Genomic DNA, 61,025 nt, shown 5'->3' on the forward strand with positions numbered 1-61,025 from the left:
ATTTTATAACACTACCTTGAGCAAACTCTAAGAGAAAGCTCCATGACGGTTTACGAGAAAGGCCTATTACTGTTGCCCATGAAAAAGGTCCCCGAGCAAGAGAATGGCCCATGACTATTGTCACATGACCAAAGCCAATGGGTCAGAACCACGAGAAAGGCATCTGTACAACAAGGCATATAAAACAGGCCCATGAGCAACATCCATAAGAAAGACCCATGACTATTGCCCATGAAAAATCCCCATTGAGCAATGTCCAAGAGAAAAGCCCATTGAATGTACCCCAACACTCTCATACAGTTCATATATAATAGGATGTTAACAGTAGCCTTTTACTACCAAAAACCGTTACATTTTCCCAATGGGGGATGTCAGCAATTCCACTAATTAAGAATGCATACAGTCATGGTTGACTGGGGCTGCTAATTCTTGAAGAGGGACCCTCACCCTAGCCCACCCCTTCTCTTTTTGAGTGTGAGGACAAAGGTTCCAGTGTAGGCAAACATTTGAATGAATGAAACCCCAAACTGACCATTTTTTTACTAGAGCAAGAAAAAAAAAAAGATGCACCTGTGGCTTTTCTGTCAACACGCGACGAGCTACACGAAGACCCCCAAGCTACACCCCCACCCTACCCAAACAGGTGCTTATTGAGACAACAAATCTCTTGGTCAAGCGATTGGAAAACCAGAAAACACAAATGAAGATCTCTTCCAGACCACTGACTGACACCCTGTTTTTGTTAGGGTTAGTTGTTGTGCAAAATGTTTACACGGGCAATTGTTCACTTCTGTTTGAGATCAAAACAACAACAACAAATAAACACTCAGCTGGCTTTGTTGACATTAAAAGAATCAATTGTCACTTTTCCGAACACTATCATTTCAAGGTGTTTGACAAGGTTGTTAAAAATGCATGTGGGCTAACACCAATATCCACTCTCATTAACATGTAGCACCTGTGTGGAAATGGGTGTAATCTGCATTGTGAGGTTTATTTTGGGGGTATTTTGTGAGTTTTTACATTTGGGGGTCACTCATAGAGAGAATTGATCGAGTTTAGGCGAACTGCTAATTTTATTGCTAAGATACCAATGTGGTCGAAAATGGTATAATTTGTTTATATTTGGACTATTTTTATACTGAAAATCTTGCTGAACAATTTCAATGTTTTGAGAAAAAAAATTGACCATGCAAAAGCTAAGCGAAGCGCTAGCATGTTAGCATGGAGATGAGTCCATCGATCCATTTTCGTACCGCTTATCCTCACTGCACACACTCGCGGGTGTGCTGGAGCCCATCCCAGGTGACTTTGGGCGAGAGGTGGGGTACACCTTGAACTGGTCGCCAGCCAATCGCAGGCCACATATAAACAAACAACCATTCGCACTCGCATTCACAGCTACGGACAATTTAGAGTCTTCACTCAACCTACCATGCATGTTTTTGGGATCTGGGAGGAAACTGGAGAACCCAGAGAAAAACCCACGCAGGCACAAGAAGAACATACAAACTCCACACAGGGGAGGGTCCTATCCAGTGCTATCCAGTCGGCCACCATGCCCTCAGCATATAGTGCGTGTGTGTGTGTGTGTGTGTGTGTGTGCGTGTGTGTCGGACCGTCAGTTTCCTAAAGACTAAGTGCCAGATGTATCCATCTTCCATTATAAATGACTTCATAGGTTTGGACATTTTAGTGGCTCAGTACTCATTCACGAAGCAAACTATACTCATTAATATGTGACTTAAAGAAAGATATAATAACTCAATTGATAGAAAATGATTTGAAATAAGCCGAAAAAGAAAAGTTGCAGCGATGCAGTGTCATACTATGAAGTTTATGACATCCCAACAGTACATAGGGGGTTTGACAATAAAGCTCCAGGATACACCTGATGTTTTACTACAAATATTAACCGGTCCACAGCCCCAATTTCATGCCATTAAAAAATAATTATGATCATGAAATACACACGCAATAAACAGTCCACTTCATTAAAGCCGTACTATAAATGATAACTTTGCAATAAATATGTGTTTCAAGCAGGGCGTGTGTGACATGGACGATTGCAATTATGCCAGTAGTGAGGGTCATTAAAGGAGAGGCAATGTATGAATGTGTGTGATGAGGCTGATTTGAATGCAGATGAGGTGTAGAGCAGGTCCAGGCACGACGCTGGCTGGGATTACAAGATGGGAAAGACAAAAAAGCCTCATTAAGAGTCTGGTCGGATCTATGCTGGCAACATGTTTTGTATTGGCTTTGATGCCGCCTCGGAGACCCAAATGCAAAACCAGCACAACACTTTTTACTCGTACAGTACATATTTATCATTTTGGATTGTAAACAGTTCTCTACCTAGTGTCCTCAACACTTCTGCTGACTGACTCGGCAAGACACGACTTTGACGACCCGGTGTGGAATTTCAAGTTTTAGCGGTCAGGTTGCAGACATGCAGACAACATGACAAATGTTTGAGTGTAGAGGAAAAAAAACAGAAAAAAATACATGACAAGACTTTTGTTTGGTAGTCATTTTTTTGCATTTCCATTAAAAAAAAAAAGATATGCCGTGTAGTGTCCATTTTGGTCGCAGGAGTGATAATTTGTTTGTGTAGGGTGGAGCTAGCTGTCTGTTGATTGGTTGATTAAGAATTGTCACTGAAATGAAATGACAACATAGAATTATCATTGGGAAAAAAATCGAGTGAATTACAATGAAGAAAGGAAAGAATATGGTCAGATTTCAGTTAAAAACAGTCTCATATAAATGTCCCTTAACTCCTGTTTAGAAATGTTTGGGACTTAAGGCTCCAGAATGCTGTTGTTTTGTAAAAAAAAAAAAAAAAACCCGAACATCCAAGTCGACACTGTTTTTCCATTGAAACTGTGACGCTAAAACAGCCAATTTTCAAATGTCTGCAGTTTCAGGCTTGAATACACCATTGTCTTGCGAACTAATGGCAAGAAAGACAATGTCTGTACAAGCAAGCGCTGCATGAGCAAGTATCATTCACGTATTTATACGCTCTGTTATCGTTCTGAACGGTCAACGTGAAGTGTTTATGAAGTTCACTTTAGCGTGACTTGACCTACGTGAGGTCATCAGAGGGCTGAGGAGGTCAAAACAAGTATTGTGGCAGGGGGAGGAGGGGGGGTGAATAGTGTCTGGGAAGCAAGTGTGATTCACACGCTGCTCATCCTCTTATGTTCTATACAGCCTCAGGCAGCACATGTGAGGGGGGTTTGTCTGGCGTCCTATGAGACCCCTCCCTACTTTATAACTCAACAACTTGTCCGCTTATGACTAATTAAGGCCCTATTGTTCATTTTAGCTTCACACGTCGATCACTCGGTTTCATCATCTAAGAGCACACTTGACACAGGTGGGCACATATTACACACACATATTAGCGCTGTTTAACTCGCAACTGTGAGTCGTTATTATCTGCCAAAGAGCCTATTAGAGCCTTTGAACCTCTTGCTATAGTGGAAGCGAAAGCCGAAGAAGGTCACCACACTCATCTCCGCTTCTGCTTTTGAAAGCAGCACACGCGTAACAACGGTTGTTGTTGTAATTTCCAGTTGTTGTTTTTTTTTAAAGTGGCGAGCCAGGATTTTCAATAAACTTTATATAAAATCGGATGGTCGACTAATTATTTTTTTAGAGTTTACATTTGATTATTATATCCTCGTGTAGATTTACAAGTTTTGACTTTTGGTAGAACATTTTTAAAAATTATGAAATAAAATTATTGATTTCAGACTTCAAGTTTATATAGAGATAAATAATATTTTACTTATTATGCACTATAGATCAAAGATGGATCTTATAGTGTTTACAGAGCAAATCATCATTTAAAGCCCCTGTAAAGTGAAAATAAAAACGTCATAAATTTGACACACCACAGAGAAGAAGCCTACCAAATTTGAATAAATTAAAATTCACCAAGTATATTAAATTAGACTTCAAAATGGTGAAAAATCGAGATGTTTTCTCAGCTCTCAGATGCTGTGGGGCTGGCCACTGAACGTTATTCAGCCTGTGGCTCACACTACATGACAAACATTTGAGCACATGCTTTCTGCTATGTATATATCTACAATGCTTTAAGTTCCAACATATTACAGTAGCCTGAATAATATGAAATGCTGTACATAACACTTGAGAATGTAAGTAATGACACCGAGCTATTGTATAAATTGTGGCACCCAGGGAATATGCATTTTTCACGTTGTTAGCGTAGCTCGATAGCTAATTGCATAATGTAATGGTAGAAATGGGCCAAATAATTATAGAAACTTGCAATTGCGCCGGATAGCCACTGATAGAACAAAGGTGCTCAGTTGTTAGATAGTGGGGGATGGGCTATTCATGTTGCAAATAATAAGAAATAAAGAAATCAAAGAAAAAAAGTCCAATATTACAACAATAGCAAACACAAAGAGAATTTTTTTTTAATATACATTTCAAAGTCAAAAGAAAAGAAAAAAATCTAATAAAACAAAGTATACCTAAAATCAGTCAATAAAAAGCTCTGCTAAAAAAAAAAAAACATTCTAAAAAGGCTTATACACACAAATAAAGCATATAGTGTACATACATACAATATATACAAAACTCCTTGTAGTGAATGTCATTGTTTATCATGTCTTTTAGTTCCTTCGTTAATGTGTTACATATAAACTGCACACTCACTTACACACTCCTCCTTGCTATGATAGCTGAGACCTGTTCTGACCCGGACATCTGTAGACTGCTAATGCATCTGGCAGATGGGCCCTAGTGCGTGCGTGCGTGCGTGCGGGCATGTGTGAAGGCTCGTGTTTGTGTTTATGTGTGTCAAGATTTTAGGCAGAGCAGCAAGTGGCTGGTCGGACCAACGGGTCGGCGAGGTGAGCGGGGCCGCCAAAAACATACAGCCAATCACAAAGCGAGCAGCTTTTTGTGGCTTTGCTGTCAACACACGCTTTGTTGATGTTTGCCTGCACTGGAATAACGCAAGTACTTTAAAAGCTTCTAATTAACATTTGGTGTCATCTTGCCCAACTGTACTAATGAGAAACAATACATTTTCCTTTTGCCTTTCACACATAACCCAGCAAAGGTGGAATATTGCTGCAACTGTCTGCACTTTCACACAGCAACAAAGTATACTAAAATCATGCCGACGGCGCAAGCATCAAGTGTGAAGTATAAAATACTTCTCTGACAGCGGCAATTGCTTTTGACACAATTGAGCAGAAGAAGAGATTGTTAAATTTCATACCGCGGTCATGGAATTGCAGAATACCCGTTAAATACCTGGAAAAAGGTAGGAAAATGCCAAATTTTACCCCCAGTGTAAAAGGGGCTTTACACAAAAGCGTCATCCTACCTCTGTTATGGGTCTGATACTACCCCAGAAGGCTGAAAATTGCCAGGTCTACTTGGTGAGACCACTTGGTGTCATTGACGATTATACAGAACAGCCACACAGGACAAAGGACAGTGTGAAAGTGGTGTGTAATATCCTCCCTCTGTCATCCTGGGTCTCATTACACACAGGCACAATCCTGACTCTGTTACAACTCTGATACTACCCTCAGAATTTGGAAAATTGTCATGATGAATCTGTGTCAGTGTCACTTATACATAATAGCCACTTGAAAAAAGGGCAAAAAATACACACGGTCGTCTTCCCACCTTTGTTACGACTCTGATACTACCTCCGAAGGCAAACAATTGCCAGGGTGACTTCATCCCACGATTCCATTTAACTGCTGGTTACACAGATCAGTGACATGGAAAAAGGCAGAATTTTTTCAGGCAGTATAAAAGGGGCTTTACACACAGCCACAGCTCTGTTACGGCTCTGATACTACCTCCAAAGGTAGAAAATTGCTGGGTTTACTTTCCTCCCATTTTTCGTGTCTGCGCCATCTATACAGAACAGCGACACAGGAAAAATTATTATTCAAGATTATACCCCACAGTCATTGGCGTAACGGCCTGTATTCTAGCTGCCCTAATTCTCCTCTTGGATTGGATGTGTCTCCTTACACGGAGAAGTAAATACAGGAGCTGGACCTCCAATGTTGCTGTTTGTTAGTGGTTACTTCCAAAAGATGCATTCAATACGAAGTGTTTTTCTCAGTATCCTGCAGTCGTAAATTTATTGACGCTTGAGCTAAACCGTTACCACTAACAGGATACCCAAGTAGCCAAAACTGTGGATAGAATTTTGATTATTGTGTTAGAAAATCTGAGGCTTAAACAATAGAAGTGTAGCACACGATGTTCAAATGCATTCTTTTGTGCGTCTTTCATAATCTGACCTTGTCTGGGCAGCTACGGGATTGTGAGGACGGAGGCTGAGAGAAATTTCGTCATCTGACACCGAATGGGCGATAAAAAAAATAAATAATTGGGTGGGTTTGTGTGTGTATTGTTTGCGCATGCGAGTTGCTGCCATGGCAACCTGGGAATGACAGGGAGGGATTGTGAAGGTGGGTTTAAGGTGGGTCGAGGCGCTGTCTGGCTTCCCGAGGGCTACGGTTACATGAGGAGGGGGGGGGGGGGGGGGGGGGGGGGGGGTTGGTTTTAGGGGGCAGAGGAGGGTCACTTTCACATGCTTGTAAGAGGCGACCTGCGGAGAAGAAAGTCTCAAGGGAAGCGGGCGGGGTGTGCTCTCTTTGAAGCAGTAAATACTGAAAACATGAGTTTGTTCGTGCTTTCATTTTGAAGCATATACAGTGGTCCCTTCTCAAATTCTCATCTCTTTATTTATTTATTGAGCATAGTTTCCACACTGTAATGTTTAAGATCCTCAAACAAATGTAAATATCAGGCAAAGATAACCCGAGTAAACAGAATGCAGTTTTGAAATGGTAATTTTATTTATTAATGGGGGGAAAAAACGCTATTTGACGCTATCTGGCGCTGTGTGAGAAAGCACCGGTAATGGCCCCTGAAACTAATAACTGATTGGACCACCCTCAGCTACAACAACTTAAATCAAGCGTTTTCTATAACTGGCTATGAGTCCTTCATATCTCTGTGGAGATATTTCGGCCCACTCTTCCTTGCAGAATAGTTTTAACTAAGCAAAAACGGAAGGGTTTTTGAGCATCAACAGCATTTTTAAGGTCATGCCACTCCAAAACCTTCATTTTGTTTTTTTAAGCCATCCAGAGGTTGACATGCTGGTTTGTTTTGGATCGTTATCCTGCTGCAGAACACAAGTGCGCTCCAGCTTGAAGTCGCAAACTGATGGCTAAACATTCTCCTTAGAAGTTTACTGGAACGCTAAACTAAAGTAAAGACGTCTGTCTCCATGCAACGCAAGATCTTTTTTAATAATGTGCGAGGAACTCGTTCACAGGAGTAGGTGAACTTTTGTGCTCAAGGGCCACTCTTGATATTAAAAAAAAAAAACTTCAAAAGAACAGATAGGTCAGGTCATTCAGATGAAGTGGAAAAAAAAAAGGTTTGATTTAAAATGTGTATGTAAAATATTAATTATTTCCGCCTACAGCACCGGAATGGAACGATATCGACCGCTGCGTCTTTCAGTTTATCTGGATTTGAGATTTTGGTATCTGGTGAGTGGAAAAAGTCAGGTTTAATACATGCATCCGCAATTTATTTAAAACAACCATTAACTCGACATATTGCAATTCACATGAACGATCCTTTCAGTGTACGATTTAATCTGCATGTGGCACGTTTACACCGAAACAGGAAATCCTACACTGCCATAATGTAAATGAGAATCAGAGACATTCAAGGTTATAACGGCTCGGACAAAAGGATTACCAGGAACACCGAGACAAATTTTTGCACACTCTCAATTTCCGAGCTAAAAACACACAAACAGTCGAGGTCATACGCTTTGAGGGAGTTAATCTGCCTGTTGCGAGCTATTTATAAAATGAATCACCTTGATTAAGTCGCTCCAATGGGAACTCTCTGGGCTTGTCCTCTGAAGGGGAGCTAGGGCGAGGGTCTACGTGATCTCCATAATGGCTGCCATCATTACAAGTCAATTAGTTGCCGCTTGCATTAAAACCCTCCACTAACGCCTCGCCGGATTGAATTTGAGATGAACGTCTTTTTAATAATTCATTGTGGAAAAGGGGCAAGTGCAGCGAAAACACCTAATAAATTTCTCGTAAAAATCCGCCTTTCCACGCAATACGAAACCATACCGAACTGACTTATTGCTGTATGTTTCTCGTATTGCAATGCGGAGCTGCAGGCCGGGAAAAGGAGATGGGAAAAACCTCCCACATCACGGAGATATTTCATGATCCTGTCTCCCCTCCAGCCGACCATATTCGCTTCATCCAGGTAAGTGTTGTAAAAGATGAGCAGCTACGTGTACATCTGATTTATTGATAGGCTGCTTGCGTTGTGACAGCAGCAAAGACCGTGCACTGTATTTTCAAGTGCAGGTACTGTTGTAGACTATGCAGGGGTCCAACCAGGATCAGGGGATTCAAAAAATAACAGTCCAAGGGAGGTCTAAGGGGGGGGTGGAAAGTGGCTTCAAAAACAAAAACCTTTCCAAAATACCTCCAGCTAACCCCACATCAAAATACTTTTTTTTTTTTTTTCCTTTACTGCTCGTCATGTGTGGTATTATTGATGCATTCATTAAAAAAAACATTCGCATAGTAGCTATTAGGATAACGGTTTTAGCAAGAATACTTGGGGAGCGGAGTTTCATTTTGATCAACATTACAAATCTGGATCAGGATCAAAATGAATGTATTTGTGGGTTAAAATGAAGCTACACACCAGATATGAAAAAAAATCACATATACTTTTATTGAGATCTTGTATGTTGCAATCCGGATCCAGATTTGGATTCAGAATCTGATTTGAGATCATGATCAGAAGTTAATCAAGAAGGCTTTTACACCGAAACAACACATTTGAACCATATTCATGTACACACACCAAATTCAATCCAATTCTGTTCACATCTTTTTTTTCCCATGCTGCAAATATGATCTAGACCATGATGTCAAACTGGTGGCCCGGGAGCCAGATCTGGCCCGCCACGTCATATTATGTGGCCCGCGAGAGTGCGTATCGACTTTGCGTTTCTTGCTAAAATACCAAAATTGCAAATCGGCTTCACTTTTAAAAATGTTGATATTGCAAGCATTTTTTTTTTTTACCAACCCCCCTTTTAAAATAAAATGGATTCATACTGTAGTTGAACAAACAGTTTTTACTGGCTTCTGATTTCAAAAGTAATTAGGCATTAATTTGTGTATATGTAATAATATGAGGCAATCATATTGGTTTGCAGCCAGAACGGCCCTCCGAGTGGAACCATAACTGCGATGCGGCCCGCGACAAAAATGAGTTTGACACCCCTGATGTACACCCAAATTCCAGTTCTCAATCTTGATTGAAACTGGATCCTCATCATTTTTTTTTTAATCCACATCCATTCATTCACCAAACTTCTGTTCAATCTGTATTACCAGAAAGATCTGGATCTAATTTATTTGTGTGGCACTGTCCACATGCCAAATCTAATCCAAATCTTTTTTTTTTTTTCACATTCTGTCTTTTTTGTCCGTGTTACAATCTGGATCCGACGTTGATCTCAATCAATTCCACACCAAATCCGAAGTGAATCGTGCACAGGTTTTTGTGTGCGTTATCAAATAAACCCGGATAAAAAGCTAGCCCGAAAACATAACCTCCTCCTCCTCCTCCTCCTCCTCGGTGGAGGTAATAAAAAGCCACCAGTGGTCAGACAACACGGCTGCTGTGAGCTCCTCCCACCTCCGAGCTGCTGCAGAGGATTCGTCCTGCACCTCTGCACAGCCACGAGCAGCACACACGCACACACACGCACAGACTCACACACGTACAGACTCACACTCACAGTCATTCAAGCGAACGGCAGCAACGAGCACTTCTGGAAGCACGAGAACAAGCAGCCCGACGCCTTGAGAACCTGTCGTCGTCGGGATAAGGCAACAAGACGGAGGACGGATATAGCAGCGCTCCGGGACCCAGGAGGGATTCGAACCCAGCACTTTTATTGGGGCTGTTTTGGCGGGGTTGAGTTCTTGTTGCCAGGCAAAAACAGAAAGTCCGAGCAGGTAAGCTTCCGGTCATTTCGAGCTAATGTAGCTAATAATTCGTCAATTACACTCAATGTACATTTTCTTAAGTGTCTTAATCGATTTAAATAGACGTTTCACCCCCGACGCGTAGGGCGTCATTTATGGATTTTACATTGGTTGTGTATATACACGTTAAATAGTTGTTGTACTCAGGTCGTCAAAACTTCACTTTTTTCTTGTATTTTTTTTATTTTATTTTTTTTACGTTTGTTGATGACGTCACGCTGGTATTTTGCTCACTTTTAGAAAATAATGTAAAGAAAAACTTAGTTCATTCATTTCTGTGAGCGCTCCATTAAACACTCGAATTGCGTTGCCCTTTAAAGCAAGGTGTGCAACCGACGGCCCGTGGGCCATATTCGGCAAATTCTTATAAAATATAGATAATAGTAAACATTTGTTTCATCCCATTCCCCCCCCCCCCGCCCATAAATTTAACATGGACTACAAACTGATTAAATTTAGAACAATAAGTGACTACACTAGTCAAAGTGTAGTTTGAGCAGCTGTTGTGTGTTGATAAGCCCCTCGAGCTCCTTTTACCCATTTATTGCTCCCCCTCGGCTACCATGTTTGTGGTAATTAATTGTGGACTCAGGAGCACAATAAGTCTTGTCTTAAGTGATATATGGCAACTTTTTCCCATCTTAAGACCCCATTTAGAATGTTGGAGAGCCCGGCATCCCCACAAACGCTAATCTTCATCATATTTCTAATTACTGATTTTTACTGGATTAATTGAGGATGTTTGCCTGACAACGAGATTGGGGCGTTTTTATTTTTTTTGTGTTTTTGTTTTTTTTGCATTTTAGAAACATCTCCACACAGATGTCAATATTGTCAAACAATCTCCATTCCGGAAAAACAAATGCTGTAATATGCATGCCAGGCCACTAGTTGGTGACGTCACACGTAAAGAAGATCACTGGACAAAAATGTCTTTTAAATAAGTTTCGTCCAAGTTTAACACAGCTAGGCCTGACACTTTAGCCATTATTAACAAAAAAAAAACGCTACTAGAAGCGCTGAGTTCCAACATTTTAATTTGTTTGTTTTATTGCTTTTAAAAATGTTCACTATGAGACACGTTTAAAATATTTGTCTTTTTATAAGCAGCCACAACAGCACAGATTTGATTTGTTAGCAGTTAAAACAAAAACACCCAGTCTCATGTAAACGGCCACATTAATGTGTCTGAAGCCGAGACTTCACGGTAATGCTATTGAGTGTTTTTCTGTTTCTTCATTTTCATCAGGGTAGTGTGATATTTTTACGATTAAAAATGTCACCGCGTGAAGATGACAATATCATTCACACAGACTTGCAAAAATGACTGAAAACACTGTAATAAACATGCTAGGCCAGTAGTTAGCATGTTTATTATGTTATGTTTATGTCACATTGTCAAGAAAACTGTCTTTTGAATATCCTTTGTTCTTAGTGGTGCACGTTTTCCCCGAGAAGCGCTACTACAGTGCTGTGTTGTGCCATAATTGTTTTGACTGTCACATACTTGCAATAAGACTGTAATGCTATTGTTTTGAAGAACTTCTACTTTGAGAGATTTTTTTGAACATTGAGCATTTTTTTTTCAAAAAATGGAAAAAAAAAAAAAATGCAACTCATTTAAAAAATAAGCTGCATTGGTGTGACTAATGCTATTGTGGGTCTTCCTTGTTATTATCATACATTAGCACAAGTGAGCTATGGTTTTTACATATCAGTTTTGAAATGTGACAAATGATCCACATTAAATGTCCAATCCATTTTCTCCAATATCATCCTCTGTGGGGATTGCTAAGATATGTTGTGATGTATCAGTTGGCATTCTAGTCATACATTTGTTTCTTTATTTGGAAGTTTGGCTTAGCAACATTATCTCTCAGCATTCAAACACAATTTTCTGGTGAGCAAACTTCTATCCTAGTGACGTCTTAACACATTCATGTTTCTGTTATTTTGGATGTTGTCATGTGACTGAACATCTGTTGCTTTTTTCATGAGATGCAGTGAGAAATATTGGACGTTGAGCTTGAGGAGGCGTGGGGAATGTCGACAGTGGGATCTAGCTGTCGTCAAACAAACATCTCTGAACATGTCGGCGGATGTCGGAATGACCCAAATAGAGACATAGCAAGAATTTCTGTTTGGAGGGAAAAGGGCAGACGGAGCACAAAAATGTTCTCTGATGATTCTCCCACATCTTGCCCCCCTCTGTTGTTCGAGTTTGATTGCTTGCTGGGAAAGTGAAATGACAGATCCACTAAATGAACACATAGCGACAGTGCTGCAGAACTCATCTAGAATGTTCTTCAGTTGAGCATAGACCTCCACCAAGGTTGAACAATCCTAATTTGGATCCGCAACATTGTGCACCTTCATGGATGCAATTTTCATTATAGTTATATACTGAAAAATTTTGGAAAATCACAAAAATGTCACATTTGAACAAAAATCCACACTTTTATAAGAATACACATCAAAATGTGTTTCTTTTTCCTCTTTGGCCTACAGTATATCACACACCTCCACATAATTTATTTCAAGTACAATCGTTTTTGCTTAATATTGATAGCTAACAAATAGACTTGACACCGATTTTATCGGGCGGATCGGTATCGGCCGATATTTAGCATTTTATGCCGCTCGGCTGATCGGCGTTAATGTCATAATTCAGCGTATCAATGACGTCGTTGATCGGCTCCGCAAAAGACATTTACTCCGAGTCACCGCGTGCACAGCATATTTTAATCCAAAAGAGAGTTTATTTTTAGCCTTGTCATGTGTCTTTTGACGTAGTATTGGAAATATCCGGCGGCCAATAGTTATTTTATTAAAAAAAAAAAAAAAAAAACATCGGCGTTGTGGGACACACAACACGTCATGCCCAATCAAACTACAAGACAAATTTGCTCTTTCACGATTGCACTGTCAGACTACTGCAATAAAATCTTGTATTCCGATACCACCACATCCCGTTTTTTACGATCATTGGGCTTTATCTTATCTTTAAATGGGCTTTATCAACTCAAATGCAACCGGATACACTCGTTACCGTGGTGACGACAACAAGAGTGGAGCGCGCCGACTGTATTATGAGGACAAAATGGGCAAAAACATGAATTGGTGTTCACCGGTGCTCAGGACAGGAGAGGACGTTCGTTTAAGGCTTGCTTGAGGTACGTTCACTTACTTTTAATACGATACGGCTCGCAAGCAGGCAACAAAAACGTTATGTAGCCTAGCAAGCTAGTGATAGCACGAACGGTTGTACGTAAACATGCTGCCGTTCTGTCGAATCATGCGCGAAAGTTTCGGTGTGGGTGAGGTCATTTAATTAAAAATAAAGTTATTTAATTACAGTAAGTAAGCTCCCATTATTTCTATCATGTTGTAATGTTGCTTTTCCTGACTGATTAGAATACATGACCTGACTAGCGGAGTGATTTCCAACCTTTATGGAGCCAAGGAACATATTTTACAATTGAAAAATCTCACGGCACACCAACAAACAAAAATGTCACAAAAGGTGGATACATTAATTACTGTATTTACTTCCTGCCATCCAATAGAAGACCATGCATTTGTTCTGTCTGTCACTATGCCTTACCGGCATAAATAGAGGAACAAAGATACATTATTTATTGTAAATATATTTTTTTGAGCAATTAAGTACACAAGTATATACGGTAAATGAACAGGTCATTTAAATAGACACATTCCTCCATCTTGTGATCGGCCCCAAAAATCCTGATCGTGTAAAGCCTACTAACAAACAAGTCTATGAGAACATAATAATTAATGCCATCCAACCAAAACATCCATCCATCCAATTTCAACACCGCTTATCCTGGTTAGGGTCGCGGGACGCTGGAGCCTATCCCAGCTGACTTCGGACGAAAGGCAGACTACACCCTGAACTGGTCGCCAGTCAGTCGCAGGGCACATAGAGACACGGACAACCATTCGCACTCACATTCACACCGTCACTGAGTGGGAACTGAACCCACGCTGCCTGCGCCAAAGTCAGGCGAGTGTACCACTACACCATCAGTGACTCCAACCAAAACAATTACTCTAATAGAAAAACTCTAAGTAGATGGGTCATTTTCATAATTTGATCAGTAATGGTAAAGACACTTGTAATGAAGAAAAAAAACACAGAATTTAGCAATTTTTCTATGGGTTTTATATGGGTAAATGTCTCCCATGCTTAAACAGCCACGCCTATTTTCAAAAAGTTAGTGATGAGTTAAAATTTGAGGCAATCATAGTAAAGGCAATCTTATTGACAGATCAAATGATGATTTTTACTAGGCTGTTTATGTCTTTACCATTATAAAGGTTTGATGAGATCCGCTTAAATAGTTTTGCATCACTCCACTAGCTAACAAAGTAACGATCATAATATGTTACTCCAAAAATGGTGGTAATAATTCAATTCATGTCACCCAACCAAGTTGGTCAAACTGAGAGAATGGCTAACTACTCCACTCTCCACAAAGCTTTTTCGACGTCTGAATGTTTTTGCGCAACTCCCGTTAGCTAAAAAAGAAACCAAGATAATGCAAAACTGCTGCATTGGAAGTAGTAATTAAGTTTGATTCTTATACCAAATTTGATCAAACTAATATAATAACTAAGTACCCCACCATCCACAAGGTTTGATGATATCTGCTTAAATATTTTTTCTAACTCCATTCGCTAACAAATAAACACTAATGATATGTAACTTAGCGGCACGGTGGGCGGTTGGTTAGCACATCTGCCTCACAGTTCTGAGGACCCAGGTTGAAATCCAGCCTCCCTGTGTGAAGTTTGCATGTTCTACCCGTGCCTGCGTGGTTTTTCTCCGGGTACTCTGGTTTCCTCCCACAAAAACATGCATGGTAGGTTAATTGAAGACTCTAAATTGCTCATAGGTGTGATTGCAAATCGTTGTTTATGTGTGCTCTGTGATTGGCTGGCAACCAGTTCAGGATGTACCTCGCCACTTGCCCTGGGTCAGCTGCGACCTTAGTGAGGCTAAGCGGTACGGAAAATAAATGAATGAATATGTAACTTCACGTCTTCCAACCAATTGAATACAACTGATAGAATAACTAACAACCCCACCTTCCACAAATTTATAATAACAGTAGATCAAATATGTGTGCATAGATATGCTAGTTAAAGAAGAAACAATGATTGTAGGTAACTCCCAAAATGGTGGTTATAAATATAGATTTATGTCTTCCAGCAAATTAGCTTAAACTAATGGAATAAATAACTACTCCATCATCCCAAAAAAATGTAAGGGGATGTGATCAACATGTTTCCGTAACTAGTAGCTAAAAAATAATTCTAAACGTCCAAATCGGCAGTATTAATTACTAGGCTTTACACGATCAGGATTTTTGGGGCTGATCACCGAACAGCGAGTTTAAAAAAAAAAACGATAACTGATCACTGATCCGATCACAAGCTGGAGCAATGTGTCTATTTAAATGACTTGTTCATTCACTTAATTGCTCAAAACATTATATGTACAATAAATATATCTTTGTTCATCTTTTTATGCCAGTGAGGTATAGTGACAGACAGAACAAATAAATGCTCTTCTATTAGATGGCAGGAAGTACATACAGTAATTAATGGGACTTTTTGTGACATTTTCGTTTGTTGGTGTGCCGTGAGATTTTTCAATTGTAAAATATGTGCCTTAGCTCCATAAAGGTTGGAAATCACTGCTCTATTCAGGTCATGTATTCTTCTCAGTCAGGTCAAACCAACATTACATCATGACAGAAATATTGGGTGCTAACTTACTGTAATTAAATTACTTTATTGTAATTACATTATTCAGACACACACACACAACAAAACCTTAGAGCATGATTCGACAGAACGCCTGCATGTTCGCTTACAACCGTAGTGCTAGCACTAGCTTGCTAGGCTACATAACGTTTTGTTGCCTGCTTGCGATTATCGTATTAAAGGTACGTGAACATACCTCAAGCAATCCTTGAATTAAAGTCCTTGGATCAAACTGATTGAATAAGTAACCACCCCATCTTCTGCAAAGTTTTGATGGCAACCAATGAATGTTTTTTGGCTAACTCTGCTAGCTAAGCTATGCAGCAATGAAACAGCGATAGGATACCTAACTTCTGAACTAATACAGGTATAGCATACTTTGAGTTGATTAGCCATCAAGACGAAATGAATGTTTAATGCTTACCTTTGACGTGTCCTATATATACTGTATGTATGTGAACCCCCTCTAACCCACACAGACCATTTTTACTAACAAAAATGTTTTGGTTTACATGACAACAATGTGGATGTCTAATAACACTTTACCGTCTAACCGCTTTCAACTTAATTTACAGTATAACGGTTATCTTGAAAATTGTACATCTGCTATACTTCTAATGCAACTCGCATTATTTAGTTTTTCTGTGACAATGGGCATTCAAAAGATAATTTTGTGTGTCTTTATCAACAACTACTAGCCTGGCATGTATATTATATCACTTTTAGTCATTTTCGTGACAACCCTGTCGTCTTTATGTGGAAACGTTTCAAAAACATAAAGGAAAAACATTCATTCATTCATTCGACATTGGTGTCATGTAAAACGAACGCTAAATTACGTCAACTTTTGTCACAGAAAGCGAAAGCCGTTGCCACCACTTTAAAACCTCAACCAAAGGAATGCCAAAACCAAATGAGCTCATTCTGATCAGTCACCCTTTGGTTTGGACTGGATAACATGAGGTTGATAGGCGAGGCTCTCGCTGTCGTCTCAAGCACAACTAAACAAACATAAAACAAACTTCAAGTGACTCAGACGGAAAAAAGTCAAATGTAAACATAAATTATTTTGTACTTTTGAAAACAACGATGTCATTTTTCTCTGAAGGCTTTGGGGATACCCCTTGTACATTCTAGAACTTGTTTTGGGGTGTTCTTGAGAGCTGATTTAATGGGCTTGTGTCTGAAGCACCTTGTTGAGAAGTAATTAAAGCAGGGTAAAGGAAAGAGGAATGCCCGGCAACAAATGATCCTTGTGAAGTGGTGTTGATCCTGTCGCTGTCACTCCTGTTCAACAGGAGGAAGGAGGTGGCCTTTGTTTGTGCAAGGACGCACACACATGGTCTGACTGTGTTTAGCAGAGGTTTTTTTTCAGGGTGTGATATTCACCCTGGTGAGACATGCGCCTTTTAGACATTCCTGACATTCCGACCTCTGGGATGCTTGAGGCTCCTCCATCTTCTTGCAGCATGTCGGGGGCTGCCAAGGAACCAGGAGGGCTTTTATGTCACCGAGGTTCACAACAAGCAGCCTCTCTCTCTCTCTCTCTCTCTCTCTCTCTCTCTTGCTTGCTCTGTTTTATTTTTTTCTCCTTTAACAGACAGCGCATGGCCTCTAATTTAGGAGGCCATGGGAGTGCGACATGCCAGCACTTCTTATGTTACATCCGCAGATGGCATTTATATCCTAATGGATGTCTGCGAGCAGGCTCCCTTGTTGCTGTTTTTACATTGGAAGTTAGACCTTACCCAAGGGAAGGCATGAATGATGGATCATTTTAATCTCCAAAAACAGATTCCAGTTACAGTACTCAGCACCAAATTGTGTACCTTCATATACACCCACCTCCTGCATTTGCAGAATTTTCTTCACGAGAATGAATGCATTATCTACTAAGCTGTCCTGGATCCCCACCAAATTTAATGGGGTCTTCCTTCCCATTGTCCCAACTCTCCACAAAGTGGAGTCGTTTTTGCATAATCCTGGTAACCACAACAACAAAACCTGGGGAATAACACATAACTAAATAAATAAAATTAAGTTTTGCTATTCACAACAGGTCTTGGTCCCTAAGCCCCGTAAATAGCGAAGAGTCACACCCTGTTGCTGTTGCCTTAATTTATTATATGTGAACTAACTAGCTATTCAACTAAAAATGAGTTGACCACTCTTGATATTAGGCATAAAGACAAAACTGAATTGAGTCGGCCAAATTGTGCTGAACAGTCAGACCATTGCGCACCTTTAGTTGCTACACTAAGTGGTCACGAGTTCTGTTACTGCTTCCACGGTCGACAACAAATCATTTTCCAAATAAAAAGCAAAAACCCACTCATGCGCACCTTGTGGTCGAGTGATGTGGTAGTGAGGCATGTTGGTAAAGAAGGTCAGTGGCGGCGGCAATGATATATAGCTTTGATTAGACTGCAGTCTAAGCACAGGACTCGTGCAAAAGGCTAGCAAAGCAGCAGTATGCCGTGGCACCTATTACAATTGGGAATCTGTGGCATGTGGCCGATTCGAAACGTACAATCCCCTCCAAAAGTAGTGGAACGGCAAGGTCAATTCCTTTGTTTTTGTTGTATACTGAAGACATTTGGGTTTCAGATCAAAAGAGGAATGTCAGAAAAAAGTTCAGAATTCCAGCTTTCATTTCATGGTATTTACATCTAGACGTGTTAAACAACTCAGGACACAGAGCACCTTTTGTTTGAAGCCACCCACTTTTCAAGTGAACAAATGTATTGGAACAGACATAATTAAACTAACTTAAAGTGAATAACGTTTAATATTTGGTGGCATAACCCTTACTTGCAACAACAGCATCAAGCCTGCGACCTGTTGACTTCACCAGACTGTTGCATTCTTCATTTGAAATGCTTTTCCAGGCCTTTACTGCAGCCTCTTTCAGTTCTTGTTTCTTTCTGGGAGGTTCTCCCTTCAGTCTCCTCTTCAGGAGGTAAAATGCATGCTTAATTGGGTTAAGGTCCGGTGATTGACTTGGCCAGTCTAAGACCTTCCACTTTTTCCCCCTGATGAAGTCCTTTGTTGTGTTGGCCGTGTGTTTTGGGTCAGTCTTCTTGCATTATGAAGCTTTGCCCATTTAGTTTGGATGCATTTTTCTGTAAATAGCTAGACAAAATAGTTTTGTAGACTTCAGAATCCATTCTGCTGCTACCATCATGAGTTACATCCTCAATAAAGACTAGTGACCCCGTTCCAGAAGCAGCCATGCAAGCCCAAGCCTTGATATTACCTCCACCATGCTTTACAGATGAGCTTGTGTGTTTTGGATCACAAGCAGATCCTTTCTTTCTCCATACTTTGGCCTTTCCATCACTTTGGTAGAGGTTAATCTTGGTTTCATCAGTCCATAAAACTTTGTTCCAAAACGTTTGTGGCTCATCTCTGTAGTTTGCAAAATCCAATCTGGCCTTCCGATTCTTTTTGCCGATGAGTAGTTTCCATCTTGTGATATGGCCTTTATATTTCTTCTCTCGAAGTCTTCTTCGAACAGTGGATTGTGATACCTTCACCTCTACCCTGTGGAGGTTGGCAGTGATGTCACTGACTGATGTCTTTGGGTGTTTCGTCAGCTCTCGCAATGATTCTGTCATCAACTGCTGTTGATACCCTTGGCCGACCTGTTCGATGTATATTACTCATTACAACATTAGTAATTTCTTTCTTTTTCAAGACATTCCAAATTGTTGTATTGGCTATGCCCAATGTTTGTGCGACAGCTCTGATCGATTTTCCCTCTTCTCTCAGCTTCAAAATGGTTTGTTTTTCTCCCATAGACCGCTCGCTGGTCTTCATGTTTGCTAACCAGCAAACACACTTTTCACAGGTGAAATCCAAAGCCGAAAACAAGCACTAATGTTTAAGAAATCAATCTAAAAGGCAACACCTGAGCAACTAGAAACACCCATCAGTCACATGTTCCAACACTTTTGCTCACTTGAAAAGTGGGTGGGTTCAAACAAAAGGTGCTCTGTCCTGAGTTGTTAACACATCTGGATGCAAATACCATGAAATGAAAGCTGGAATTCTAAACTTTTGTCTCATATTCGGCTGATCTGAAACCCAAATGTCTTCAGTATACAACAAAAACAAAGTAATTGACCTTGCCGTTCCAATACCTTTGGAGGGGACTGTATGTTTCAAATCTGCCTCATGCCACAGATTCCCAACCGTAATAGGTGCCACGGCATACTGCTGCTTTGCTAGCATTTTGCACAAGTCCTGTGTTTAGACTGCAGTCTCATCAAAGCTTGCCGTTCCAATACATTTGCTGAGGACTGTGTGTGTGTGTGTGTGTTATATATAGATTTATATCCATATATCCATCCATTTTCTGAGCCGCTTCTCCTCACTAGGGTAGCGGGCGTGCTGGAGCCTATCCCAGCTATCATCGGGGTACACCCTGAACTGGTTGCCAGCCAATCGCAGGGCAGATACAAACAAACAACCATTCGCACTCACATTTTTTATATATATATATACATTTGTTGTTAAATTTAGAATTTTAATTACGGTATTTTATGTTGTAAAATATAATTAAATTCACATAATTTTTCAAATTTATTTCATATAGTATATTCTTTGTTTTATTTTTTAAAGTTTGTAAAAAAATAAATAAAAATATACTCAACTGTTATGTAAATACAATATTTAATAATGTATTTAGTTTATGATTTCTAATTTTATATATATGTATATATAGTTTTATTAAGTTTGTAAAAAAATAAATAAAAATATACTCAACTGTTATGTAAATACCATATTTAATGTATTTAGTTTATGATTTCTAATTTTATATATATATGTATATATAGTTTTATTTTTTACAATAGATTCCATTATTTCAATTTTTTACATTTTGCCAAAAAGGTTTTTAAACTTGATTTTAAATTTATTTTATAAAATACATTTTAATTTATTTTGTTTATATATTTTTTTATATTTTGTTGTGTAATTATTGTATTTCATTTTATACATTATATAACAATATATATTTTTTAAATGTTTGTTTAAAATTTGTTTATTTTAAACTGTATTCTAAATCATAACTCGTAACATGCAAAACAAATTTGTGTATGTTTTCAATTGAAAGTGGCAATATAATATTTCATGAAACTAAATTTATATATAAAGACTGAATTTTCTAAGACTAAATGAGTGACTTTGATGTGATGTCAGACCTGTATATGACCATCGTAAAGCAAAATTAGGACCCTGATGCGCTTCTCAAAATATAACTGAGTTGCTTGGAGGAATTACAGTACATGACTCTACTTGTGGGTTGAGCAAACGATAGCGACTTATTTTAAACTCCTAATTTTTTTTTCCTGTCCACCCTAATCCACCACAACCTTGGCAGCCATGACAGCGCATCCTGTGTGTGCTGCAACGCTTCACTGCCACTTCTGACCTTCCGCCGATCGAGCGAAGCCGAAGATGTCAGTGTGTAGCGACTTTGCGGAACACGTGTGGAAACCCGGCTCCTGCAAGAATTGCTTCCACCAGCAAAGCGCACACAAGACTGTAGGCTGCCCAGCACGCGCTGCGGTCGCCACTGCGTGTCCAAAGAGCGGAGGCGATGACAACGACACAGTGACAACACCCTCACCCTACAGCAAGCCAACCATCGCCGTCAAGCCCACTATGATAAGCCTGGACACCGGCGACTCGATGGCCGACGTCAACATGAACATAGAGCAGGTGATTTTCTTAAACTGCTTGTAAAAGTCTGTCATACTCTGTTTGTGTTCTTTACCGTTTGTTTTTGTGTGACAGAAGAACACTAAGAGCCCAGTGGAGCGTTTGGGCCTGAAGAAGATGCTGGATCTGTCCTCCCTTTACATTGATAGTAATAACTGCAATAAGAGCCTGAGAGATACAACTCTTCAAAGTCCAGGCACCAAGACTGACCTTTGTTTTTCTTCCTTGTCCAAAGACTCCATGATCATTAGCAACATGTTGGTCACCCAAGATGAAGGTAGAAAGCCTCACAACACCAATGGAGACAACAGTAGGCAGCAGAATAGTACCACCTCCCCCAGGACCAAGAGCACTTACAACCCCAGCGTTGCAGCGAAGAGGGCAAATTTTTTGCATCAGAATTCCATGGACAAACCTTCCCTTGTGGCTATTGAGCCGACCAGTCCTGCCAAAGTGTATAGCAACGGCATCAGTTGTGGGAGCACCACTGTTCTAATCGCCAAAACTTCCAGCACTTCCGCTATTTCCTTAACCTCAGCTTTATCTGTGGACACTGTCAATAACAGTCAGCAATCCATCCATTCTCCTCCTGTCGTGTCTAAACAAAACAGCCCATTAGACTCCTCCTCCTCTTTCGGGAGCAGCACAGATTCACTGCCTGTGACCGGGGATTCTGTTGGGAGCGCCCAAAGCCCACAAGCAACGGGTAACTCGGCGCCCAGTTCTCCCAGTGGTCCAGACTCTGAGCCCATTTACGCGGAGAGCACCAAAAAAAAGCGTAAGCCACAGAGAAAAGGAGTGCAAAGTTATCCGGGTTCCCCAGACCAGACTAACTACTCTGAATTCTCAGGAGAAGCCCAGCGGGCCACCATCACTGTGATGGCTGCTCATACAGAGGAGAACAACAGGACTTTCTACCTGAGTAGCCCCGATTCAGCCATCAGCACCCAGTGCCACTTTAGCCCCACAGCACACAAAGACCCCAGCAGCACCGCCTTCCGCTGGCCAAGCCCCAGCCGCAGTGCCCCCTCCTTGGTTACAGAACCCATCCTCGCTCCCTCTCTACACCCCAGCCTTCAATCTAGCCCACCCATTCCACCAAAAAGGACCACCCGGTCCCCAAAACTGGGCACCTCCAGCCTGTCACCGTCCATCTCTTCACCTGTTCTTCAGGACCTCCCCAGACTGGGCACCTCTAGCCTCTCACCGTCCTTACCGTCTCCCGTTCCCCTCCCCGAATTCTCCAGGCTTTTCCTGGTCTCTGCCAAAGAGGGACACTTCAAGGTCCAGCCGGAAAACCACAGCATGGCAGCTTCCGAGCGCTGGCAGAAGCACCAGCACCACCACAGCTCCGCCTGGAACTGTCGCATTGACGAGGAAGAGGAGGAAGAGGAGAGAGAGCGGAAAGAGGCCGAAAAGAAGACGCTGACTACTAATCCCTGGACAACATCTCGTGTGACAAGCCTGGTCAATGGTGCTGCTGTTTGGAAGGAGTCCAGGGTCTGCAACAAGGCCCTGAGCAGCCCCCCTCCAAAGACAGAGCCAGGCGTGGCCCCCCCGCTCCTGCCCAACAATGTTGCCTGTCAGGGGGACAGCGAGGGTGCCATCGCAGTGGAGGAGGCCAAGCAGAGCAGGAGCATGCCGGCCAAGCAACACGATAGCTCAACAGAGCCTATGGCAGCGGGGAGCCAGGGATCAGCCAGCCATGAGGCCAATCAACCGCCTCCACCGCCTCCACCCAAAAAACAGCACAGGTAAGGAATCCTTAAACACTTTATTGCTCTGTGGGGGTATCTGTTTGACCGCAAAGGTGGTACAGAAGGAGTCAATTACCCTCAGGTGAAATCGGCACCTTTACCCATGTCCGATCTGGGAAAGTATCCAGGGTATAAAAGCAATACAATTTAGTGCATTACCCCATTGACCAACCATTCGGTTTGTACCCCTAAGTTCTTGTCATGTTTTTATTGGAGTTCTTTTTGAGCATGTTTACTTGGCTGCTGAACCATTGCAGTTCCTAGAGTCCAGTTATATCAGGAAATCAATCTTCCAGCGTTTTATACACATAGAGTATAGGTAAATTTACGGCACCTGGTATTCCAAGACGGTCTCTCATCCAGCTCTTAATCTTGTTTAGCTTCCAAAATCAGACAAGATTGGGTGTTTTCAGACTAGTATGGTCATTGCTAGAGAATCAGTCTTTGTCCCAAATTTAGCATCCCTTCAATAGAGGGTGAATGACATCCTACTCTACCGTGAACGTGCTGCAAAACAAATGCAATCCAACGTGAACCGTCCCATTAATAACATGAATTGACATTTCCGTCCTTCACTGTTCCTACCTGTAACTGTACATTAACATTAATGGCACTGTAATTCATTCGTGACACCGCTCCAGTGCACACTACATTATTTAGCGCTCACGGCAGGCACGTACTCTTCAGACTAAATGCATTTTGCTCTTTGATGGCATGTTCTGTGGTGTTGGTGCTGTATACAATATATACTGTACAGTACCGTACCTGACTGCTGTCGACTGTGCAACACTCACTGTGCAGCCTTATTTCGTCTCCATTCAAACAACGAGAGCCACCCTTTCTCAATACACGCCTTGTTCTATTCATGCTCGTTTTTTAAATTCTAATGGACACACTGTTAAATAGCGACCTTTGTTTAGACCGGAGCTTGATAGACTGAGCTATCAAAACAAGGGGACAAAGCTAAACAATCCTGACTTTTGTAATGGAATACTGTGGAACCTCCAAAGTAGAATGCTTCTAAAGTATTACAATTGGGAGCTCAACCAAGATTATGCTGATGAAGCAAAACATCTTTGTTTTAAAATTAGCATGACAGAACATACTACGGATTATTTGGTTCCACTTCATTTAAAGTAGTAATTTACATAATCTTATCAGCTAATTGACTCTACACAAGTCTCCTTGCCTGCTCTGTCATTTATTGAAAAGATCATTGTGGAAATACAGTTCCTTCTGGTGTGTTTGGGAATGTTCACTGTTTTAACTGAAAACTGATTTTCTTCTCAAACTGTGTCGTCTTTGTGTGTTTGTTAGCACAACAATGGTGTTTTGATGTCTGAAAATGTTTGAAAATGGGTGTAGCAGTTTTTGAAAATGACAGTTTTATGTTTGTGTAAACACTAAAAATGAATCGGTGAAAACAAAGTATGTGTACTAATGCGTCATAACCAAAAGTAAAATATTGGACCACAGTATTGTTTTGTTTAAGGAGTCAGCAAAGTGTACATTTACAAGGGTTAAACAAAATACCAATATTACGATTGTATCCTTATCTTTTCCCAGAACAATATATGGGAGATACTATCATAGGGCATTATGGTGGCCTAGTAGTGAACACATATGCCTAACAGTTAGGAGGTTCTGTATTCAAATCTCAGGGGATACCCCGGCATCCTTTCACGTTCCAAAAATATGCACATTAGGCTACTTAAAGACACTAAATTGCCCATAGGTATGAATGTGAGGGTCAATGGTTATTTGCCTATTTGTCCCCTGTGATTTACTGGGGACCCTACCATGGTTTACTCCACTTCCCACCCTGATGTGTATGAGGACAAGCACTATACAGTAGAAGATGGGTGGAAGGATGGACAAACAACACGGTCTACACTATACTTCTCAGTTTGTGCAGTTGCAAACTTAATGACAAGTTTTAGTCCTTGTGTTAAATTTAGCAATTAACTCTCGTCAGTGTTCTGTGTTTATAGAATACTTGAGTATATTTTATTTTAATCTCTTTAAACGCTCTGCTTTTCATTGTTAATTCTGGGGCTACTGTATTTATTCTTAAATGAGCAAGAAAAAGACTACTGCAAAGACTTCCCTTTCTTCTATTAGATATTGCAACATCATATGTTTTAACAAAACATACAGATTGTCCCATAATCGCTATATTGCAATACAGCGAACCTGTGCCATTCGTGAAGGGATAGGGACTGAGCCCTGCGGCGAATAGTGAAAATTAGCGACTAATTTATGCCCACCCAGAAAGGTTTTGAATTGTCTCCAGATCACACACCCAAAAGATTTGACAAGGCTATGGCCTGACAAAAGGGTATTCAAAAGGTTGCCAACTAGTGGTTTGGCATTCCTATTACAGCAGTATCAGTTATTTTCCCAGTCAAATGGGAATGTTTTGAGAAGGCTGTGATCGGTGCATGAAACTTTTCAACGACTCAACTTTTTTGTATGGGTAAACGCTTTATCATCTAGCCTCTGTTGGTTGTGCCTTTTCAGTTTTTCTGTGAGGATTTTTAGTGTCTTATCCAACAAGTTGATACGCTTGCATGTGCCCCATGATGCATGATGATGTGTTGAATCATTTAAAAGCCACAGATGGTTCCGGAAGTGAGAGTTTGACTAAACCGTAAAAAAAAGACACTATTTCTTGTCATTTCTAGTTTCGTGTTAATCACTTGCTTAAAAGTCATCTGCAGGTGTGTGTGCGTGAATTGTTTGCACTGTGCAATATGTGTGTGAGGGTGTATAAGTTCGTAAAAGGCTTCAAGAGAGAGTCAGCTGGTCAGCTGAAGATAGCCAAAGGGGAGGGGGCTCTGCTGAGCAGATTGTTGCCCAGGGCAACACCCAAACTGTCCCACTCTGGCAGTGACACTGTCCACCAATAGCAGTAGAATTAATAGATCAGGCAATTCATCACTTGCAACGTGAGCGCTCACCATACAGGAGCGCTTGATTTGGGATCTTTAAATACAGCTATGACCCGGGTGGTGCCAGGATTATGTTACATATTATGTGGGGCTTTAGAGAGCCACCAGGCTGATCCTGAAGCTTCTTGTTTGTTTTGGCGGGGTGGCGCCTGCCAGTCGGACTCTTCATTGTGAGGTAGGCAGCTTTGTCTTTGAAGATGCTGGAATTGTGTCGGAGGGCTCCACAGGCCCGAACATTAGGTACATGCTGCATGCTACAGTGTGATCCAATGCGAGAGATGTAATGCGAGGGGTTCATTTTAACAATGTTTGTTTGGTTTGTCAAAGGATTGCACAAGTCAGAATTCTACAGTCATTTGAACCGCAATCTTCCAGGTAGTCACGCAAAATTGCAATTTCAACATGCAGGAGTTCACCAGACCTCAGCTAGCGAGCATCAAAGTTTAAACTTTAGCTTTTTCATTGGCTTTTTTGCAACACTTACTTTAAAACGAGCAAATTCAAAGGCTCCTACGTTTGTACAATTTGTACAGTGGGGCAAAAAAAGTATTTAGTCAGCCACCAATTGTGCAAGTTCTCCCACTTAAAAAGATGAGAGAGGCCTGTCATTTTCATCATAGGTATACCTCACCTATGAGAGACAAAATGAGAACAAAAAATCCAGAAAATGACTGTGTGATGTTTAAAGAATTTATTAGCAAATTATGGTGGAAAATAAGTATTTGGTCAATAACAAAAGTTTATCTCAATACTTTGTTATATACCCTTTGTTGGCAATGACTGAGGTCAAACGTTTTCTGTAAGTCTTCACAAGGCTTTCACATCTGTTGCTGGTATTTTGGCCCATTCCTCCATGCAGATCTCCTCAAGAGAAGTGATGTTTTGGGGCTGTCGCTGGGCAACACAGACTTTCACCTCCCTCCAAAGTTTTTCTATGGGGTTGAGATCTGGAGACTGGCTAGGCCACTCCAGGACCTTGAAATGCTTCTTACGAAGCCACTCCTTCGTTGCCCGGGCAGTGTGTTTGGGATCATTGTCATACTGAAAGACCCAGCCACGTTTCATCTTCAATGGCCTTGAATGGTTTTCACTCAAAATCATGCGATACATGGCCCCATTCATTCTTTCCGTTACACGAACGGATCAGTCATCCTGGTCCCTCTGCAGAAAAACTGCTCCAAAGCATGATCTTTCCACCCCCATGTTTCACAGTCGGGATGGTGTTCTTTCGATGCAAGTCAGCATTCTTTCTCCTCCAAACACAACAAGTTGAGTTTTTACCAAAAAGTTCTATTTTGGTTTCATCTGACCTGTTGACATTCTCCCAATCCTTTTCTGGATCATCCAAATGCTCTCCAGCAAACCTCAGACAGGCCTGGACATGTACTGGCTTAAGCAGGGGACACGTCTGGCACTGCAGGATTTGAGTCCCTGGCGGCGTAGTTTGTTACTGATGGTAGCCTTTGTTACTTTGGTCATTCACTAGGTGCCCCCCCGTGTGGTTCTGGAATTTTTGCTCACCGTTCTTGTGATCATTTTGACCCCATGGGGTGAGACCTTGGATGGAGCTCCAGATAGAGAGAGATTATCAGTGGTCTTGTCTGTCTTCCGTTTTCTAACAATTGCTCTCACAGTTGATTTCTTCACACCAAGCTGCTTACCTATTGCAGATTCAGTATAGGTCTACAATTTTGTTTCTGGTGTCCTTTGACAGCGCTTTAGTCTTGGCCATAATGGAGTTTGGAGTGTACCTGTTGGAAGTTGTGGACAGAATGCTTATTTTCCACCCTAACTTGCTCATAAATTCTTGAAAAATCAGATTTCATTTTCTGGATTTTTTTATTTTTATTTTTCCTCATTTTGTCTCAGATGAGGTAACCCGCAACCCTAGTGAGGGGAAGTGGTAAAGAAGATGGATATGTGAGGTATACCTCTGATGAAAATTACAGGCCTCTCTCATCTTTTTTTAAGTGGGAGTACTTGCACAATTGGTGGTTGGCTGAATACTTTTTTGCCCCACTGTAACTGATATTTATAGGGAAAACTGTCTCTTAAAGGTGCCGTATTTTACCTGACCAACTTCTAGTATTTGGGATGTAATTTTGTCACTATGGTGCCTCAGTAAACATGTGAAATATGAATTAAAATCGTCCACGCATTCCTGAGTTCCAGACGTTTTTCTGCCGAAATGCCTGAAGTCATTTGTATTTCTCAAGCTTATCAATTACGTCATTAGCGAAGATCTCCGCCTACCTCTCCTCTCTGAGGCAGCTGCGCTGTCAACATAACACATGCTCTCACAATTGGCCGTTCTACAGGCAACCAATCGGAGACAAATATGGACAAAGTGGATACAAAACCAAGGTGTTGTTTTGAAATGAAATTGACACTTTTATACTAAGTCCATGTTTAAGAGTCACTGTATGGATGTCCTAATAACCAAAATATGGGACCTTTAATTCACGAGCATTAAAAGGTGGATGTATTTAGCTTTTTCTTGGGCTTCGTGGGACCTCAGTTAAGTGCCCCCCCCCCCCCAAAGATCACATAATTTAGATTTTTATATTTTCAGGGGAAAAAAGGCATGAGCATTAGAAGACGAAATATTTATGTTTTGCTTTTTCTTGGGCTTTCCTGTGACACTTTCCAGAAAAATGCAGAATTCTACCAACATTTTCCAGAAAATATGTACAAAACCTCTGAGTCTGAACATTGTTTGCGTCACGTGAGATTTCAGCAAATCATGCTCTGTCTGTTCAGTGAGTGTAACTCGTTTTTAACACTTTTTCGAGGCGCAGTGGAAAGTCAGACAAAAGAAGAACATCGACCGTAGGAACCTGTAGTCCTACTGATAGTCTTTGCAAAGCTTGTGTGCTTTTATCAAGTTGTGGCGTCACATTGTGTCCCTCCTCCGAAATTCTGAGTCAGCCCAAATTCTTTCCAAGTTCCACCTTGCTCAAATCCCATAAAATGTGTCATTATTTAATGTATTGGGCGCCATAACCTCACACACACCTTTCTTTAGTCACGACTCAGTGTTGTACAGCAGTTTCACATCATCACACCGCCTTCAGTTCCCATCTTTTCACTGTTTAACAGTGCGTCTGAAAGTAATGTGTAATTTACTGCGAGATGCCTGTGTACACTGTAAAACTAGGTCAGTGTGGTCAAAGGATTGTAACTGACAAGCTTGTGGGCTGTCTTTTTATAGCAAAGAAAGTGTTGGTATCAGTTAGGAGGAAATGTGCAATTAGGATGTTGATTAAGTGCTATTTGGGCTAACAGCGGACATCCCCAAAATAAACAGGATAAACATCCTGGTGAGTTGTGCATTTTTATGTTGTGACGACATTTGTAGCTACTGTTTATTTTAACACTAGCCACTAATTTGTTGCTATTTTTCGGAATCGGCCTTCCTGAAACTTCTGCATTCTTTTCATTGCAACCTTTGATTTTTCTGTTGTTTTATGATACATATAAGTAAGGTGTAATTGAAAAACAAAAAAAACAAAATGGTGCCTGACAGGATATATTATTGACATCTACAGCCATTCTACTGTATTTCCTCAAATAACGGCCTACACTCTTATTGACACCATACCCTAATTATTGCCTGATTATTGTATTTGAGTTTATTTTTTTATCTTTTCATATTCCTTTTTAAAAACAATTATGTATATATTATGATAAAAATATAATTACACATAAATATTTATAATTAAACAAATTATATTAAAGCATGATGTATATTATAATGCAAATTACATTTAATTCAACATTGATAATTCATTTAAAAATAATAAACGCAAAATACTGTATAATTGAATAACATTTACACAACAAGTAAATGTTCTCACCTTAATAGTCCCAGCAGTTAAGTAATAAAAACACCCTGAGCCACTGTAATGTAAATATTAATTTCTCAGTTTTCTGACATTTTACATGAAACCCTATAATGTTAAAGCATTAAAAACAGAGCCTTGTAGGAGAGTTTCAGGGCTGTGCTCATCCTCCCACGGCGAACAGGCAGCGTTTGACATTCTTTCCGCATTGAAAATCTTTTGTTTTGGAAACGTGTCTTTCAGAGACGTGCACAGACGTGCTTCGATTATACACCGTACACCTTTCACAGCGGCTCCTTTAGTGTCTAAAATGACAGCAGAAATCTTTGAGAAGCGTTCTTCTCTTCGTCCTCGTCATCTGCTGTTTTATGGCAGAATTGAAGGCAAAGGGCGAGAGATTAATGGGGCAGGAGTTGTTTTATGATGGAAGTGAGGGAGGGGTGGGATGGGACGCTGTTTGCCCGAGCCATTAGTGCCTCTGATTAGACAAGTGAGTGGCTGTCACTCACCCTAATTGGTCGCCTTGATTGGAAAGTCGGCACGTGCGCTGTTTTCAGAATTGGCAGTGGGAAGTCAGAGGATGTGGTTGTATTATACCAAATCAGGAAGTGAATATGCAAAAATCAAATGTGATTAGGGTGTGTTTTTCAATCGTGCCCTTGTGTCTGTTGTTACCGCAGAGCATCCGGTCACTTGAGCGGCAGCAACATGGAACTGAACCGCTGCACACAGCTAGGCTCACTGGAGAGTCCTGCCACATCCCCTCGAGACCTGGGCAGCGCCAGGCTACGGACCGCCTCCACCGACAGTCTGACTGCTGACGCGGGTGAGTCGCTTTTGATCGAGTGTCTGTTTTTCACAAGTCGACCCGCAAATTAGCTGGCTTCCAAAGCGGTATCAGAGGCGGAAAGCCACCTTAAGGGGCAATGACCAGAATGTGAAGTTTAACATCCGAGACTCAGATTCAGACAACTTTTTTGATCCCGGTGCGGTCTATTCGTTTTCAACATCCAGGTCCAAGTGCACTTTCAGCCCCAAAAGACAAATACAGAATGAACAGTATCGTACAGGTCACAGCAAATCGTTTAAGGGACCACTTGCAAGAAGTGGAGAAACAATCAGCAATGGAACTCGCTGCCCAAGCCTGCTCAAGCTTTCTGCTAAAAGCAATTGTCACTGTCCCAGATGCTGAAGCCAGCACGCATCTAATTATCTGAATGTTCAAAGCTGCAGCAGCTGTGTGAATGTGGCCTTGTAAATAGATGCCCTGTCTTGTGTCACGGCTCCAAAGCGCCATTTATTTGCGGCATCGCTGTGTGAAAGAGGCTATTGTAACATTCGAGGATGTTGACAAAAATCAAAACTCATACTGACTTTAGCTTAACCCATTGCTGTGCCTTATCGCCTGACGTTCACAATATTTTCTGTATATGCTCCAAGTCTCCATATTGCTGCAGGAACCGTTTTCTTGTTGCCCTTTTATTGTTGTGTCCTCTCAGATAAAATTGATCAAAAAGTAAATACAGATTACAGTGTCTCATTACAACCAATGTGTTTCCACAGTTTCCCAGCTGTACAATTTTGAGGTGAAAAACTGAAAGCCCCAACCCGATGGAAGTAGAGCCAATCCAGTAGAAAAACGTGGCCATTAAATGGAAACTGTATGGTCATCTTTGGTTTTGTGGTCAGAAAATTGACAGAAGTGGACTGTCTAGAGTCATAAAGAGGAACAAGGAGACAGACATATACAGTACTTAGTGAAGTGGAAGTCTTTTGCAGTTTGGGATGTTAAGGCAATGTGAAAAGTCATACACTTTTCACCCTCTTTTTCAAGTCTCGCTGAAATCAAACTGTTATTCTTATGTAAATGAGCCACCGCTCAACCATCCCATCCCCCTACGGTTCCAATGTGAGAACATCTTTCATTCCATGGAGATAGCTACTTGTTAAGCACAAAGTCTGAAAAAGCGAGCACTAACAGCGAAATGGACGCATGCCCCCATAAGTTACAGTTACAGTATTTTCCTCGTGCAGGCACCACTTCATTACCAAGATGCCAAATTGCACTTGATAACTGGTGAGCAGGCACTGCAAGACCCAAATATTTGTAAAGAAGCAATTTAAAAGGCACCCCAAAACTAAATGGGTACAAAGGACGGAACCTTGAGGGATTCCAATTCAAATGAAAGTTAACATCACCAGTAAATCATGACTAAACACTGAGACACACTTCTGAATCAACTAAATAATGAATCACGGGTTGGACAAGATCCCAGACCCCTGGATCTTAATACAGACATTTTAGACCATTGTATGCTTCCAATTTTGTGGGAATCGTTTACCTCAATGGGCTGACATTGTTTAGGTGAACTAATTAAGTCAGGTGTTCATGTGCGAATGGGAAATGTTTGCTGCTGTGTTTGATTATTCTGCTGCCCTTTGACGAGAGTAAAACTGCGCACAGACAAGTAGAGGAACACCCAAGGTTTTATTGTGCCTGTCATCTTATCGCTTCCTCTTTCACACCATGTTGTGACTGAGACTAGCCGCCAGGAATCACTTTTATAACCTCGCCAAAGACTTAAAAAGTGCAACGAGCAGCATCTGTTGCTTATTTTTAGGTTAAAAAGTCTCTTGCATTTGCTGTGACTTCCTGGCTTCCAGCGTCGTTTGAAGATATAATTATGGGGTCTGATAACGAGGGGGAAACGGGGATTGGCTACATCTTCCTCACAGTAACTGGAGGGCGTACCACTAAATTACCTCAGTAGCTGACTCCTCCAGCTCTAAAAGTCACCACATAGTCTCAATTTGCGAATGTCCCGATTGTGGATGGAAGACGGAGTTTGGAATGTCTGTATTAGTCCTGGACTATGGAAGTTTCCAGCTCAATTACAGGCAAGAGGTAAGGAGATCTGAACAGAGATGAGTAGAGGGGGCGGGGGGGGGGGGGAGAGGTCTGTCGAAAGTGGTTGCCCAAATCCTACAGATGCTTGAGTGAGACCATAATATCCCATCTCTCCTCAGGTTCTCGGGATCGATCTTGGTTGTCCTGCTCCTCTCCGTTCCTCAGAAGTCCGGTGGCGTCGGCGCCAGGTTCTCCGCGCCCTCCAACTTTTAGCATTACGGCCATCCAGCCGCCTCCACTGCCAGAGAAGAAGATTGTCAACCGCACCGTGTCAGCCCCCGACAGCGCCACTTCCAAGGCCTTTCTCCAGGCCTACCCTCGCCTCCTGTTCACCGGGTCGGAAAACAACGTGTGTAGACCCAATGACTCCAGCTGCCGGGCCAGTTTACCGTCCAGTCCAGTAGATACGAGACCCATTTTCTCCTCCAATGAGTCTCTGGAGTGCTGTCACGCTCCACTCGGCCGTCCCTCCAGATCCCGGACTTTGGACGAGCCTTTTAAGAATCATGGCCGTTTAGGTGTCCACTGCCGAAGCAGCATCACCTGCTCCTCCTCTCCTCAACTCAGCGCACCCTTTTCCGCTTCCGAAGCAGGGCCGGCGCCCAACCTAGGCTCCAGTTTGCAGCTGCAGACCCTCCTGAGCAACATCGACAGTCGGGAGGGCGTGTATTCCAAGCTGGGCGGCCTCTACGCCGAGTCCCTGCGGCGCTTGGCTCTCAAATGCGAGGAGCACTTTACGGGCTCACAAAGGAACCGGAGGTTCGAGGAGAGCAACTGGTCTTTGTTCAGGCTGACGTCCAACAAGCCCAGCTGCAATGCGGGCGACGCCGTTTACTATTCCGCTGCCTGCGCCTCCGACCCCAGCAACTCCTATGCCGTGAAGGTAATACACCAATACTTTGGATTTTGTCTTAGGGGTGAGTTGGGGTTGTTCAAATTAAGAATGGTCTGCAGATTAAAATCGGGCGCCGGTCTTGTTTGTTCTGGGACTTCAGATGGGTTGGTCCCACGAGGGCGCACTCCATGGCTCCAATGTAAACACAACTGGAGGAGGGGTGTGTACTGAGTTGTTAGTGGCTCTTTGTCCAGTATTTGAAGCTGCAGCCCGGATGCCCCTCGGCTCGCTCATCTTCCAGTTGAAATTACAATCAGATAAATCCTGTAAAACCTCAAATCATAGTCCCAAGGCCACAGTGTTGTCTCACTCCCACTTTCTAAGAAGTCGTTTAACAGTAATCCCGATCCTCCCATGGTGACTCAAAGTTTGAGTCCGGTGTTGACCACACACAAGGATGTGTTTACAATCGTAGGCCCTGTTTTCCGAGCAAATCGGGAATGGAGAAGTTCCTCTTAACACATTTCACAGCACAGGAGAATCTTTCAGAGACATCAGACAATTCAGCCTTTGCTGTCTTTTTATTGCAAGGGAGAGAAAATACTAATTCGTCCCAATTATGAGTATGTTTGTACCCCACTTTTAGGGTTAGTATAGTGATACCAGAATTCTTAAAAAAAAAAAAAAAAACCTCCTGTTATGACTAAATGCTCAGTTGGGGATTAAGTTAAGATATGCATCAAATGGCATTGGGCCTCATTCACTAATAAATGTGTATATGCGCACACACACTAATGCAGATACACTGTACAAGCACTTAAGGGAGCGAGGGTAAAAGGAATGTGAAGTGTCTTTCTCACGGTTATTTAGGACATTAGTCAACTCATTAGCCACTTCCTGTTTTGATGTATTATCTTTAATGTTATTTTTATTGTTTGTTTGTTTAGTTTTGTTTTTCAAAAGCTGATCCTGCATTATTTGACGGTGTGAGGAGCTTCTGAAGTTGTTCGCAAAGTACGAACGTATCGATGAATCACACATTTGTGTATCAAACTTGCGTAGGCACGAATTTGTGCGTATGCACGGTTAGTGAATGAGGCCCATTGCTTTCAACTGAATTGGCATTGACCTTGAAACCTTGGATTCATTCCTTGTGTTTTTTGGTTGCCCTACCTTTTGCCCGTCTGTAAAAACCTCCTCTCTCTCGTGATCCTTTCTTCTTCCTCTCCTCGATGCCGCCTCGTCAGATCTGCAAGAGTCCGTCCGCGGAGGCCAAGCAGGGCCGCCTGTACGGCCTGTCGGTGCAACAGAGTATGCCCCCGCACTTCAACCTCCAGCAGGACTGTGGCCACTTCCTGGCGTGCGTCCCCCAGAGCATGCTGCCCCCCGACCAGGCGGCATCGCCCGCGTCCTCGCCCAAGCCCCGCGGCCAGCAGGCGGAGCGAGAGCGGGTGGTGGTCATCGTTCCCGAGATCCCGCGGCAGACGGCGGCCGACTTCGCCCGAGAGTTCGAGGCCTTCCACAAAAGCCAGCCGGAGGTTTACGAGCGCCGTGTCTGCTTCCTGCTGCTGCAGCTGTGCCACGGCCTGGAGCACCTGAAGGACCACGGGGTGACGCACCGCCACCTGTGCCTGGAGAACCTCCTACTGGTTCCTTACCCACCGGCCCCGCCCCCGCCCACCCAGCAGACCGAGATGAGCGAGGCTTTTAGTCAGCGTCACCTCCCTCGCCTCCTCATCAGCAACTTCGCCAAGGCCAAGCGGCGCACAGCCGAGGACACCGCGTCCGCCAGCGTGGACCCTCGCGTCAAGAGGGACCATGCTCGCCTGGCGCCCGAGATCGTGTCCGCTGCCCAGTACCGCAAATTCGACGAGTTCCAGACGGGCATCCTTATCTACGAGCTCCTCCACCAGCACAACCCCTTTGAGGTGAGCCCTGAAGGAGCTTGACTACCGCCAAGTATATGACTTTTGATTGGAAAATATACAACTTTTTATCTTAGCAATAGATGACTTTAAATTAGATTACCTTATTCTCGAAAATGTATGACAAAAAAAATGGCAACCTTTGAGTAAAAAAAAAAAAAAAAAAAAAAAAAGACAATTCATTTTCATTCTCCGTACCACTTATCCTCACGCGGCAGAGCTCAAAGAACGAAATCATTTCATAAACTAACTCAGTTCATTACCTTTACTGAAAAGATTTGTGTTCTTTTGAACGAAACAACACTATAGCAGGAGTCCTATTTAAAATACAGCTTTATCGCAACCAAGTCCGCTCTGATACAAATACAGTCGTAGATTGCTGCTCGACACAGGCAGAACTACTTTTACGGAGTTCAAAGTCTACTCTCATCGAGGAGCTGCGGAACTGCAGTCTGGTCTGGCTGCCTACAGCAACTCCGACTCCCACGCCTCCATCGCGCCCACAGTGGACGCGCCACGAACAGTGAAGGAGGAAGTAGAAGCATATATATATATATATATATATATATGTATTGAACTTCAATGTATTACTTTCAATTTTTGGAATTGTGCAAATGGTGTTACTCTGACAACAAGTCAGCTGGGACCCCTTGTAAACCATTGCTTTTGGCTTAAAATTAGCTGTAATATCTTATTGAGAAAAAGTGTATTTTGACTTACACTGAGATTACTTGACTCCTGCAAAGCTGTCTTATCAAGATGTACAACTCATCAGGGGCTTATTGTACCAAAAAATAAATAAATGCCTGAAAATACAGAACCATCCATCCTCCATTTTCTGAGCCGCTTCTCCTCACGCGGGTCGCGGGCGTGCTGGAGCCTAACCCAGCTAACATCGGGCAGGAGGCGGGGTACACCCTGAACTGGTTGCCAACCAATCGCAGGGCAAACAACCACTCGCACTCACAGTCACGCCTACGGGCAATTTAGAGTCTCCAATGAATGCATGTTTTGGGGATGTGGGAGGAAACCGGAGTGCCCGGGGAGAACATGCCAACGCCACATAGGCGGGGCCGGGGATTGAACCCAGGTCCTCAGAACTGTGAGGCAGACGCTCTAACCAGTCGCCCTCCGTGCCGCCAAAATACAGAACCTTATTCTAAAATTGCAACGTTCTTTCAGTTTGTACAATTATGAGTTTAATCTTACGTGTAAATATTTGTCTGTTTTCTCCTCGGAGGTGAGTCCGGCCCTGAAGGAGCAGGACTACCGCTGCGAAGACTTGCCGACCATCCCTCCCGTGTCGCTGTACTCCGCTGGCCTCCAGAGGCTGGCTCGGCTCCTGCTTCAACCGGACCCCATCAAGCGCATCCACATCCAGGACGCCAAGCGCATCCTGCAGAGCCTCCTGTGGGGGCCAAGGAAGGACCTGTTGGATCAGCAGTGGGAGAAGCGGGGGCCGGGCGGCGGCGGGCCGGGGGCGGACGCCGCCCGGCACGAGGGCCTCCTCAACTGGCTGGATGTGAAGCGGGCGCTACTCATGATGAAGTTCGCCGAGCGGTCGCTGGAACCCGAGCGCAACGCCGAGCTGGAGGACTGGCTGTGCTGCCAGTACTTCTCCTCAGCCCACCCTCTGGCGCTGTGCCACACCGCCGAACTGCTGTACTCTCTCAAGTGACGGGCTGCCGGTGCTGCGGGAACCTGACTGATACACTGTTTGGACAAGAGTATTGGGACACGTAGCCTCAAGGCAGAGTCCCCCAAGGTTTTGTCCTTGGTCCCCACTGGTTCATTTACTGTTTTTATTTTCTTTTTTTTGCGGCCCAATACAGTGTGTGCCCAATGTCCAAAATGTGTGGTGATTTTCTACTTCTTCAAAAGGAGACACTGTGAACATAACTTCCTCATTAGCGCTACCGACCGTCCACTTTTATCCTGCCACTTTTTTTCAAACTCATATGGTTGAAATTATTAAGGAATATTAGGGCCAAACTAAAAAGAAAAGAAAATGACCATTCAAGACCTACGTCATAAACTTACGAGAAAAAAAGGGTGTGTGTCTTTTAGAAGAAGAGTTGTATGCACTGTTACTCGCTGGGGATTGGCTCAGAGCCCTGCCTGCAAAGATTTAGAATTGCCTGTAGATGCCACAAGATGGCGGCAAAGAAATATTTTTCTATTAGACAGGGCTATGGCCTGAAGAAATGAAGCTCTTCCCCTCACTTCCAAGTAGTTCCTTGGCACCAAGATCACACAAGCCTGCCAAAAGAATCAAAGTATTGCCTGAGCACAGCAGCAAAATAGGTGAGAGTACAATAGAGGATGCCCCCCCCCCCCCCCAAAAAAAAAATCTGGATAGTTGAAATTGCAAATATCCTTTGGGGAATGTTGTATTTTTATGAGGGGAAGTTCAGGAATGACATCAGAGGGAGCAGTGTGTTTCCTGCGAACGGAAGAGTAATGTGGAGGATCTCCTGAGGGAGTGGAATTTCCCAATAATCTGATTGTGATGTGACGAGTATTTCATTTCGTAATTTATGATTCGCATTCAAACGTTCAAATTAAAATTACAACTCCAATATCGTAAAGATGCATCTTCTCTCATAATTAGACATTTGCATAAAATTACAATTTAAATCTCGAATATGTACCATTTTTTTCCTCAAGAAAATATGAAAACAATTGTCAACTTTTTCCTCAAAAATGTAAACTTGTTTTGAATGTACAAATGTAATCTCAAGGATGACATGACAGGATGATATGACAATTTTGAAAATGTACAACTTTTTCCCAAATATTTTTTCCATCGAAATATACAGCTTTACTGTCATATAATTACAACTATAATTGTGAATATATGACTAATCTTGAAAAAAAAAAAGTGTGTATGTGTGTGTCTATATGTATGTATATATATATATATATATATATACACACACACACACCAAATTTTTTTGTTCATGTAAAGTTGTTAATTTTATGTCCAAATATAGGGTTTTATATTTCTGGAAAATACCAGAATATATGAAAAATCTTTCCTTGGAAATAGAACTTTTTTCCTTGTAAAATTACAACTGCATTCTAGTTGTCAGATTCACCTTTTCACTCAAATATGCAGTCTCTTTAAATGTACAACTATTTTTTTTGCAAAATTTAGATTTAAAAAAAAAAAAAAAACTTAACCTCAAAATATCCAATTTTTATTCCTTGTAAAATAGGATTTTTTATCGAATACTTTTTTCCTCATGAAATGACAACTTTAATCTTCAAAATATGTGACTTCAAAATTTTTTTTTTTATAAATAAAAAATATTTAAAATGTACAACTTGTACAATTACTTAATCATGAAAACATTTTTTCTTGTAAAATGAACACTGATCTCAAATAGAAATTTTACAAGAATAGTTTTATTCTTGTAAAATTACCACTTTAATCTCAATTTGAATTTTTTCTCAAGTAACTATTCCTGTAAAAATAAAACTAATCCAAGAAATAGAATTAAATCTTTTTTCTCAAAAATATAGGACCGTTTATCTAGAATATACAGTAACTTTTTTTATACTCCGAAATTCCGATTAATCTCAAAACATGACTGTTTTTATAATACAAACTTTATTCCTCGTTAAAGGACTTTTTTTATCTTGAAAATATACGACTTTTTTTCTTTAAAAATATAAAAAATTTCTTATACAACTCTTTTTCTCAAATGTATGACTGGGAAAATATACCGGTTCAACTTTTTTTTTTTTCTCGTAAAATGACGTAGTTAATTTTTTTCTTTTCTTTTCAGGATGGTCCTAATACTTGTTGGAATGAAATGTCGTACGTACTGTGTTCGCGTTAGCTGATCTTGCGAATATTTGCCGCCGTTCTGTGCTGTATTTCAAGTATTACAATGTTTTCAAGGACTGCTGTGTCGTGTCGAAAATGGAACCTGATCCGTTGGAATGAAAAAATAAAGCATCCTTATCATGTTTTGATGGAATGATCTGCTGTACTGTCCTGTCGACGTGCAACGACTGCTCACTCATCCTTCCTTATTCTGTTGACCCTGTGCCTTCAGTTCCTCGTGTGTGTTTGTGAAGCCAACATGTAAATATGGCTGGTGTTTTTTGTGTAACTGGATTTTCACAATAACACTCCTCTTTGGTTTTGTACAGTAGATTGTGAAAGAACAACCCAAGCAGGCCTTAAAAAAAAAAGTCATGAAAATGAACAGCAGTTCAAGGTAATATTTATGATGTCGTTTGTTATGGCAGCCTTGTTTTGTTTTACAAGTAGCAAACATTTGATTGATTCCTAATAAGTGGCTGGTGAGCGAGAGGCATGTACAGCATGTTGTTTTTTAAACATCTCATGACTAATCATTTAAGTGTGTGTCTACCAATAAACTGCATTTATTTTCTCACTTGAAACCTTTTCATCATTGCTAATAGAAATGGGTTAGAAAAAAACACTTGGATATTTACCCCATCGTTTGCTTGCATTATTTACACTTCATTAAAGCCATACATTATTATTTGGGGGTAATCCAAAAAGCTTTGTTATTCTTTTAATGAATTATTAAATGTAAATAACATTTGCTGTATTTGACTCCATATAAACAAACATACAGAAATTAATATAGAATAAAATAAAAAAAGTTCAATAAATGAACTATAAGTTATGTTTTAATAAATATATTCAAATATAATTACAATACCAATTTTTAAATAGATTAACATTTAAATGTAATTGATTTGAAAAAAATGTATTTTCTAATATATTTTGATATAATTATTAATTCCAATGGCATTTTTCATAAAATGTAATACAAAACAAAAATATACATTTCAACAAGAGTATGTATAAATGTGGTTGGGAATCTCTGGCGTGAGGCCCATTTGATACATATCTAGATACACAGGTTGCGACTTGATTAAAAAAAAATGCTATCTCTCGGGGTGGAACGATTCGATTCAATATGGGAATGACACGATTTTTTTCTAAAATATATAGATATATATATTCAAATTAATTTGAGGGCTAATTCATAGGGGGGGATCTAAAGCCAATGTCGACCCAATATGGACATATGTTATAGTGCACGCGACTGGTTAAGACATCTGCATCACAGTTCTAAAGACCCGGATTCAAATCTGTTTTTTTTTTCTGGGCACACCAGTTTTCTCCCAAGAAATATTCTATATCAATTATGTATATATATTAATACATATTAAGTACCCGGTTAAAGACTAAATCTTCTGTAGGTGTGTACAGGGTGTACCCCTCCTTTCGCCCAGAGTCAGCTGGGATAGGCCAGCTACCCTAGTGAGGATGAGCAACACAGAGAATGGATGGTTTGATGATATAGTGCCATCTTCCGGCTAAACCATCTCAATTGCTGATGGCTGCTCTCAGGGCAGTGAATCGATCGCAACTGGACTTTTTCGCCTCTCATCCGAGCAGGCTTCATCAATTTGAACAGAATAGTCCAGTTGCGATCGATTCACTGCCTTAAGAATGAAATGAGAATATTCACAGGTGTCTAATTATTTCACTTTTTCTAGAATAAAAAAATAAAAACATGCATTTGTCACCAAATTTAAAGCTTTAGATGAAAAAAACAATTGAAAATTATTCAAAACCATCTTGGCATAAGACGTGGCTTGGATGGCAGCATCCATCCATCCATTTTCAACACCGCTTATGCTGGTTCGGAGCGCTGGAGCCTATCCCAGCTGACTTCGGGCGAAAGGCGGACTACAGCCTGAACTGGTCGCCAGTCAGTCGCAGGGTACATAAAGGTACGGACAACCCCCTGGACAACACCCTCCTTGAGCCGTCACCTTATCGTGGTGGAGGGGTTTGTGTGTCCAAATGATCCTAGGAGCTAAGTTGTCTGGGGTCACCCATGGCAAACAGGTTCTAGGTGAGGGACCAGACAAAGCAAGGCTCAAAGACCCCTTATGACGACAACAAAAAATGGACTCAGGTTTCCCTTGCCCGGACGCGGGTCACCGGGGTCCCCCTCTGGAGCTAGGCCTGGAGGTGGGGCTCGAAGGCAAGCGCCTGGTGGCCGGTCCTGCACCCATGGGGCCCGGCCGGGCACAGCCCTAAAGGGTAACGTGGGTCCCCCTTCCCATGGGCTCACCACCTGTGGGAGGGGCCATAGGGGTCGGGTGCAGTGCAAGCAGGGCGATGGCTGTAGGCGATCCGATCCCCGGCTACAGAAGCTGGCTCGAGGGACGTGGAATGTCACCTCTCTGGCAGGGAAGGAGCCCGAGCTGGTGTGTGAGGTCGAGAAGTTCCGACAAGATATAGTCGGACTCGCCTCCACGCACAGCTTAGGCCATAGTACCAGTGCTCTCGAGAGGGGTTGGACTCTCTTCCACTCTGGAGTTCCCCACGGTGAAAGGTGCCGAGCAGGTGTGGGTATACATCTTGCCCCCCCGGCTCGGCACCTGTACGTTGGGGTTCACCCCGGTGGACGAGAGGGTAGCCTCCCTCCGCTTTCGGGTGGGGGGACGGGTCCTGACTGTTGTTTGTGCCTATGCACCAAACAGCAGTTCAGAATACCCACTCTTTCTGGAGTCCTTGGAGGGGGTGCTGGAGAGCGCTCCCGCTGGGGACTCCATCGTTCTACTGGGGGACTTCAATGCTCACGTGGGCAATGACAGTGAAACCTGGAAGGGCGTGATTGGGAGGAACGGCCCTAGGTCGCAGTTTGATGACCGACTTTGTGGTCGTGTCATTGGACACTCGGGTGAAGAGAGGGGCGGACCTGTCAACTGATCACCACCTGGTGGTGAGTTGGGTCCGACGGTGGGGGAAGATGCCGGTCCGACCTGGCAGGCCCAAACGTATCGTGAGGGTCTGCTGGGAACGTCTGGAAGAATCTCCTGTCAGAAGGAGTTTCAACTCCCACATCCGACAGAACTTTGCTCATGTTCCGGAGGAGCCAGGGGACATCGAGTCCGAGTGGACCATGTTCCGCGCCTCCATTGCTGAGGCGGCCGGCCGGAGCTGTGGCCGTAAGGTGTTGTGACGGCAATCCCCGAACCCGTTGGTGGACACAAACGGTGAGGGATACCGTCATGCTGAAGAAGGAGTCCTATCGGGCCTTTTTGGCCTGTGGGACTCCTGAGGCAGCTGATGGGTACCAGCTGGCCAAACGGAATGCAGCTTTGGTGGTCACTGAAGCAAAAACTCTGACATGGGAGGAGTTCGGTGAGGCCATGGAGAAAGACTTCCGGGCGGCTTCGAGGAAATTCTGGTCCACCATCCGGCATCTCAGGAAGGGGAAGCAGTGCACAATCAACACTGTGTATAGTGGGGATGGGGCGCTGCTGACCTCGACTCGGGACGTTGTGAGCCGGTGTGGAGAATATTTCGAAGACCTCCTCAATTCCACCGACACGCCTTCCCATGAGGGACCAGAGTCTGGGTTCTCTGAGGCGGGCTCTTTTATCTCTGGGGTTGAGGTCACCGAGGTGGTTAAAAAGCTTCTCGGTGGGCAGGCCCCGGGGGTGGATGCGATTTCGCCCGGAGTTCCTCAAGGCTCTGGATGTTGTAGGGCTATCCTGGTTAAAACACGTCTGCAACATCACGTGGACATCGGGGACAGTGCCTCTGGATTGGAAGACTGGGGTGGTGGTCCCCCTTTTTAAGAAGGGGGACCAGAGGGTGTGTTCCAACTGCAGGGGGAATCACACTCCTCAGCCTCCCTGGTAAGGTCTATTCAGGGGTGCTGGAGAGGAGGGTCCGTGGGTAAGTCGAATCTCAGATTCAGGAGGAGCAGTGTGGTTTCGTCCTGGCCGTGGAACAGTGGACCAGCTCTACACCCTTGGCAGGGTCCTCGAGGGTGCATGGGATTTTGCCCAACCAGTCTACGTGTTTTGTGGACTGGGCTTCATCAAACCATGACCACTAACTCTCACTGGAGCAGTTCATAGCTGAGTGGCGCGCCCTCTCCAGGTCGGGGATGAGATCCTGCCCCAAGTGGAGGGAGTTCAAGTATCTTGGGGTCTTGTTCACGAGTGAGGGAAGAATGGAACGGGAGATCGACAGGCAGATCGGTGCAGCGTCTGCAGTGATGCGGACTTTGTATCGATCCAGTGTGGTAAAGGAGGAGCTAAGCCCAAAGGCGAAGCTCTCGATTTACCGGTCGACCTACGTTTCTACCCTCACCTATGGTCAAGAGCTGTGGGTCGTGACCGAAAGAACAAGATCCCGGATACAAGCGGCCGAAATGAGTTTCCTCCGCAGGGTCTCCGGGCTCTCCCTTAGAGGTAGGGTGAGAAGCTCAGTCATCCGGGAGGAGCTCACAGTAGAGTTGCTGCTCCTCCACATCGAGAGGAGCCAGATGAGGTGGCTGGGGCATCTGATTCGGATGCCTCCCGGATGCCTCCCTGGTGAGGTGTTCGGGCACGTCCCACCGGGAGGAGACCCCGGGGATAACGCAGGACATGCTGGATAGACTACGTCCTTTGGCTGGCCTGGGAACGCCTCGGAATCCCCCCGGAAGAGCTGGATGCAGTGGCTGGGGAGAGAGAAGTCTGGGCGTCTCTGCTAAAGCTACTGCCCCCGTGACCCGACCTCGGATAAGCGGTAGAGAATGGATGGATAGATGAATCTTGGCATAAAAATAAAAAATAACATTTTAATCCCCAAAACTTTTTGGGGATTCCCCAAAACATGCATCTTCAATGTTTTTTTTTTTCCAACCATGCATTTCTTGATTTTCTTTTTTCAGATTGAATAAAATCAGTTTGAAGTATTTTAATTAAATATATGCATGTTATATTTTTAGGTAAAAAAATTAAGGCTTTATTATTCTTTTAAATGAAAATCAACTACTCATAAAATACCCATTATCTCGCAATTTCACAACTTTAAAATATTAAAACGAACAGAGCTTTTTGTACAAAATAGAGGTAAAAAAAAATCATGGAAATGAGTATGGAGATAAAGTACACAATTTTCATTGGACAGTGGTTCATTTCAACATGAAAGCACAGTCCTATTGAATAGATTGACATAAAAAGAAGACAACTTAGGAGTGTTGTCAAACTTTATTTGCAAAGAAAAATCATAGCATCAGAAAGGCTTCAACTGTTAAATGACATCCACGTAAACTGTCGCTGAGTGAGTGAAAAAAATGCAACGGTTGAGCACTTTTTGCCGTTAGCATGCTCGCCCCAAGGATGGCGACCAAGAGTATCATCATCATCTTCAAGCCGGAGAGGGTGGAAGCAAAAGAACCAAAAAGCAAAAGCTCTCACACGTCGTGTGACATCGCGTCTGATCTGGTTTTGTCCCGTGTGCAGCCTGCAATGCAGTGTCCAGGCAGGTCCTCGGGTGAGAACGCTGGACTCGTCAGCCCGGGGAGGAGGAGGAGGAAAAAGGGCAGGGAGGGCAGTGAGGGAAGGTGAAGAGGAGGGTTGGGGAGGGGGGGGGGGGGGGGCTGACTTCGAGGCTTTGTCTTCATTTTGTCTTGGATTTTGGCTCCAGGGGTTGACCAATGTCCTTCCCACGCAGCTTCATGCCTGTCCCGCAAATCATACAAATAGCACACCTCACGCAACACTACCAACAAAATACTATTTTTAAGTGTATTTATATATTCAAATTTACATTAATTAAAAACTAAAATGACCGTGTGTGTATGTAAATACACACACACGTATACATACAGTGGATACGGAAAGGTTTCAGACTCCCTTAAATTTTTCACTCTTTGTTATATTGCAGCCATTTGCCAAATTCATTTAAGTTCCTTTTTTTCCCCTCAATGTACACACAGCACCCGATATTGACAGAAAAAAAAAAAAAAAAAAAAAAAAAAAAAAAAAAAAAAGAATTGTTGAAATTTTTGCAGATTTATTAAAAATGAAAAACTGAAATATCACACAGCCTCAAGTATTCAGACCCTTTGCTCAGTATTTAGTAGAAGCACCCTTTTGAGCTAATAAAGCCATGAATCTTTTTGGGAATTATGCAAGTTTTTCACATCTGGATTTGGGTATCCTCCTCCATTCCTCCTTGAAGATCCTCTCCAGTTTGTCAGGTTGGATGGTGAACAGCCATTTTCAGGTCTCTCCAGAGATGCTCAATCGGGTTAAAGTCAGGGCTCTGGCTGGGCCATTCAAGAACAGTCACGGAGTTGTTCTGTAGCCACTCTTTCGGTATTTTAGCTGTGTGCTTAGGGTCATTGTCTTTTTTGAAGGCGAACCTTCGGCCCAGTCTGAGGTCCTGAGCACTCTGGAGAAGGTTTTCGTCCAGGGTATCCCTGTACTTGGCCGCATTCATCTTTCCTCCGATCACAACCAGTTGTCCTGTCCCTGCAGCTGAAAAACACCCCCACAGCATGATGCTGCCACCAACATGCTTCATTGTTGGGACTGTATTGGACAGGTGATGAGCAGTGCCTGGTTTTCTCCACACATGCCACTTAGAATTAATGCCAAAAAGTTCTATCTTGGTCTCATCGGACCAGAGAATCTTATTTCTCACCAGCTTGGACACCTTCAGGTGTTCTTTAGCAATTATGATTATGAAGGCCACTGTGCTCTTAGGAACCTTAAGTGCAGCAGAATTTTTTTTTGTAACCTTGGCCTGTGCCTTGCAACAATTCTGTCTCTGAGCTCTTCAGGCAGTTCATTTGACTTCATGATTCTCATTTGCTCTGACATGCACTGTGAACTGTAAGGTCTTATATGGACAGGTGTGTTGTTTTCCTTATCAAGTCCAATCAGTATAATCAAAAACAGATGGACTCCAATGAAGGTGTAGAACCATCTCAAGGATGATCAGAAGAAATGGACAGCACCCGAGTGGGTACAGAAAGTTTTCAGACCCCCAGTTTTGTCAGGTTGGATGGTGAACATTGGTGGGCAGCCATTTTCAGGTCTCTCCAGAGGTGCTCAATTGGGTTTAAGTCAGGGCTCTGGCTGGGCCATTCAAAAACAGTCACTCAGTTGTTCTGAAGCCACTCCTTTGGTATTTTAGCCGTGTTCTTAGGGTCATTGTCTTTTTTGAAGGTGAACCTTCGGCCAAGTCTGAGGTTCTGAGCACTCTGGAGAAGGTTTTCCTCCAGGATATCCCTGTACTTGGCCGCATTCATCTTTCCTTCGATTGCAACCAGTTGGCCTGTCCCTGCAACTGAAAAACACCCCCACAGCATGATGCTGCCACCACCATGCTTCAATGTTGGGACTGTATTGGACAGGTGATGAGCAGTGCCTGGTTTTCTCCACACATGCCACTTAGAATTAAGGCCAACAATTTCTATCTTGGTCTCATCAGACCAAATAATCTTATTTCTCACCATTTTATAGTCCTTCAGGTGTAAACAAACTCCATGCGGGCTTTCATGTGTCTTGCACTGAGGAGAGGCTTCCGTCGGGCCACTCTGCCATAAAGCCCCAACTGGTGGAGGGATGCAGTGATGGTTGACTTTCTAGAACTTCCTCCCATCTCCCGACTGCATCTCTGGAGCTTAGCCACAGTGATCTTTGGGTTCTTCTTTACCTCTCTCACCAAGGCTCTTCTCTTCCAAACTCCGACTGCAACGGACAATCAAAACTGCTGAAAGGATTGTCTGTACCCTACCGACCCTTGAGGACTTGCACGCGCTGCCAGAAGTAAGACAAGAGCATGCAAAATGCTCTCGGACCCTCCACATCCCGGTCACCAGCAATTCCAGCTCCTTCCCTCAGGTAGGCGCAACCGATCAATGCAAACTAGAACTGGCAGACATTCCAACAGCTTCTTCCCTCCTGCAATCAACTTCTTAAACACCTAACCTACAATTCCATTCCAACATGTTGGCAATTATTGTTCTTTTTGTCTCGAGTTTGTTGTCACATTTCTGTCAGGCCAATTACATATTACTTGTGCACTCACAGTAGTAGTCTCACCACACTGCACTATTTGCATATCTGTTGTTGACCAATACTGGCCACTCATGCCAGAGTAGCATCTGCTCCATTTGCACACTGACTGAGGAGTATCTGCAACATTTGCACAATCAACATTGTCCCAGACTATCGTACTACTCGCGTGAAGTTTCGGCGCCCTTTGCACAATGGTCATTGCACCGGACTATTGTAATATTAGTCATTCGAACTGCTCTAAGTGCTAGAGGACTCTGCATCTTTTGCACATTTGTCAAAAAAAATTATAATAAAATAAAATAAATTACCGGCATTACCAGATAACTAGCAACCATTTATTGCTCAGTGACTGTTTTTCTCAATGTCTTTATGTCTCAAAAGTGTTCTCTGTCAATTGACTGTCTGTTGTCGTACTAGAGCGGCTCCAAGTACCGGAGACAAATTCCTTGTGTGTTTTTGGACATACTTGGCAATAAAGAGGATTGTGATTCTGATCGGTCAGTTTGGCCACACGGCCAGTTCTCCGAAGGGTTCTGATTGTCCTAAACATCTTCCATTTAAGGACTATCGAGGCCACTGTGCTCTTAAGAACCTTAAGTGCAGCAGAAATGTTTTTGTAACCATGGCCAGATCCGTGCCTTGCCACAATTCTGTCTCTGAGCTCTTCAGGCAGTTCCTTTGACCTCATGATTCTCATTTGCTCTGACATGCACTGTGAGCCGTAAGGTCTTATATAGACAGGGGAGTGGCTTTCCTAATCAAGTCCAATCAGTATAATCAAACACTGCTAGCTCCAATGAAGGTGTAGAATCATCTCCAGGATGATCAGAAGAAATGGACAGCACCCGAGTTAAATATATGAGTGTCACAGCAAAGTCTGAATACTCATGGCTGTGTGATATTTCAGTTTTTCTTTGATAAAACTGCTAAAATTTCAACAATTAAGTTTTTTTCTGTCAATATGGGGTGCTGCGTGTACATTAATGAGGAAACAAAATGAACTGAAATGACTAACAAATGGCTGCTATATAATATATATATAAAAAGTGTAAAATGTAAGGGGGTCTGAAAACTTTCCGTACCCACTGTATACGAGTGTCACAGCAAAGGGTCGGAATACTTATGGCTGTGTGATATTTCAGTTTATCTTTTTTAATATGAAAAAATGTCAACAATTCGGTTTTTTTCTGTCAATACGGAGTGCTGTGTGTACAGGAGGGAAAAAATGAATTTAAATGATTTTAGCAAATGGCTGCAAAATAACAGAGTGAAAAATTTAAGGGGGTCTGAATACTTTCCGTACCCACTGTATATATACAGCAGCTGAAATAAGTATTTAACGTGTCAAAATTTTTCTCAAAATATATTTCCAAGTGCTATTGACCCGATTGACCTGAAAATTTCACCACATGTTGGGAACAACCCAAGTAATCCATATGTACAAAGAAAGTAGAACAAATAAGCTCAGAAATTAAGTTGTGCGTTATAATGTGAAATGACAGAAAGTATTGAACACGCCAACTGGTGTGGTATTTATAGACCTTGAGTTTCAGTTCTTTCCATAGATTTTGGGTTGTTCCCAACATCTGGTGAAATTTTCTGGTCAATAGCACCTTTCCAAGTATATTTTGTGAAAAAAATGGTAACGTGTTAAATACTTATTTCAGCTGCTGTGTGTGTGTGTGTGTATATATCATTTTAAAATACAATACCAATATCCATACAGTACAAATACAAAATGCAACTGTTTAATATAAATGATTAAAAACTGAAGAAAATTGAAAAATGATAAAATGACAAATCATTTGTATTTTGTATCATTTTTATGTTAAAAAAAATACTATTTTTAGTACGTGTGTATTTTTAGTCATTCTTGTGGATGAATAATCTGTCTACTGTATTTTCTCTCTCTATCTGATTTGGTAAAAATTCATGAACATGCTAAAACTAGTGATGAGCCTTTTTGAAACGGCGGCCCTTGGTAAGGACGAGCGGTTGTTACCGATGGCTCTCTCGATCTTGCCCATGACCTGGTTGCTGGGGATGGCTTTCCCGCACTCGTAGTCGGCGATGACTTGCGGCTTCTCGTTGATTTTCTTCAGGGACAAACGCACACAAATGTGTTCTTGTTACCAATTGAAGCTACTGTATGGCGCCGTAGGTGTGTTACGTTGCATCCTCACAGTGGCGAGGTCCTTTTGGGTGAGTCCTCTCTCCTGGCGACCCTTCTGGATGACCTTTCCCACCTCCAAGGAGACCCGGTCGTGGTGCAACTCCTCAGTCTCGCGGTCCAGTTTGGCTGTGTTCTTGCTGACCAGGTGTTGTTTGTTCTGCCCCGCAGCCCCTTTGAGTCAGAGCAGAGCAAACGATGGCTACGGGTACCATGGCAACGCCTTAAGATCACACTATTTTCATGTGCAAGTTCAGTTACATTTCTTGGTGGTCTCCACGTCCTCCCCTCGTCTCTGAGCTGAGGTGATCGCCTTCAGGTGGGGTTGGGGGGTTGACGATCAGAAAATACAGTAACACATTGGCTTTCTATTTTTTTTTTTTTTTTCATGATTATGTCATGTCCAATGAGGCAAAACGTCCTTTGGACTCAAAACACATCTTGATAAGTAATCATTATCCAAGCAGGACAAATAAATACAGATGTACAAAAAACAATTTAAATGATTTTTTTCAATGCAATAAATAGATTAAAAATTTTAATAAAAATAATCAACAGTAATGAGTAATTTTAGAATTGTATTAAAATGGTGATAAAATATATTTATATTGCTTATTTTTTCCACATGTACTTGAACATGGTAATACCATAACTTTACAGTCATACAAAAAGAAATGTGATTTTTTAAATAGTACAATTATTACAGAATTGTAACTTTGTTGATAGCAAATAACAGTGGATAGTATTCATTTATATTAAAAAAATACAAAACAGTAATTCAAGTGAATAGAAAAAAACAGCCTGCGATTGGCTGGCAACCAGTTCAGGGTGTACCCCGCCTCCTGCCCGATGATAGCTGGGATAGGCTCCAGCACGCCCGCGACCCGCGTGAGGAGAAGCGGCTCAGTAAATGGATGGATGGATGGACAGAAAAAAACAGGAATAAAATTTCTAAAGTAATACAAAATGATGTAAAACTATTCAGTACACTTCTTTAAAAATAGTAAGGAGACTTTCAAACCCCAATTCCAATGAAGTTGGGAGGGTGTGTTAAATGTAAATAAAAACTGAATACAATGATTTGCAAATCCTCTTCAACGTTTATTCACTTGAATACATTACAAAGACATGGCATTTAATGTTCAAACTGATAAACTATGTTTCTTTGCTAATATTCGGTTGTTTCAAAGTTGATGCCTGCAACACGTTCCAAAAAAGATGTGTTACATCATCTGTTCAAAGTTACAGATGTAGCGACAAACTCTGTTAAATGAAAAAGGTCTTCTAAAGTGTTCCTTAGCCCACGTGGCAATAGCCTTCACACAATGATGCCAGTTTTTAATGCAGTGCCACCAGAGGGATTGAAGGTCACGGACATTCAATGTTGCTTTTTGGCCTTGCAGCTTACATGCAGCGATTTCTCCAGATTCTCTGAATGATTTGATATTATTATTAATCCCTAAATTCCTTGCAATTGTACGGTGAGAAATGTTCTTAACTGTTGGACTATTTGCACAGTTGCTCACCAAGTCGTAAACCTTGCCCCATCCTTGCTTGTGAACAACTGATCCTTTCGGGGAAGCTCTTTTTATCATGACACTCACCTGTTTCCAAATAACCTGTTCACCTGTGGAATGTTCCAAACAGGTGTTTATCGAGAATTCTTCAACTTTCCCAGTCTTCTGTTTCCCCTGTCCCAAATTTTTTGGGAACGTTTTGCAGGCATCAAACTCAAAATGGGAGAATAGTTGTGCGTGTGTGTGTGTGTGTGGGGGGGGGGAATAAATAAATAAATAAATAATTCATCAATTTGAACATTAAATAACTTGTATTTGTAGTATATTCAACTAAATATAGGTTAAAGAGAATTTGCATATCCCTCGTCAGTCGCAGGGGATATGGACCGGCCATGACCGCGAATAGCGAAAATCCGGATAATTGCCATTGTACCTGTAATTGCATTTTTTTTATTTTTTATTTTTTTTTTTAACAGCAAACTATGGCCAGGTTTTAACAGTGTTCAAGTAATCCACAAAGTCATAACTTTTGATGAAAAGATACCAAAACAGACAAGGGTGCATTAACCATTGGGCAAATACAGACAGCTGCCTAGATGTCCAAGGGTCTCCAAAAATCTCTTGAAAACCTGGTAATAAAGTTGTCTTCGCTTTAAAGGCATAATTATTGTTTTAGTCTTAAATGGAGTGCTTAAAAACATAACACTTAACCTATTATGAACACTCCTAGTGTCCCTTCTCATGCAATGGACTATTCCATTATACAGAGCATGTGCAGACTTGTTTCAAGAAGAGGGTACCAAAATAAACTTATTTTGAGTCATGACAGTGGTGCGGGGAAGACCAGGTGAGAGGAAACCAGCAGCTTTTTAAAAACTACCAAAGGTTTCAACCTTCTTCACAGTGACACCAAATGTGCCTCACTGACAACAGCATAAGCCAGACGCTGTTGGCAGTGGCAGTAGTACCACTGCTGTCAGTGCCAGCTGAGGATGATAGATGCAGTAGAGATTAAGTGAAGCTGAAGAGGTGAGTATTCAAATGGTCAATATAGTAAATAGTATAGTAATAGTATATCCAATGCAATAATGTTGATAATGTTCTTATCAATCTCATCATCCTTAAAATGATTCAACTCTTAGATGATAATGCTCAAAAGCGATTTTAAGGTCTTGATCTAGCTCAGGAATAAGGAAAATGTTCCAAAATTCACACTTTTCCAACAAAGGATAAGCATTAATATTCTAAATATTTGCAGTGCACGGCTGACGGGGGTTACCTTGAGCTCCCATATCACTAAATAAGCCCCTGGAAATAGAACAAGAATACTTAAAGGGCTATCCATCCATGCATTTCCATACTGCTTCTCCTCACTAGGGTCGCGGGCGTGCTGGAGCCTTTCCCAGCTGTCTTCGGGCGAGAGGCGGGGCACACCCTCAACTGGTCGCCAGCCAATCGCAGGGCACATTTGGACAAGCAGTGGTGGCTATTGCTAACTAGCTTAAATCCGGCATTAAACTCACGAACAAGACTTTCAGGCGCTATCTTCTCCATACAGAAACACCAAACTCCTTTCTGCCATTCGTATATTCATTAAATACAAGTCAAATGAATGCGAAAACGTGGAAAAAAGTCATCGAGCATGATGGTTTTTTTTGCCATGCTAGTTCCTGTGGGCTTCTATGGAACTTTCTCGTCTGCGTTTGTTAGCAAATGTCGCCAAGCTTCAAAAGCGGCGTAACGAGTTGGACTGGCCCACCTTTCATGTCCAATTATTATTAGTATTATTATTACACTCACACGTCACACATTCAAGACTGTCGATTATTTCCAACCGATTCATATGACTATTTGTTATGATTGTGACATCCGACGAAGCGCTAGCATTGCTTGCTACGCGATTGACGACATTGTTACGGATGACCTAGGTTGATTTGATGAACTTTGTACATGATTTTATAGGGTCGATGTGACTGCTTGACCTAAAATACCCCCCAAAACAAGAGTGGAAATGAGGCGATACCTGCTTAGACTTGGCCTGAGCACCGGTCGGCCCCTTCTTCCTCAAAACAGTCACCGTGTCCCAGTCGCTTTCGGCCATTTTCTTCGCCACGTGTAATATTAAGGCTCAAAATATAAAAATTACTTGGAAAATGTCGCCTTTCGGTGCTACTTGTGTCCACACGCACACGTCGTCGTCTTTTCCTTCTACAACTATCCCGCACCACGCGTTCTTAATAAAGCTTTATTGACATGACCAGACGAACAACATGACGTCAAGCATAGCCAGGATACTTGCAGACACGTCAGTGCTTCTGCCATATTGGATGTGGCAAGTCCATCCGTAAACCAGTCTTGTATAAAGTATTTGAATGGGTAAAAATACAACTATAGTATGTTAACAGTAAAAAAAAAACTTTGGCAGAAGTTAAAGTAATCTTGTATAATATATCTTGAGTAAAATTGGAATTAGCATCTGACATTTGCTGTATTTATGTATCAACAGTAATTTTGTATGCTAAACATACTAAAGCTTTAGAAGTGAAATTAAAAGTACACAAAAAGTGAGTGGCTAGAATTTTGATTATGTTTTTATTTACTTTTTGTTATTATCAAGTTTAGTTCAGTGGTGAAGCATAGAGATCTGCGTGGTGGCGAACAAGCTAAATTAGCCTGGCGACACTACCCATATAAAGACCTGATTACCTGCATCTTCTTTTCATGACCTCCCTCTATGCTACCCCTACCATTCAGTACATGAAGGACTATTGTTAGATTATTTTCCTCCACGGTTCACCAATTACTTCGATGAACAATTTCTTCAGATTGTTTTGTCCAATAACGAAGTTGGTCGGAAATGTACTGGAGTAAAATTATACATTTTATTTAAGAAATGTGTTGGAGTAAAAGTGAGTTGCCAGAAAAATATATGATGAAGCAATGTAAAGATATGTGAAAACTCTACTAAAGCACAGTAACAGAGTATTTGTAATGTGTTACATTGCAAAACTGCTGTAAACTAATGCAATAACTGTACATCAGTGGTACAGCACTGTTGCCCAAACCTTTTGCGACACCGACCAATTTTACATAAAGCGATATTTTGACGGACTGGCATAGAAACAAATGGTAGCAAATGATTAAAAACACTACTCACAGTTGCGCTGGATGAGTGATTGTAATTAGTGGGAGCCCTGTGCTAATCTTCAACCAGCTGGTCCCGTCTTCAGAATCAGAATCAGAATCATCTTTATTTGCCAAGTATGTCCAAAAAACACACAAGGAATTTCTCTCCGGTAATTGGAGCCGCTCTACTACGACAACAGATTGACAGAGAACACTTTTGAGACATAAAGACATTGACAAAAAAAAAAAAGAAACTGAGCAATAAAGGTTTGCTAGTTATGTGGTAATGCCGGTACATTTATTATTATTTTTCTTAGTGTAATGGGAGACATTGACACCTGAAGAGAGTGACTTAGGCCGCCATTGCTGAAAAGTCCTGCTTCACAAAGATAGGATGTTGGAAATGGAAGCAAGGTATTCAGTGTTTTTTGGGCAGTTTTGGCAACACACATCACGTAGAGCAGGCTTGGTGTGTGAGAATCAACTGTGGCGATAAACCTGTATTTGCAGTGGGACTGCTGATATTGGCTCTGAGATACAGCACAGCTTTCTCTTTCTTGAAAGTTATAGGCTCTACGTTTTCTGTCTCATCCTTTGGCCTTTTCCCCTTGCCAAAGAAGTTGTTTGTTTTTCTTTTGGTTTCATTATTCATTTTGGCTAGCTTGTGGGCTTACATCTACATCATGATAAAATAATTAGAACCCTGCCCCTAAACTTGCCTAGCCTTACTGCCTTTCCACCTGCTCTACTGGACACATCAATATATCAACCTTCCTCCTAATGTCCTCTTCTCTTTTTGCCTAAGAACTCGCTTTCCACCTCTTTTTTTGTCTTCAACCCACAGTAGCTGAAGCTGACGTTGTTAACCCGAGCCACGACTGATCTTGTATGGAATTCTTTGGATGGACGCTCCTATTTTTTGGGCAAAATTTGAAGCCGACTGCCCTTCCTGACGCAACCCTCTGCATTTATCCGGGCTTGGGACCGGCCTCCAGTTTGCACTGGCTTGTACCCCCCATAGGGCTGCATTGATTATTATGATATTGATGATTATTATTGTTTTATTTTTTTAATAAATAAAAACGGCATTGCAGTATTCAAATGTATGTAAAAATGCCAATGCAATCATTTGTAAAAAAAAAAAATATATATATATATATATATATATCTATATATATATATATAGATATATATATAAAGAAAACAAAACAATTATCAAAAAGTTGTACAATTAATTTTTTAATATGTACAAAAACATATTTGTACTTGGTTTTAAAAATCACATTAAAAAAGTTATAAAAATAATTGAAACATTCCAATAAAATTATACAAAATTATGAAAATGGTAACATTTTAAAAAAATGTAACATGATTAAACATAAAATAGCAATAAGAAATATTTGATATAAATAATTAACATGGCGGCACGGTGGCCGACTGGTTAGAGCTTCAGCCTCACAGTTCTGAGGACCCGGGTTCATTCCCCGGCCCCGCCTATGTGGAGTTTGCATGTTCTCCCCGTGCCTGCGTGGGTTTTCTCCGGGCACTCCGGTTTCCTCCCACATCACAAAAACATGCATTAATTGAAGACTCTAAATTGCCCGTAGGTGTGACTGTGAGTGTGAATGGTTGTTTGTTTGTTTGTGCCCTGCGATTGGCTGGCAACCAGTTCAGGGTGTACCCCGCCTCCTGCCCGATGATAGCTGGGATAGGCTCCTGTCTTAAACCTGTCTTATTCAGCTGCATGGCCTTGCAGAATGGTGGATCTGTATGCCTTTGTGCTGCAACAGTTTTGCTGTGCAAGAGGGGAGTTTAAAATATTCCCTCTGCTTATTTTTTAATTTTTTAAATTATTCTGATGTTTTTTTAAAAAGCAGCCGAATAGAAACGGATATTAGGGGACAGACTGGACCAGGGGAATAGGGGTGAGAACCACAGCAGAACAATAGGGAGACAGTCTAGATATTTGAACACAAGTAAGATTACAACAGTCAAATCGTGCTCTTATTTGTGGATGGGGGCGAGGGTGGGGGACATACCCGGTGAGGACATGCAGGCCAAGAGTGCTGGGAGGCCCCACAGAAGGGTGTATGATGCATTAAAACTGGAGGACCAGCAGAGCAGAGAATGAGTGGGTGGGGTTTGTTGGGGGTTATTAATTGTATTGACAACCAGTTCAGGGTGTACCATGTCTCTCGCCCAAAGTCAGTTGGCCTAGGCGCCAGCACACCCGCAACAACAGTGGGAATAAGCGGTTCAGAAAATGGATAGATGGATGGATATTAATGGTATTGCTGTCATTGTTGTAGTGTTGTAGGCGAACCTAATGTCTTGTGACTGTTCAAAATCTTGAATCTGCTATTTTCTAACTTCCATTCATCCATTTCCTGAGCCGCTTATCCTCACAAGGGTCGCGGGAGTGCCGGAGCCTATCCCAGCTATCTTCGGGCAGGAGGCGGGGCATACCCCGAACTGGTTGCCAGCCAATCGCAGGGCACATATAAACAAACAACCATTCGCACTCACATTCACACCTACGGGCAATTTAGAGTCTTTAATTAACCTACCATGCATGTTTTTGGGATGCGGGAGGAAACCGGAGTGCCCGGAGAAAACCCACGGAAGCACGGGGAGAACATGCAAACTCCACACAGGTAGGGCCGTGGATTGAACCTCGGTCTTCTGAACTGTGAGGCAGACGCTCTAACCAGTCGTCCACTGTGCCGCCTATTTTGTAACTTAAAAGTCACATTTACTGACTATACAACTTTTGAAGGAGTAACACAAGGAGAACAAATACTTATGTTTACACAAACAGAAATGTAAAGTCATGCATGAAATGTAAATCATTTGAATGAGAGGCGATGCGGTGAGCTAGTTCCACACGTAGACGTCATGTTTTTCCTTCCTGTCCGAGGTCACCACTTACAAGACATCTCGGAGGCGGCGTCGCTGTTCCTTCGAGTGCGTATTGGCGACCGGCACATCTCGGACTGCGCGTCGTCGGCCAGGTGAGCGCGCCCCCAGCGGTAGCCGGCTTTGGAGGCCTGCCTTCCGGACCACGCCCGAGGCTTCGGATTCATCTGACAAAGAAACCGCCATTAATGGATGAGACGCTTCACTGTTGCACTGTCAGGCTTGTTCTGTATGCCCTTATTGTTACCTCTGCGAAGTACACATTTTAAAAGGCCAGAGGTTATGTTTCTATTGACGTCACTCTGTCAGTAGGTTGGTTAGTCACTTTACCAGCTAGTCTGTTTGATAAAGACACTCTCAGCAGATATCCATGTTTTGTTTCTAAATACATTAAATATGTTTGAAGTGCTCAAAACACAAGCAAAGACATAACAATATAGTGCTGAATTGTTAAGCTATAACATCTTTTTCACCGTTTCAATTTTCCTGATTTTGTGAGCGGGGCTAAAACACAGCCCTGTGATGAGTGACGTTTTGTTTGGCTATGCTGCTCAGTTGTGAGTTAGCTGTGCCCGTTTACCACTCCAGCGTGCAGTTAGCAAGTTAACGATGGCTCCACCCCGAAAAGGTGTCTTCGCCGGATGCCTCAATTTACTAAACAGCTCGGTGACGTTTTTTTTAAGCTCCCAAAAAATGAGGAAATAAAAAACTGATGGATTGACTTTTTAAAGACACGCAGATGCCGAGCTGAACATCAACACCACCAGCCAACTCTGCAGTGCGCATTTTACGGCGTATAGTTGATTGAGGACTCTAAATTGCCCATAGGTGTGAATGTGACTGCGAATGGTTGTTTGTATGTGCCCTGGGATTGGCTGGCAACCAGTTCAGGGTGTACCCCGCCTCCTGCCCGGTGATATCTCAGATAGGTTCCAGCACGCCCGCGACCCAAGTGAGGAGAAGCGGCTCAGAAAATGGATGGATGGATATGTATATGTTATATATAATAACATATATTCATTTATTTCCAAGTCTTTTGTCTTCATGTCATAGCATGTATGCATGTGCTTTGCTCCGCTCCCAGTCGTGTACAGTGCTGTATATGTAGATTTCAGCTTCTATGTGTTGCCATGGAAATCTAATCTGCCCAAGGCCTTCAGAATCGCAGGTGCTGGTATCAACCAAGTAACACACACACACACACACACACACACCATTGAAATGGTCTAACCAATCAGATTTTAGATCCATCACGCAGGCTGAGTCACGTTGGTATTTTTCTTGTCCTCTGATTGCTTCAGCTAAATAGCCCTCTGATTGGTTGAAGCTGAATATGTATTGTTGTACATTAATTTTGCGACGTGATGGTGTGATTAAGATGTGGATTAGGTCACTACAGGTCCCAGACTCACCGCCCGCCACTGATATACAGGAGTCAGTAGTTTTAGGAATAATAAATATGCGTATGTGTTTGTATTGCAAACTGTCAAATCTACCTGAACAAAAACAGATGTGTTCATGTGAAGATTCTCCACGCGCTCTGACAAGTGATTCAACCATTCCACATGATCACTCAGCGACTGAGAAAGATCACTGTCGCCCTGCACACAAAATAATATCACATATATCACATAATATTACAACTAATACCATACTACACGCGTATGGTCTGCCTCACTCACCATAGACAAGTTGTCCTTGAGCTCAACGGCAGCCAGGCGGATGTGCTCCAGTTTGTCAATCTGCTCTTTAAGGCGGTCGTCCAGCTCCTGCATCATCATCAGGCCTTCGTCGGCTCTCGTGGCCACCTTAGCCATGCTTTCTTACACCGCAACACCCTGTTAACCTGTTTATTATTGTATATCAGCAATGATTCTTAAAGAGTGGTACGCATCCCTCTAGTGGTATGAGACAGAATTACTGAATTAAATATTTAAACTGTGCAGAATGGTACAGCAGCTTAAATCTTTTTATTTTTTTTAAACCTGCAGTAGGTAATTATGTTTTGTAAGTCTTTTTCACCCAAGCCACTACTACAGGAGATGACACAATGCAGATTAAGCACATCAGCTCCTCTAAAATCTTGCTGTATTTTTCAGCATTTGATTTTTTATATTTTCTGAATGCCCAATTCATTTCCCAAACCGGCCCACTTACTAGCGCTTTGAAAATTTTACCTATCAATGGGCTTAACGCGGCCCCTTGTCTTTTGGGGGGGGGGAAAGCTCACTAAACATATTGTTTTGCATTTCTGAAGCAGAAAATAATCATACAATAATTGTTGTGAATGAACAAAACCTCTTTCTGAGGTTTCGCTGCCCAACAAGGTGCCTCACGTAAAGTTCAGCAACGTCTGAGCAATGCATGCACAAAACGCAGCAATGAGAGAGAATTTATAACTGCCTCTTCCAAAGCATCCATCTTTTTTCCTAACTGGCTGTCCTTCAAAACAGAAAAAAAAGTAGAATCATCACATTCTACGTCATAACGAAGCCATGTTTTTTGTTGTTGTAATACTGAATTACAGCCTAGGGGGCGACAGAAATGACAGATTATAGCTTTAACTCCAATAAGGTACATTTTTTAGGTTAGGTCAGGTGCAGTTTACTTGCATTTAACTTTTAAGTACATTTGTATTTAAGAACAACAAGAACATTTTCCCTGCTTTGTACATTTTAAAACAATTTCATTCTGACATTTTTTGAAAGCGAAACAACCTTTTTGGGAAAAGTCAAGTTACTTAAATGTTGCACCAGAACAAAAAAAAAAAGAAAAAGGAATGGATCGGATTTGCACAACAAACAGTAACTTTGTATTGTCAACTAAGGACAGTATGGTTAAACTTTTGGAGCTTGTTTAAAAAAGACATACAGTAAAAACAAATATATATATATATATATAATTTTAGTGGTTCTGAGATTGAGAGTGTTTGAGCACCCCAAAAATGGGCTGGAAACGCCTATGACAGGTTTGATCAAATGCTCTCGCACCACGGGTCTTCGGTTGGACGCCACTGTTTCGAAGACTTTGTGTATCGAGGCACTGCTTCTTCTAAATCAGTCCACAGTGACATTGATGCTGAACAGCACTCTTATGAGCTGTTCCAAATACTTTCTCCTTCCTACCTAGCTAAATGTAAGCATTCAAATGGACCTCGTCTATCAGAGTTGGTCACATAGGCAAGCTCATCTTCTGTCACTGCCATGTTTTCAAAGGCTCTTACAAAACTTCATTTGTTTTAAGTGTGAGGATTTACCGTGACGACGAATGTAGAACATGTTTTTTGCGTTGTGGGCTAAGGAGCAACCAACCATCGACTTTTTATAACGAGGCCAAATGTTTTGCTAGTTTTTTGCAAAAAAAAATTATATATATATATATAAACACACCAATTTCGTTAATAATGGGGTTTTAGTTGAGTTAATACATATAGTTCCGGAGTTGGTCCAACAGAAGGCTAATTAAAAACGTAAACAGTTCGGTTCAGAGCGATGGCGATGCTACTTCTATTGGCTCGTAGCTAGCTTATTAACGCCGCGCTGAGGTTT

At 42.0% G+C, this 61,025-nt stretch overlaps 2 protein-coding genes across 4 annotated transcripts; one reads left to right on the top strand and one right to left on the bottom strand.

Annotated features, from left to right (window-relative positions):
* Positions 1–9,775: 9,775 nt before the first annotated feature.
* On the top strand, positions 9,776–40,287 carry LOC133490353 (inactive tyrosine-protein kinase PRAG1). Of its 3 annotated transcripts, XM_061800320.1 has the most exons (8): positions 9,776–10,109; positions 21,313–21,653; positions 21,729–21,801; positions 21,889–23,407; positions 30,884–31,029; positions 33,231–33,994; positions 35,194–35,874; positions 37,112–40,287. In XM_061800320.1, the coding sequence occupies exons 2-8, from the start codon at positions 21,390–21,392 to the stop codon at positions 37,547–37,549; spliced, it is 3,885 nt and encodes a 1,294-aa protein (XP_061656304.1). In that variant the 5' UTR covers positions 9,776–10,109; positions 21,313–21,389; the 3' UTR covers positions 37,550–40,287. The 3 variants fall into 3 exon arrangements, with proteins under 3 accessions (XP_061656304.1, XP_061656302.1, XP_061656303.1); XM_061800318.1 differs by having other exon boundaries at positions 21,729–23,407; XM_061800319.1 differs by having other exon boundaries at positions 21,732–23,407.
* A 4,623-nt stretch (positions 40,288–44,910) lies between these two features.
* On the bottom strand, positions 44,911–53,684 carry edf1 (endothelial differentiation-related factor 1). Its single transcript, XM_061800230.1, has 5 exons — positions 53,459–53,684; positions 50,180–50,231; positions 49,932–50,092; positions 49,751–49,844; positions 44,911–45,399 (listed from the first exon to the last, which is right to left on the bottom strand). Exons 1-5 carry the CDS (start codon positions 53,534–53,536, stop codon positions 45,338–45,340), a joined length of 447 nt encoding a protein of 148 aa, XP_061656214.1. The 5' UTR covers positions 53,537–53,684; the 3' UTR covers positions 44,911–45,337.
* Positions 53,685–61,025: the final 7,341 nt, after the last annotated feature.

This window comes from Phyllopteryx taeniolatus, chromosome 15 (genome assembly GCF_024500385.1).
Source record: "Phyllopteryx taeniolatus isolate TA_2022b chromosome 15, UOR_Ptae_1.2, whole genome shotgun sequence".
In the NCBI taxonomy this organism is placed as follows: Eukaryota; Metazoa; Chordata; class Actinopteri; order Syngnathiformes; family Syngnathidae; genus Phyllopteryx; species Phyllopteryx taeniolatus.

Coding starts and splice junctions, on each gene's coding strand:
- LOC133490353 (XM_061800318.1), top strand. CDS start 21,390: ATGTCAGTGTGTAGCGACTTTGCGGAACACGTGTGGAAACCCGGCTCC. Junction 21,654..21,728: donor TCAACATGAACATAGAGCAG/GTGATTTTCTTA, acceptor TTTGTGTGACAG/AAGAACACTAAGAGCCCAGT. Junction 33,995..35,193: donor GCAACTCCTATGCCGTGAAG/GTAATACACCAA, acceptor CCGCCTCGTCAG/ATCTGCAAGAGTCCGTCCGC.
- edf1 (XM_061800230.1), bottom strand. CDS start 53,536: ATGGCCGAAAGCGACTGGGACACGGTGACTGTTTTGAGGAAGAAGGGG. Junction 50,232..53,458: donor CTCAGGCCAAGTCTAAGCAG/GTATCGCCTCAT, acceptor CCCCACCTGAAG/GCGATCACCTCAGCTCAGAG. Junction 50,093..50,179: donor CGTGGAGACCACCAAGAAAT/GTAACTGAACTT, acceptor TCTGACTCAAAG/GGGCTGCGGGGCAGAACAAA.